Source organism: Babylonia areolata, chromosome 10 (genome assembly GCF_041734735.1).
Source record: "Babylonia areolata isolate BAREFJ2019XMU chromosome 10, ASM4173473v1, whole genome shotgun sequence".
NCBI classification, from domain to species: domain Eukaryota; kingdom Metazoa; phylum Mollusca; class Gastropoda; order Neogastropoda; family Buccinidae; genus Babylonia; species Babylonia areolata.
In genome coordinates, this window is record NC_134885.1 from 7723513 (window position 1) to 7778512 (window position 55000).

The 55000-nt window shown below is 40.3% G+C and overlaps 2 protein-coding genes across 2 annotated transcripts; one reads left to right on the forward strand and one right to left on the reverse strand.

Annotated features, from left to right (window-relative positions):
• Positions 1–27865: 27865 nt before the first annotated feature.
• On the reverse strand, positions 27866–42253 carry LOC143286751 (protein adenylyltransferase Fic-like). Its single transcript, XM_076594485.1, has 4 exons — positions 41982–42253; positions 39623–40167; positions 34992–35087; positions 27866–33928 (listed from the first exon to the last, which is right to left on the reverse strand). The coding sequence occupies exons 1-4, from the start codon at positions 42169–42171 to the stop codon at positions 33455–33457; spliced, it is 1305 nt and encodes a 434-aa protein (XP_076450600.1). The 5' UTR covers positions 42172–42253; the 3' UTR covers positions 27866–33454.
• A 2728-nt stretch (positions 42254–44981) lies between these two features.
• LOC143286426 (von Hippel-Lindau disease tumor suppressor-like) lies at positions 44982–51906 on the forward strand. Its single transcript, XM_076593987.1, has 2 exons — positions 44982–45437; positions 48559–51906. The coding sequence occupies exons 1-2, from the start codon at positions 45080–45082 to the stop codon at positions 48723–48725; spliced, it is 525 nt and encodes a 174-aa protein (XP_076450102.1). The 5' UTR covers positions 44982–45079; the 3' UTR covers positions 48726–51906.
• The last annotated feature ends 3094 nt before the right edge of the window (positions 51907–55000 follow it).

A 55000-nucleotide genomic window follows, 5' to 3' on the forward strand; every position in this document is an offset into this window, starting at 1 on the left:
GTGAAGACCTTTCACGATGCACATTATCCCAAGTTGTTGTTGTTTTTTTGTTGTTGTTTGTTTGTTTGTTTTTTCGGGATGTAGCAGATTGTATACAATGTAATTTGATTTGGACTTAGGTCCTGAAAAAAATACTTACGTCATACTGTGTACGTCAGAGATTAGTGACGTTTAACAAGGCTTCTTGACAGGATGGCCGCTTCTTCTTTCTTCTTTGTGTGTGTGTGTGTGTGTGTTCGATTAAGTACATTTTGATTGATTGATATGGATACTTATATAGCGCCGCCTATTCTCGGTCGGAGACCAAGCTCTAAGCGCTTTACAAACACGGGGTCATTTGCACAACAGGCTGTCTATCTGAGGTAGAGCCGACTGACGGCTGCCACTGGACGCTCATCATTCGTTTCCTGTGTCATTCAAACAGATTTCAGGCACACACACAGAGACAAACTCAGACAGACATGTAACATTTTACGTGTATGACCGTTTTGCTTATGCCATGTTGGCAGCCATACTCCTTTTTCGGGGGTGTGCATGCTGGGTATGTTCTTGTTTCCATAACCCACCGAACGCTGACATGGATTACAGGATCTTTAACGTGCGTATTTGATCTTCTGCGTGTGTACACATACAAAGGGGGTTCAGGCACTAGCAGGTCTGCAATGCAACAATCAGATCAGTTTCGTTGCTGGTATCAGTATCAGTATCAGAATCAGTATTAGTATCAGTATCAGAATCAGTATCAGTATCAGTAGCTCAAGGAGGCGTCACTGCGTTCGGAAAAATCCATAATACGCTACACCACATCTGCCAAGCAGATGCCTGACCAGCAGCGTAACCCAACGCGCTTAGTCAGGCTTTGAGAAAAAAAACACACAAAAAAACACCCCGCCCCCAAAACAACAAACAACAAACAACAACAACAACAGCAATGATAATAATAATAATAATATAAAAAGACAATAATGATGATAATAAAGAAGCAAGAAAATAAATGTAAAACATACAGACACACATTTACACACACACACACACACGCATAAAAGATATGCAACAAACATGCAGTTTCACAGATACGAAAGCACAAACAAATACACATAAACGTACACGAGCCCCGACACACACACACACACACACACACACACACACACACACACACACACACACATTACCCTGCAGCCACCACCCCCAATCCCCCCCTACTCCCACACACTCATTCCTACCTAGGCTACGTATCGCAGCTTCCACGGCACACACACACACACACACACACACACACACTTTTACAAGCACATACACATACGCCCATATCCCCCCCCCCCCCACCCCCAACGCCCCTCCCCCCGCCACCCCCAAAGGGAAAGCATTGATCGCCCATAGGACGTTCACAAATATACCTCCGGAGAGAAGAAGCTTTAACAACCATAGCTCCTCATCGAGAAAGGTTTGAAAAACTTGAACACAAATACAGACACAAAGGGAGGAAAATGGATAAAGCATGTAAGGTGCATTCATCAGTACACACACACACACACACACACACACACACACACACACAGAGAGAGAGAGAGAGAGAGAGAGAGAGAGAGAGAGAGAGAGAATTTGTATTTGTATTTCTTTTTATCACAACAGATTTCTCTGTGTGAAATTCGGGCTGCTCTCCCCAGGGAGAGCGCGTCGCTACACTACAGCGCCACCCATTTTTTTTTGTTGTTGTTGTTGTTGTATTTTTTCCTGCATGCAGTTTTATTTGTTTTTTCCTATCGATGTGGATTTTTCTACAGAATTTTGCCAGGAACAACCCTTTTGTTGCCGTGGGTTCTTTCACGTGCGCTAAGTGCATGCTGCACACGGGACCACTTCGGTTTATCGTCTCATCCGAATGACTAGCGTCCAGACCACCACTCAAGGTCTAGTGGAGGGGGAGAAAATATCGGCGGCTGAACCGTGATTCGAACCAGCGCGCTCAGATTCTCTCGCTTCCTAGGCGGACGCGTTACCTCTAGGCCATCACTCCACAATTGTGCCTCGTGTTTCGAGAGACAAAAAAATAAATAAATAAAAATTAAAATAAAATTTAAAAAAAAACCCGGGACGAGAGAGAGAGAGAGAGAGAGAGATGAAACAAAACAAGTTTGCCCTCCTGTGTGAAAGCACGATCTCTTCTCTCTTCTCTCCCTTGTTTTGAAATCACTCTCGTGTGAGATGCTAGGATCAATCGAAATGGGATCGAAGTGGGTTTTTGTTTGTCTTCGCTAATCTAGTCTCCGTGTAACTGTTGTCTCAGAAAACAGTGCATCTGTTTGTTTGTTTGCAGGGCTTGGTAACCGAAAGGTTTTTTTGGTCCATTGCTTCTGTGTCTTTGTCGTTCCGTTGTGTATATTTATGTCGTTGTGTATTTGACTGTGCTTTCATATCTGTGAAACTGCATGTTTTGGCGCATATCTGTTATGCATGTGTGGGGTGTATGTGTGAATGTGTGTCTTCATGTTTCACATTTATTTGCTTATAATTTTATCATCATTGTTGTCTTATTTATTTATTTATTTATTATTATTTATGTAATTATTATTATTACTACTACTACTACTACTACTACTACTACTACTACCTTTTTTCATATTATAATTATTATTTATTCATGTATCTATTTATGTATTTATTTACTTATTTATGTACGCTTATCTATTATTTATCAACCTTTTTTTTTCTCTCAAGGCCTGACTAAGCGCGTTGGGCTACGCCGCTGGTCAGGCATCTGCTTGGCAGATGTGGTGTAGCGTATATGGAGTTGTCCGAACGCAGTGACGCCTCCTTGAGCTACTGAAACTGAAACTGAAACTGTCGTTCCGGTCTAGCCGAACCATGCATGTTTGACCTTTATTTCCTAGATAGTGAAATCCATACATATGGTAATACTTGTTTTTTCCTGTGTTCAGGAACCGTTGTGTATTTACGTCCGGAACCCCTACATTTTCTGTCATTATTTCTTAAAATGGCCAGGAACACATACATAATTATTTTCTATCCTTATTTCCCATACATTATTGTAAAGAATCCACACATATTCTATCATTGTTTCCCATTAGAGCCAGGAGGCTCTACATATTTATCATTATTTCCCATAATCATTATCAGGAACCCACACAAATGTTATCTTTATTTCTAATACGGATCGGAATTTGTAATTTTGTAATTCTCTGCAGCAGTGCCAGTATATTAAAGCGTCTAAAGCTTCAATAAAATGCGCTGTAGCAAGGTGCCTTTCTTTACCAAAGAAAAAACAAAAAACCACAAAAAACCTCTTGACATAATTTTATTCTGCCCGTATTTCCCCTACGGCCAAGAACTCGTACATATTTTGTTCTTGCTTCTTCTTCTTCTTCTTTCTTTCCGTTACACGACCAACATCGACTTGCCCATGACTGTCGTGGTTCATGCATGCTGGGTATTTTCGTGTCTCCGTTACCCACCGAACATTGGCATGGGTTACAGGATCTTTAATGTGCGTATTTGACCTTCTGCGTGCGTATACACACGAAGGGGTTTCAGGCACTAGCAGGTCTGCACATAATTATGTTGACCTGGGAGATCGGAAAAATCTCCACTCTTTAGCCACCAGGCGACGTTACCGTGATTCGAACCCGGGACCCTCAGATTGAAAGTCCAACGCTGAAACCACTCGGTTATTGCGCCCGTCTTGTTTCCAGTATTGACAGGAAACCCTCCATATTCTGTCTTTATTTCCCTTATTGTTATGAACCCATACACATGTCTATCCTAGTTTTGACACTCTCAGAATAATTTTGTTTATGCTCATTTCCAGTGTTTTCAGAGATCATGAATATTTTATCCTTATTTCCATATTATCAGATACCATACATTTATTATCATTGTTATTATTGATATAATTATCATTAGCAGTAGTCCCAAACAGCCAAGAAAACCCTGCATATCTGCTTATTCCTTCAGGTGAACACCTTCATCTTGCTCAAGGTTAATTCTCCTCATTTCTAATATGGTAAGGAACACCTACATATCTGATCCTCATCTACAATATGGCCAGACACCAGTGCATACCTGATCCTTATTCACAATAGATCTAATTGTATTTGTATTTCCTTTTATCACAACAGATTTCTCTGTGTGAATTTCGGGCTGCTCTCCCCAGGGAGACCGCATCGATACACTACAGCGCCACCCATTTTTTTGTATTTTTTCCTGCATGCAGTTTTATTTGTTTTTCCTATTCTACAGAATTTTGCCAGGAACAACCCTTTGGTTGCCGTGGGTTCTTTTACGTGCGCTAAGTGCATGCTAGCACACGGGACCTCGGTTTATCGTCTCATCCGAATGACTAGCGTCCAGACCACCACTCAAGGTCTAGTGGAGGGGGAGAAAATATCGGCGGCTGAGCCGTGATTCGAACCAGCGCGTATCAGATTCTCTCGCTTGCTAAGCGGACGCGTTACCTCTGGTCCATCACTCCACTTGGAACCAATACATACTTTATTCTTATCCCACATATTCTCAGGACTCCCTACATATTCTGTCCATGTTTCTAAGGTGACCAGGAATCTGTACATATGCTAGCCTTATTTCCAACATTGTGAGTAATCCACGCGCAATCTGTCCTCATTTCAAACATGGTCTTCAACCCATGTACATGTTCATTCCGATTTCCGGTTCAAACACCAAGATAACCATTTTGTCATCAACTCAAGAGTCTGTGTGTGTGTGTGTGTGTGTGTGTGTGTGTGTGTGTGTGCGTGTGTGTGTGTGTGCGTTAGAGAGAGAGAGAGTGTGTGTGTGCGCGCGCGCGTGTGTGCAAATACACTGCACAAACAAACAAAGTCATTTTTTCTGCTTGCAAACAATGTGTTTATTAGCAAATAAGTGTACACATCGGTTTGAAAAAGCAAACAAAAAAAATCGACAGTGAAGCAGTGATTGCAACCGTACATCACGTTTTATACAGAGAAACTACCGCAAATGAAGTAGTCTAATATTTCTACTTTACCCATGCTTTTATCTCACGTTATTCAGATAATGATAATCTGCTATAAAGAGATAATAATAATAATAATAATAATAATAATAATAATAATAATAATAATGGTATTTATATAGCGCTGAATCTTGTGCAGAGACAAATTAATCTAAGCGCTTTCGCACCAGTCATTCACACGCATGCATAACTCTAAAACTGAAGAAACTGAAGACAAGGAAGAGGTAGAGGAGGGAGACTATCTTGTGAAGAGGTGGGTTTTAAGGCCAGACTTGAAAGAGCTGAGTGCGGAGACCTGACGAAGCGAAATAGTCCGAGAGCCGAGTCTATGTACAAGTACTAGAACGTTGTTTTCCATCATAAAGTTTTTTTCTTTGGTGATTCTGCTTCCTCAGGGTCTCTAGACTTCATATCAGTCGGGGGCCAACTTGTATCTTATGGGCATAATTTTTTCTGCTGGTTGAAATACACCAACCCCTCTCATGCAAGAATGATGACCGAGCGACTCATGGATGAGTCGACCTAGATTCGTGCAGGGGTGCTAATGCTATCAGCTTCTCTCGCAGTGATGTCACAGGCACAGAAATCTGCACAGCGCGGCCTGCTTCCCCCGTTCGTGATATATGGGCTCCGCTGGTTAAGGAACGCGCGTGCTAGCAGACGATGCTTCGCCACAACACACCTCCATGTACTAAAAACAAAAGAGTTGAGCGTCAAAATACATCATCACGGAAGGTCGCACGATGTCAGAGCAGGTGTGTGAAATACAGGATATTCCCACCATCAGGCGTCTCAGCAAAACAGAAACCAAGTCCGATCATCTGACACTTGGTGATGTTGCAGTTCAACGGTACACGGGAAACAAGAAACCACTTATGCCAGAAGAACACTGCCTGCGACATGTCCCATCTCTGGTCTTTCTTGCCACACGACAGGTTTCTCTCAACAGAATTGCAACTGAAGATCTGTCATTTTTCAAACAGGTACTCGGAGAAGATGCGGGACCCGAGTATGGAGGTTATAACACACAACGTGCCCGCAGTGCAGGACAACAACCCCAACCTAAGACAGATGTGGTGTACAGCCCATTCCTGGACATGATCCCATCTGAGCCAGACACCATGAAGACAGCCATGGCTGAAGCCCAGTGTCTGACACAGCTCACTGGCCAGGAATGGACAATATTCACCAGTGACCAGCAGTTGTACAAAGAACTTGTCCACATCACATGGGTTGGCAAAGAACAGTTTCAGAAGTTCATCCCAAGACTTGGTGGTATGCACATGCTGATGAGTTTTGTTGGTGCTGTGGGGTACCTGATGGGAGGAAGCGGCATTGAAGACATACTTGGCTCAGCATTTGTGGGGGTGCCAAAAATGTTGACAGGGAAAAAATACCCACAAAATGTGAGAGCACTGAGACTTCTTGTTGAGGAGTTACTATGACCCATTCTCTCCAACACTGACGTGCACACCATGGCTGAACTTACGCAACGTCTCATGACCAAAAGCACCCAGAGTAAAAACGCAAGACTTTGGGTTGAGTGCCTCATTGACCCAGTGTTCATTATGATGGCCTTTGTTCGGGCTGAGAGAGAAGCTGACTGGACTCTTCACTTGTTTGCTGTGGAAAAGATGCTCCCCTACTTCTTTGCCTCTGGACACGTCAACTATGCTCGCTACGGTCTGTACTACCTCCGATCCATGCAGCGCCTACATCCAGCCGTCCTGAAGAGATTCATTGCTGGGGAACATGTCATGCACCATCAAGACGGCCTGTGGAATAGAGTTTGGTCAGATCTCTTCATTGAGACGACCTACATGCGCTATGGCCATGGGCCTTCAGGAATCATAGGCTCCACTCTCAATGAATCCACCCTTGCCATCTGGGCCTTTTCACAAAGTACGCTGACCCAGCTATTGAACGACCTCCAGGAAATCAAAGAAGGGGATGTTCAGACAGTTGTCAACACACACAAAGAAGAGCGTCACACACGCATCAAGGAGGATGCTGCTGACCGAGCAAAGATTCGAGAGACATTGTCTACCTGCATTGACATCCTGGACACCAGCAAACATCCTGACACAGGCCTCATCAACGTGTTTTCTGGCTGTGTCATTGATGACCCAACTGTCAATGTCCATGAGGCAGTAGAGATTGGTGCTGCAGAACAACAGGCGTTTGAGGGCGGATGGCCTGCCAGTTTCCATCTCAAGCTCACAAAGAAAGTGAAGAACATGGCTGCAGTCATGAAAGTGACTGCAAAACATGCTAAAGTGGACACTGCTATTGACACTGAGTTCATATATGCACGCGTTCTTGCCATTATGGCGACTTCCAGGGAATCCATTTCCATTGAGACTTTGTTTTCCCATGAACTAGCTCTTCAATCTACAGCCCTTTTTGATGAGAATGGTGACATGAGGACAACTAGCAAGGCTGCTCTGAAGAACAAAATACAGATTCTGTCTGGTGTTCACAACCAAGAACCTCCCACTGTTGTCATCCTGGATGGCTGTGCAATTTTGTGGACAGTACCTTGGCCTGCAGCTCCAGTTAAAGTCTCGGCTTTCATCACAGCCGCAGTTGCCACCATTTTGCGACGAGTTCAGGCAGCACCAGTGTCACATGTGGTCTTCGACAGATACTACAAACTGAGCACAAAATCATGCTGTCGAACCGCCCGTCAGAAGGGGACTAGTCGTGTGTACAACCTGACTGAAGAGTCGCCTCTGCCACAGCAAAGTGTCATGCTGAAAGTCACAGCCAACAAGGAACAACTGATACAAATGATCGTACATCAGCTTTGCAGCATGCAGCCTCCACCAGGAACAGATGTTGTCATCACTGGGCCAGACCCACACCCCATACACATGGGGTCTGGACTTCAGCAAGACCCTCTGTATCATGAAGAAGCTGATGTGCTGATGGCGTTTCATGTCATCAACGAATCGTCATTAGGACAGAGGAACATCAGGGTTGTTTCTGATGACACCGATGTACTCATCATCTTGGCACATCATCTCCACATGAAGACCAAAGGACTGTCCCAAAATATGACTCTGTCCATCGAGTCGTGCACATCCACACATAATGTCATAAGCGTCAACGATGTTATCAGACAGCATGCAACCATAATGCCTAATCTGCTGGCAGCTCATGCACTGACTGGTTGTGACAGTTTCTTCCTTTGCTGGAATTGGAAAGATGACAGTCCTCAAGAAGCTTGAAGTATTCTCTGGTGAACTGAAGCTTGGGAAGATGTCTGTACCTTTCCAGGAAATCTCTGAGACATGCCTTCAGTTCACTAATCTGCTCTATGGGGACGAGTCAGGGGCCAATCTGAACACCGTTCGAGCCAACATTTTCAGGAAGAGGATTGCTGGAAAGAGACACATTCCCCCAAAACTGAGTAGCCTTCCTCCGCCAATGGCAAGTTTTCAGGCCCACATCAAACGAGCACATTTTCAGGCTGTGCTGTGGCAAGCGGCAGGGGAGCCATCTCCTCCTGATCTGGATCCTGTTGAGTACGGATGGCAGCTACACCAGTTAACACTCCACCCAGCCCTTGGACTTGATGCTCAGCTGCCAGCTCCTGATGAAATTCTCAATTTGATCAGATGCAGCTGTAAAACTGGGTGCAGCACAGTACAGTGCACCTGCACCAAAATGTCTGTTACATGTACAGCATTTTGCAAATGCAGAGGAACAATTGCCTGCAATAATCCAATGACTGTCATTGCCCCGCCCTACTATGAGGATACATGACCTGTCTTCAGACGCCCTTCAGCCACTATTGATGTGAGAACTAGCAGCAGACACTGGTGAGTGTTCCAGTGTTTTCTCCCTGTTAAACAATTTAAGTGATTTTAATACAACGGTTTCAAGTGTTTTGCGGATCAGCACATTATATGAAAACTAGATGGCGGCCATCTTTATTTCTATAAAGTAGCCATTTTATCGAATATTTGATGTGTATTTCATCAAGTGTGATTACTTTTCTTTCATTGCATGCTATTTAACTAAGTTTGTACATTTTTTATGTCTTTAAATGCATGATACCCATCACAACATCTTTCACTCTAATTCAATTGCGGCCATCTTGGATTTTCACTTTTAGACAATAATGCCCAAAGTTTAGCGTCTGGCCTCCATTAGATTTGAAATCAGCAATGAAAACTCAGTTAGAATCCCAAAGAAAAAACTTTATGACGCAAAACAAGCTTTTTCAGCGGGCGCTTGGACTAAAAGAGGAAGTTCATTCCAAATACAAGGTCCAGAGACAGAGAAAGAACGGCGTCCAACAATGGAGAGTTTGAATCTTGAGAGAATATCTGCTGCGAGAGTAGTACCGGGTAGTGAGTATTGTAGCAACAGGGATACAGCTCAAGCAATGAAGAGTATTTCTCTGTGTGAAATTCGGGCTGCTCTCCCCAGGGAGAGCGCGTCGCTACACTACAGCGCCACCCATTTTTTTGTATTTTTTCCTGCGTGTAGTTTTATTTGTTTTTCCTATCAAAGTGGATTTTTCTACAGAATTTTGCCAGGAACAATCCTTTTGTTGCCGTGGGTTCTTATACGTGCGCTAAATGCATGCTGCACATGGGACCTCGGTTTATCGTCTCATCCGAATGACTAGCGTCCAGACCACCACTCAAGGTCTAGTGGAGGGGGAGAAAAATATCGGCGGCTGAACCGTGATTCGAACCAGGGCACTCAGATTCTCTCGCTTCCTAGGCGGACGCGTTACCTCCAGGCCATCACTCCAATATCGCGAAGTATTGACATAGATAATTGATTTTGGGTCATTAGCGTTGTGCAGTCATGACGAGTCAAGTATGTATGTTCTGACCAGGGAGGAAACAGACTCCTTATATTGGGAGAGAAAAAAAAAGTCGCAGGCAACTGGAATTCAAACACAGGCTTCTATTCAGATTACCATGATTATAAACATATCAATAAGTTATCGCCCCAAAATCCAATAATCTAGTTTCTTTTTTTTTATGAGCAGCACAAATGGTCCAAATGAAAATGAACTTTTATATATATATATATATATATATATATATATATATATATATATATATATATATATATATCATATACTGAACTTGAAGGAGTGAAAGAGGTTGTATATGGTACATTATAGCCCAGGCGACTGAAATTCAACCTCCGAGGGAGGCTCAGAAAATGTATATGAGCTTAAACTGAAAAAAAAGGAAAAAAACAAAACAAAAAAAACCTTCAGGCGAACATTAGTGCATCCATAAAATTCCTTGTAATCAGCACACAGAAGTCATCAAAACTACAGCAGACAAGAATGGCCTCGATATCGTTCAAAACAACAACAAAGTGAAAGCATCATCTTTAGGTAACTTGACCGTGAGTGTATTGTATTGTATTGTATTGTATTGTATTGTATTGTATTATAGTGTAGTGTATCGTGTAACGCTGCTGGTCAGGCATCTGCCTAGTAAGAGTGGCGTGGCGTATATGGATCTGGCCAAACGCAGTGATGCCTCCAACAGAAACTGAAAAAAAAAAAAATCCTAAAGACAAGTGTGACAGGTGTACATTATTTGTATTTGTATATCTTTTTATCACAACAGATTTCTATGTGTGATATTCGGACTGCTCTCCCCAAGGAAAGCGCGTCGCTACACTACAGCGCCACCACCACCCCGGCGTAACCCAACGCGATTAGTCAGGCCTTGATGAGAAAAATAAACCCACACATAAACAGATGAAGAAAAAAAAAAGAATGAATAAATGAATAAATAAATAGAAAAATAAACAAAAAAAAAAAAAAAAAAAGTAAGTGCATTAAAAAAAAATACAGTGCAGGGAAAGATCAGCAGAAGGCAACAAAACAAAAACAAAATAAAAACAAACAATGAAGTGTCGAACGCCAGACCTGTAAGTGTGACGTGTCACTAGAAACGTCTTGTGATCGGGACCACTTTGTGTGTGTGTGTGTGTGTGTGTGTGTGGATCAGTCGGATAGACAGAAACAAAGGAAGGAAAGAAGGAAAGGAGGGAAGGAAGGAAGGAAGGAAGGAAGGAAGTGAACAGAACATGAATGTGCAGTGGTGGCCCGGTGGTAATACTTTACAGAAAAGAACACGTGTCTCAGGTTTTATTTTGTTTTATTTTTGTTGTTGTTGATTAGTCAGATAGACAGAATCAAAGGAAGGAAGGAAGGAAGGTAAGGAGGGAAGGAAGGAAGGAAGGAAGGAAGGAAGGGAGGGAGGGAGGGAAGGAAGGAGGAAGGAGGAAGGAAGGAAGGGAGTGAACAGAATATGAAAGGTTTATTTTTAGGGGTTTTTTTTGTTGTTGTTCTTTGTCGATCAGTCAGATAGACAGAAACAAAGGAAGGAAGCAAAGATGGAAGGAAGGAAGGAAGGAGGAAGGAAGGAAGGAAGGGAGGAAGGAAGGGGGAAGGAAGGAGGGAGGGAGGGAGGGAGGAAGGATGGAAGGAAGGGAGGGAGGAAGGAAGGAAGGAGGGAGGAAGGAAGGAAGGGGGAAAGAAGGAGGGAGGGAGGGAGGATAGAAGGAAGGAGGGAGGAAGGAGGGAGGGAGGAAGGAAGGATGGAAGGAGGAAGGGAAGGAAGGAGGAAGGAAGGAAGGATAAAGGAAGGAAGGTAAGGAGGGAAGGAAGGAATGGAGAAAGGAATGAGGAAGGGAGGAAGGATGGATGGAAGGAAGGAGGGAGGGAGGAAGGAAGGAAAGAGGGGGGAAGGAAGGAAGGAAGGAAGGAAGGAAGGGAGGAAGGAAGGAAGTGAACAGAACATGAAAGTGGAGTGGTGGCCCAGTGGTACACTTGGCAGAAAAGAACACGAGTCTCTTTTTTTTTCTTTCTTTCTTTTTTTTTCTCTTTCTTTTCAATCAGTCAGATGGAAATAAAGGAAGGGAAGGAAGGAAGGGAGAGAACATGAGCATGAAAGTGGAGTGGAGTAGTGGCCCATTGGTACTCTTTACAGAAAAGAACACGACCCTTCTTTTTTTTCTTTTTTCTTTTTTGTTGTTGTTGTTACTTTTTTTTCAATCAGATTCTTCTTTCGTTATAGAGAGAACAAACCTCAAGATAATTATATAGTCACCCTCCGAGGTGACGCATGCACGCACGCACGCACGCATGCACGCACGCACGCACGCATTAGTGCAGCCGATAATGGAGAAGGAAGCCGTGCTCCCCGCTTAATGATGCCCCATCAGAACGGAAAGACAGGTACCAAGTTGCTCCGCTGAGGCTGAGGACCTTGGTCACCCTTCCACTCCCGCAGTGTAGTTCCCCATCGTTGTTGAGAATGATGTATCTATTTCCACAGCTGATTTCGCTGCTGCTGCTGCTGCTGCCACCGCCACCTCCAGCTTTGTCTCCCAAGTCGTACTCCATAGTGACGCGGACATGTTGGGGACCTGGTCCATCTAATGTCACTGTGTACTCACAGGCCAGTGTTCCGAACAAATACGGGTACCCTGGGCTTGTCAAGGTTCCAGAGTTTCCGGTGAAGTGTACCCCTTGTGCGTTAGCGCACGCTGCGAAAAGAGAGAGATATGTCTTTAACAACACAACAACAGCAGCCATAATAACAACAACAGCAATAACCGCAACAAAAAGATCAGGTCTGGAAAGAGATAGATAGAATTTTTGAAAAAAGCTTTACCTGATGTGAAAAATAGAGCTTGGTTATTCGTTCATTTGTTTGTTTGTTTGTTTATTTATTTATGTATTCATCTACTTGCTTATTTATTCATTTGTTTATTCATCTATCTAATTATGAGTTCATTCATTTATTCATTTATCTATTTATCTGTCTAGCTATTTATCTAATTATCCATTTATTTATTTATTTATTATTGTTCTTTTTTTGTTTATTCATTCACGGATCTATTTCTTCAATAATTCATTCATTCATTCGTTTATCTAAACAAATTTGAGGAGGAGGAATTTTATTTAATGTCCCGTCACAAATATAAGCTTTGATTGAAGACATTTTGTTCAAGTATTTATGAATACATTTGAGTATTATCGGTGAGAAGGGGTGGGAGATGTGAATGAATGGAGGGTTGGGGAAAACTGGGTAAATGAGGGTGAAATGAGGGTGAAATCTGAAAAAAAAAATCTAAATACAATTACAGGAAATTACTTACAGGACTTCGTGAAAGAGAAGTCGTTAAACTGACAAGCGAAACAACTGGTAATGAATGCAAAAAGTCAAAAACATTAACGTTCTCAGTCACTTGTGAAGACACACTTTCGTATACATAAGGCTTCATCAAGCTAGAGTAAAAAAAATATATATGCTTAATTGTCAGGTTATTAAAGCATATGCACTTGACTGTAGAGAGCTCTTTCAAATCTGGCCTTAAAACTCACATCTTCACAAGATAGCCACCCTATACATACATATATATATATATATATATATATATATATATATATATATATATATATATATATATATATATATATATATATATATATATATATCTGTATGTGTATAGGTAGATAGATATAGATGTATATGAATGTGTGTGTGCGTGTGTGTAAGGAAAATCATTATGATACATACATACATACATACATAGGTACTCACTCAGAAAGAGTGAGACAGAGACGGAGTAAGTCTCTCTCTCTCTCTCTCTCTCTCTCTCTCTCTCTCTCTCTCACTTGTGTGTGTGTGTGTGTGTGTGTGTGTGTGTGCGTGCGTGCGCGCGCGCGTGCACATGAAACGTACAAGCACAATCATAACTTCTCAGGATCTGATAACCACTGGTCACACACAAGCCGTAGACAAGCACTTGGCCACTGCTGCAGTGGTACTTGAGAGTAGTCCCCCATATCGGTGAAAACGATGTCTGTATTGGTGGGCCGGGCACTGCGTTAGCGGAAGAAGGACTGCACTCTGGGAACAGAACTGATACCAGATGGAGACAATGGAGTCTGGGTGTCCGTGTTTCATGCAAGACGAACGAGCACCATCACAGCCGGACACTCAGACACAGGCACACACGCACACACATACACAATTAGAGCATTCTCTCTCTCTCTCTCTCTCTCTCTCTCTCTCTCTCTCTCTCTCTGTCTGTGTGTGTGTGTGTGTGTGTGTGATATCTATCTTTCCGTTACATACATAGACACATACATATCTATCTATTTATCTATCTATCTACACACACACACACACACACACACACACACACACACACACACACACACATATATATATATATATATATATATATATATATATATATATATATAACAAGATTAATCTTGGACTCGCTGGCACCACTCCATGAAAATAATCCCAAATGGGTATATTCTCGAAAGAAAACAACAAATATGCTGATAAAAAAGAACAAAAAACAAAGGAAAGAATTAATTGCCCTCCTTTCCTTTCTACTATGAAAACTTTCGCCCATAATGCTTCGCCAAGAGAACGTCTTATCCGTGGCAAAGTGATGTGCATTTGTATTTGTATTTCTCTTTTCATCACAACACATTTCTCTGTGTGAAATTCGGGCTGCTCTCCCCATGGAGAGCGCGTCGCTACACTACAGCGCCACCCTTTTTTTCTTTCTTTTTTTTGTATATTTTCCTGCGTGCAGTTTTATTTGTTTTTCCTATCGAAGTGGATTTTTCTACAGAATTTTGCCAGGAACAACCCTTTTGTTGCCGTGGGTTCTTTTACATGCGCTGAGCGCATGCTGCACACGGGACCTCGGTTTATTGTCTCATCCGAATGACTAGCGTCCAGACCACCACTCAAGGTCTAGTGGAGGGAGAGAAAATATCGGCAGCTGAGCCGTGATTCGAACCAGCGCGCTCAGATTCTCTCGCTTCCTAGGCGGACGCGTTACCTCTAGGCCATCACTCCACATTTTTTTTTTTTTAAACAAATATATTTCATTCTTGTATTTGTATTTGTATTCGTAATACAGTACAATGCCTATTTCAATGTGAATACTTCCTTTCATCTGAGGAAAATGCAGTAAAAACCACTTTCACCATTTACACATGAAGATGTGTACACAGATGAACAGGTAGGCAGACAGACATGTATACAGACAAAGAGAGAGAGAGAGAGAGAGAGAAAAGGTACCAACAAATCATCCAAAAGCATAATGCAAATAATGACTTCCTACTGCAATGGAGGAACCATTGATCATACTGTATGCTCATGTCAAAGTGTGAGATGAACACGGTACATTTAGCTATCACGTTTGTAATACGAACGGTAGAAACCTCGAAAGTTTAACATGCATCTATATAGAAAGAAAGAAACAACTGATCCTGATTTCTAATTATCCGAAATGGGGGAATAGTTTATGGTGGATAAGAATGGAACACAGACACAGACATGGACACAGAGACACATGCTCACAGAGAGACACAGAGAACACACACACACACACACATTAATCAAATGCGATCACTGGAAAAATACTGTCCTAAATCCAAGTGATTTATTCACCTGCGATGACTGTCAAAAAACACTCGCCAACTATGTATTTCATTGCAAGCATATTAGATGACCGTTTATTTCTTTGTTCCTTTTGTTCTTTGTTGTGTCTATTAATTCTTCGGGATTTTATCACAGTAAATGAAGTCAAGTCAATTCACACACACACACACACACACACACACACACACACACACACAGGGCAGCAACACAGTTGACATGGTTACCTTCGACAACCTGCTTGTTAACGTAAGTCTTGCTGTTAACAGCTGGAATCCTTTCGCTGCTTGGGGTCATCACTGCGGAATGACCTTTGCACGTGACCTGGTCTGATTTCGTGAAGGTGAAGGTCTTACAGCCTGTATGACTGGTGCAAACTCGACTGCAGTCTAATTTAGAGCGGGCAGAAATCTCAAAGAGAATGTTCTGGGTGAATGCCACGTTGTCGTGATCTTCCTGGTTTTTGAAATCAGTCTGTGCTATGTCGGACCCTGACACAGCTGAGATCAGGAGAGTGGAACACAAGACTGACAGCAGAGTGCACCAACACGCCATTTCAATGAGCACACACGGGTTGTTGTCTTCACAAAGCTTTGAAGAGGAACGTCCTTAACACAGTTGCTGTTACTGATAATTCCCCCGTTGATATGTATCACATTGTTTGTTTAACTCACTCAGTACGGCCAGTCCTCTCTTCTCCTCTTCTATACACAGACCCCTCGGATGTCCAGTGGGTGTCTGAATGACCCAACCTTTAGCTTCCGTCGTCAGAATTGTGGTATTCTTTGTCAAAATTCACCTCTTCAGTATAAGAGCCTTCCGCTTGCAATATTTTGATGATGGTAATTGGGGTGAAACGCTGTTAACGTCGTCTCTTTTGCCGTTCGTATGGAGAGAGTTAACACAGTTGCTGTTGCTGATAATTCTCCCGTTGTTATGTATCACATTGTTTGCTTAATTCTTACACGTTGCGTTTCCTGTGGCACTTTGTGTTGTACGTTGTTGTTGTTGTTGTGGTGGTGGTGGTGGTGGTGGTATGGCTTGGAAAGAGAAAATATTCACTTTTTTTTTTAATGGCACTTCAGTTTCGTGTGTCTGGAATAACACCCGTCTGAAATCAAATCTCTGTTCACGAATAAGGGGCTTATCCTATTCACGTATTTATTTATCTCTGCTTATTTGTCAATTTGCTGTGGTGGTAGGGGCAGGGTGGGGGTGGGGTGGGAGGCAAATATTTGTTTCTTGTGAGGTGTATGAAAGCACAACAACTACAAATCTTATCAGATGAGTGCGCTGGAGAAATGACAATGATGAAAATGATGATGATTTTTTTTTTTTTTTTTTTTTTTTTTTTTTTTTTTAGAATAGTATAACTGTTGCTGTTGTTGTTGTTATTTTAGTTATCAGTATTAGGTATTATTTTCGAAACAGATCTCTTATTTCATTTTATTTTATCTTATTTTATTTCACTTCATATTATTTCATTCTATTCTATATATTTATTTTTCATTATGATTATCTTTTTGTGCCAAAATATTTGTTTCAAAGCCCAGAAAACACTATGTTCAGTCACGAGAAACCCATAAATGTCTGATTTTATATTGATTAGATTTCACTTTGTCAAAATTTGTTTTCTGCCTCGTAACAAGCAGAGAAGCGAAAAAAAAAGTGAGTTTTTGTTTATGATACGTCGGATGAAATTTGTTGGCTAAAGCAGTGAATTGAACAGTGTGTCGAACGCCTCTGAAATAAAAAGCTCACGTCTCAGATCTGCTGCGTTGAAAGATGACGATTAATAAACACTGATTTGACGCAACAACAGTCAGCGTAATGTCGTCAATTTTCTCCGCTTGTGTCAGATATATATCGTGAAACTAAAACCCTGGTAATTGTTTCACAAAAGGAAAATGGCACTTTGCTGCAAGCACTCTCACAAGCTTGTGTCGAAAATCTGTTTAGGAATCAGAGCTTTGATGAGTCTGTTCTGACACAGTGACGTAGATACCGCACCGGTAAGGCTTTGGGAAGGAAAGTCTGGCGGAGAGATGATGAGCATTAATTTTCAGCTTTGCGTCAGTGGAGCGATGGGCGGAGTCAAAAGAGAGCACTCGCATGCCTATCAACCCGCTTACTTGCTCCTGCCTCCACCCTACACACACACACACACACACACACGCACACACACGCGAGCGCGCGCGCGCATACGCACGCACGCACACACGCACGTACACACACAAACACACATAGACAAAGAGAAAGAGAGGAGGCGTTAGTCATCTTTACCATGCCACTTAGACATATATGTATATACTTATCTATACTTAAATATATATATATATATATATATATATATATGTATATATGTATGTATGTATACATTTGTGTGTGTGTGTGTGTGTGTGTGTGTGTGCGGTTCAAGTTGTCACGCGACAACTGACACGATGTGTTTGGTTTGTTTCCATTTCTATCCGTTTTTACCTTCCTTGCGATTATGATCGTTTGACACTCAGAAAGGGGGATGTGGAATAGAACTCTCTTGGGAATTCTCGTTTCCTATTGTGCTTGACATGATGTCACCATGGAGACCGAGATAAAAAATTTAAAAAAAGTAAATAAATAAAAAATGCACGCTCCTGACAAAGCCGACCCCACTCTTCATTTCCACAAGGAGTGACGGGCGCAATAGCCGAGTGGTTAAATCGTTGGACTTTCGAGCTGAGGGTTCTGGGTTCGAATCTCGGTAACGGCGTCTGGTAGGTAAAGGGTGGAGATTTTTCCGATCTCCCAGGTCATCATATGTGCAGAACTGCTTGCGCCTGAACCCCCCTCGTATGTACACGCAAGTAGAAGATCAAAATACGCACGTAAAAGATCCTGTTACCCATGCCAGCGTTGGTTATGGAAACAAGAACATGCCCGGCATGCACATCCCCGAAAACGGAGTATGTCTGCCTACATGGTGGGGTGAAAAACTATCATACAGTTAAAAACCCACTCGTGCACATACGAGTGAACGTGGGAGTTGCAGCCCACGAACGAAGAAGAAGAAGAAGAAGAAGAAGAAGAAGAAGAATTTACATCAGTAGTAAACATTACAGACGTTACTCGAGACAGAAAGAGGATAGAATAGAAAGAGAGACAGACACAGAGAGGGATTACTTGTCCTCGAAAATTAAATAATTAACAAACAAACAAACAACCGAAATTGAACGGGTGGTTGGGTGGGTGGGTGAGTTCGTGGGTCAGTGGCGGAATGATTAACTCTCTCCATACGAACGGCGAAAGAGACGACGTTAACAGCGTTTCACCCTAATTACCACCATCAAAATATTGCAAGCGGAAGGCTCTTATACTGAAGAAGTGAATGTTGACAAACAATACCACAATTCTGACGACGGAAGCTAACGGTTGGGTCATTCAGACACCCACTGGACATCCGAGGGGTCTGTGTAGAGGAGAAGAGAGGACTGGTCGTACTGAGTGAGTTAAACATTATTCGGCATTGTAAAGATGCTTGGAAAGCCGTTACTGAATGCCCGAGGTTTGTTCCGCGCAAGTCGATAAAGGGAAGGCACTCCTAGTGTCCCAACATATTACTGTCACTAGCTCCCTTGAACAGATTGTCTGTCTTCATCAGAACCGGTTTTGTAAGAGACAGGAAAGGGGAAAATGTTCTTTGAAGGTTGCTGAGCAACGGTATTGTTCAGTTGTCTCTGGGAGTGAGTTCAACCTAGTGGTTCTTGAGCAAATGAAACTTGTTTGACAGGACCAATCATTTGGGATTGTGAGCTGAACATTAACTGTTTGTGCCAGTTGGTTTCTTGGTGAATTAATGGAAAATTGGTCGTGAGAAAGAAAGAGAGACAGAGACAGAGAGACAAGGACAGACAGAGACCGACAGACAGACAGACAAACAGCTAGACAGACAGAGACAAACATGTAGTTTTTACATCAGCACTCAACTGATTAACAAATGAACATAAACAAGTTGAGTACGAGTGAGTGAGTGAGCAAATGATTAAGTATGATTCGATGTTATGAAAATGCTGGAAAGCCGTTTCTGATCACCAGAGGTCTGTTTGCAAGCAGGTGAAGGGAGGGCACTCCTTCTACAAGCGCACACTGTCCCGTCATAATTATTACATGTTACTAGCTCCCTTGAACAGATTGTCTGAATTCATCAGAACCGGTTTTGTAGGAGTATGAGACGAGAACAATTCCGTCATGTTTAAGAATCTTTGTGATGGACTCTCTGCATGTGTCGCTTGTCTCTGGAGAGGTTTCCATAGCGCTCCCCCCCCACCCCACCCCCTCGCCCAGCAATACAGAGCAGAATCATTACAAGTGAACACTTTGAAAGAAACGTGATGCCTGCGCACATTCAGAGAACAGAGATGAGTTTGTCTGCCCTTTGGGATGGAAGGAGGTGGAAAATCAGAAACCACCTTTCTTGCACAGCTCCAAATGTGGTGAACGTAATAACAAAAAAAAAAGAAGGAAAAAAAAGAAGAAAAAAAGAAGTGTGTGTATTCTGCTCTTCAGTTCTTGAGCACAAGAAATATTGGCTACAATTTTAGGATGTCTGGATCGATGATCATTATCATAAAAGATAAAGATGAAATGTGCAGTGCTATACAGGCTAGAAACAAGAGGGAAAAAAACAAAAACAAAAAACAAACCCACCTCACTTTCTGTATAAATGTCTATCGGAAAAAGCAAACAAACCCAAATACCAATGATGATAATAATATTTATAATAGTAATAGCAATTCAACTACTACTACTACTACTACTACTGATGGCGATGATGATGACGACGACGATAACAAGAAGAAAATAATAATAATAATAATGACGACGACGACAATGACAACAGCAACGACAACAACAATAATAATAATAATAATGATGATGACGACGACGACGACGACGACAATAATAGTAATAATAAAAATGATGATGATGATGATGATAACGAGAAGAAGAAGGAGGAGGAGGAAGATTCGCCAGAAGAAGAAATAGAAGAAGAAACAACGAAACGTGTACTCCTTTTACAACACGAAGAGCGGAGTCGCGCGACAAACGGAGCGCTATTATTCTCTTCATTCGATCAAGCCAAACTTGGCTTCACAGCAAAATGAAGGGAAGGTCGCGTTTTGCAGCTGACATACTGAGGTCCATCTCTCTCCACTCTTTCCCCGCCTCTTGAGTTTCAGTTTCAGTTTCAGTAGCTCAAGGAGGCGTCACCGGGTTCGGACAAATCCATATACGCTACACCACATCTGCCAAGCAGATGCCTGACAAACGGCGTAGCCCAACGCGCTTAGTCAGGCCTTGGGAAAAAAACAAAAAACAAAAAAACAAACAAACACCTGCTACAAGTGGCAGAGCTGGCAGAGTTGTAGGTATGACTAAGACCTTCGAAGTCATCTCCTTCTTATGACATAATTATGACAAGCAAGGTGACAGGTCAAAGGTCAGGGTCATTATTTGGTAAAAATATAGGAAAGAAAAAGAAGCTTCATATAGACCATATCTAACATCCAATGAAGGTTAAATCTAGTATTATGAATGATCTTGGGTAGAGCATTAACCCTGAAGAAATTCAAAATCAGAGGTTAAAGGACACGGTCACAAAATAGCCAATGATATTCGTGAAAAAAAAGTTTCTATTTGAAAGGGGCAATAGGCCTTGTATAAAATTTTCAGCAAATTTGTTATAATGATTGATCATGATGAAAACAGACACTGTGTAAATAGACAAGGTCACAGGTCAAGGTCAATGTCACAATATGACGTACTGGAACAATGTAGAAGCATTTCAGAATTTCATCCAACTTAATTAAATTAAACATGCTAGGGTGTTTTGATTTGGCTAGAACATGAATGCATTGTAAATTTAGAGGTTAATGGTCAAGGTCACAATAAAGTGTGTGTCTTTTTCCCACATGATTTGTTTTGTAGTTTTCTTTGGATCACGTGGTTATCACACGTGAATCTTGAAGGCCTTGCATCTCGATCGTGTTTTTTTTGTGTGTTTTTTGTTGTTGTTTTTTTGTGTGTTTTTTAAGAAGATCTTAGTGCCCCATTCGCACCGTCGTTTTTGGCAAACACAATGAATTTTGTTATAGTATTTTTTTTATGGCATAAAGGAAAATTTGGTGTTGTATCGTCAGCTGATTTTCGGATTAAGTAGATTTGGCAATAAATCTATGTTATACGGAATATATCAGTATATTTTATTCATGCATTATTTCGTTTTGCTTATGTTAGTTTTACTACATAAAAAAAATGCGTATCCTATAACAAGCAGGAATTTGTTTCAGGAGTAAATGACACATCTTATTCTTTCTCAAAAGTAAGTGTTAATATCACACAATTGATTGACCTGTTCAAAAACCCAGGTGTGTTTCTCTGTTAGTGTTGCAGTTTAGAGACTGGAAGTTCATCGCGAGTTAGAACGAAACATAATAATCTTCTCTGCTGCGGAATAATTTTTTTTTTTCACGAGTATATATCCTTAATTCTGGATTTCCTACCATTTGCTTGAGTATCAGTTTTGACCTTGGCGGTATTACAGTGTATATGTTTAAGATAATCCAAAGTCCATAACTTGATACCATGCAGTTGCTTTGGTCCTAATATTTCAATATCTAGCCACTGTTGTTTTTTCTTTGAGTTCACCTAACAGTCTTGGTGATTTTCATTTGTACTGTACGAAATATATACCTACTAACAGTTCAAAAAAGTTAATCACACAATTATTGTGATTGTGCTGGGTTTTTTTTTTTTTTTTTTTTTTTTTTTTTTTGAATTGTATGAATATTATTATTTATTTATTTATTTATTTATTTATTTATTTTTATATATTTATTTATTTATTTATTCTATTTTATTTTATTTTGTACGCTTGTAGTTGACTTGATCACGTTTTTGCGCCTTATACATATTATTATTAGTAGTAGTAGTTCTTTTTTTTCTTTTTTCTTTTTTCTCAAGGCCTGACTAAGCGCGTTGGGTTGTGCTGCTGGTCAGGCATCTGCTTCAGTGGAAGATGTGGTGTAGCGTATTATGGATTTGTCCGAACGCAGTGACGCCTCCCGCTCCTTGAGCTAATAAAACTGAAACTGAGTAGGCCTAACTGTTGTCACAATTGTCACTTTCAGATTGCTCACCAGTAAATCATTTGAGCAGTTGATTATCCGAGTCACATAGGCTGCAATCATTGCAGTATATGGTTTAAATCAAACGTCACTTTAACCACTTCGTGGATTGCCAGTGTTCAATGTCGTATTTTCTCCTTTCCAGTTTTGATGTATTTGTGAATAAAACACAGTTTGCGAGCACAAAAGTGACTTTTGTAGACTAATTTTCTTCTGCGCCTTGTGTGTGTGTGTGTGTGTGTGTGTGTGTGTGTGTGTGTGTGTGTGTGTGTGTGTGTGTGAGTGAGTGAGTGTGTGTATGTGTGTGAATCTCTCTGTCTGTGTTTGTGTTACTCTGTGTGTGTGTGTGTGTGTGTGTGTGTGTGTGTGTGTGAGTGAGTGTGTGTGTGCGTGCGTGTGTGTTTGTGTGTGTGTGTGTATGTGTGTGTGCGTGCGTGTTTGTGTGTGCGTGTGTGTGTGTGTGTGCGTGCGTGTGTGTGTGTGTGTGTGTGTGTGTGTGTGTGTGTGTGTGTGAATTCATTATGTTTATAATCACTTCTTCTTCTTGTGCACCTCTTCTTGTAAATTGTACAAGAGGGGTGTCACTGTAGAAATGTTTCTCTCCTTCTTCTTAGTAGTAATAGTAGTCGTAGTTGCAGTAGTAGCTTCTTAATAGTAGCAGCAGCAGCAGCAGCAGTAGTAGTAGTATTAGTATTATCATTATCATCATGGGTATCATCCATATCAGTGGTAGTAGCAGTCGTAGTCATAGTAGTTGTAGAACTCGTAGTTTTATTAGCATTTTTATCAACATTATTTTTCTGCTAATGACACTCAATGTGCTTTTTTCTTCTTTTTTTTTCTCTCGTCAAATCTGGCCCATTCTCATATAATCTTCTATGTGAACACAACATTAGCACTGGTTCGTTACGATGCCAACAAACATCAAACTCGTTTGTTTGTGTGTGTGTGTGTGTGTGTTGTTGTTGTTGTTGTTGTTGTTTTGTTTTTGTTTTGTTTTTTATCCAAAGAAAACTGTTTCAATTAAAACCAATCCTTCTCTCCAGAGTCTTTTGACGAACACCGTCCAACACTCTGTAGCTGTTTGATCACAATACACAGCTCTACAGAAAGACTTGAGAGCTGCTTCAGCTGCTGTTGTAGGATGCACGGGAACACCTCACACACACACACACACACACACGCACGCACACACACACACACACACACACGCGCAAACAACACAAATCAATCAATAGTCCACAATACCTGAAGGCGAGAGAAGCGGAGAATGAATCAAAGTGAAAGAACAACACTAAAACATTTCTTTGAATCAATCAATCACTTTTCATTTCATTTTTACTGGGTCTCAGCTGAATGCATGTCATTAAGCACCAGCGTTTTTTGTTGTTGTTGCTCTTCATTGGAAAAAATTATAATAGGTGATTACTTGCTGTACTTTCGAGAAAATTCATAGTGAACACAAAATAGTAGCTCAGGGAGAAAGAGGAATTAGAGAGAGACAGAGACAGAGAGACAGCAGCAGCAGCAGCACAGAGAGAGAGATAGAGAAACAGACAGACAGAGAAAGAGACAGAGAGACAGAATGCAGCAGCAGCAGCAGTAACAGTCGACGACAATGAGACAGAGGGAAAGAGAATGGAATAAAGAAAGAGAATCAGAAGATGAAATGTAATAGAAATCAGAGAAGAAAGTAACAGACAAAATGAGGTTATGGTGTGGAAAGAAAGTCATCTGTGAATAATCAATGATTAATGTGTTGAGGCTACTGAACCATTACACACACACACACACACACACACACACACACACACGCAAGAAAATAAAATGCAGATTATCACAGAGAAATGCTTTGGGATCACATTTTATTATATGAGTAATTTTTATTTTGTTATTTGTTGCTGGTGCTTTTTCCTTCTTCTTTTTTTTTTTTTTTTTTAATATGTACAACTTACACGTAATTTCAGTCACTTTTTTTTAAATATTGCACCAGAGCATTACATTCAATATAACAATCGTTTTGTTTCAACATGTAGGTTACAAGTATCGAGCAACGAATCATACACAACAGTCTTCACACTCAGCAACAAAACATGATCAACCGGCAACGAATCATACACAACAGTCTTCACACTCAGCAACAAAACATAATCAACCGGCAACGAATCATACACAACAGTCTTCACACTCAGCAACAAAACATAATCAACCGGCAACGAATCATACACAACAGTCTTCACACTCAGCAACAAAACATAATCAACCGGCAACGAATCATACACAACAGTCTTCACACTCAGCAACAAAACATAATCAACCGGCAACGAATCATACACAACAGTCTTCACACTCAGCAACAAAACATGATCAACCAAACCCTTTGCACTGTCTAAACAGTTTCAGAAAGATCTGAAACTGGCAACTCGACATTTCTGTCAACCCTCAACCTCTTTAAATACTGAAAAAGGAAGTGCTGTTTTGTCAGTTTCAAACGTAAAGCACCCGAATGTGACAAGCATGCAATCCTTACGAAAGAGAAGAGAACAATGACTTCTCTGAAAAAAAAAAAAAAAAAAAAAAATCTGTCGTGTGACAGTGTGTCTTATTAAGGTGATATCTGACAATGTGTTGTATTGTCTTGTTTTGCTTGGTTTGGTTTTTTCTTTTTCCATCTTCCTTGTAAAAACTGAAAATTTGCCAAGTTTGAAAACTGATAACTGGTTTCTTTATACAAAAAAATCTTAACTGTTACATGCCTACTGAAGTCATTCATGTATGGTTTCTCATGGTGCATATGTCTTTAAGCTGATATGGTGGATAAATAAAAACATTTCAAAATCCTTCCAATGACAATTTCACACACACACACACACACACACAAACACACACACACACACACATGCACAAACATACACACATAGTAGACAAATTATCATCTCAAATCACAATTGTGGATAGGCGTTAGCCAAAAGAACAAACAAACATAAACACACATCTGAATGTTAACCCCCTTTAGTCTGCAAGACAGAGAATATCAGCATTATCACAACAGCTAATACCTCTCGACATGGAAGTAAAGGGAGTGTTAAAAAACACTGCACATCAGACTACTTACACACATAGCAATCATACTGTGGTGTTACTCGCTGACATCACAAACAAGCAAATTTCTGTGGGAAAATCACTCTTCTTCACAGGCATAAATCACAAGTTTTTCAGGAGACAGCCAACCACTGTACCAGACCTCTCTTTTTTCCACAGCACATATATCAATCTCTGTTTGTTTTTGTCACTTTCTTTTTCACTTTTTTTTTTTTTTGTTATTGTTGTTGTCAATCAAGACTGAATGCCTAAAAAATGTTTTTTTGTAAATTAAGACTGAATGCTAAAAAAATGAAGAACAAAAATCCATATTATATATTACACACACACACACACACACACAAAAGATATATAAATTTCCACACTAGAAAGCACCAGAAACAAAGCTCTACTGTACACATTACTGGTAACAATTACTGTACACAGATTCATAAACTCAATCTGTTCCCTCCCAGCTAAGTAACATTTTTCTGCTTTCACAGTGGGTTTTTTTCTTTCACTTTTTTGTCAATGAAGACTGAACGTACGCCAAAAAAATGAAGAACAAAAGTCCGTATCATACATTACAAAAAAAAGAAGAAAAAAAAAGAAGAAAAAAAGAGAGAGATATAAATTTCCACATAGGAAAGCACCAGAAACAAAAGGTCTACACATTACTGGTAACAATTACTGTAAACAGATTCATAAACTCAATCTGTTCCCTCCCAGCTAAGTAACATTTTTCTGCTTTCACAGTGGGGTTTTTTTTTTTCTTTCTTTCTCTTTTTTGTCAATGAAGACAAAAAAAAGAACAAAAATCCATATTATACATTATTATAAAAAAATAAAAAAATAAATTAAAATTAAAAAAAGACAGAGAGAAATATAATTTCCACATGACAAAACACCAGAAACACAAAGTTCTACACATTACTGGTAACATTTACCGTACACAAAATTCACAGACTCAATCGAAGCTAAGTAACACAGACTGATAAAACCAGTGATCAACCGCCTTGGCACAATACACGAGGTGGCTGAATGGTAAGAACACTGGATCCTCATCAGAGTTTCCTGAGTTTGTTCCCCGGTTTTGGCATACCTGGTGCGTTAAGGATGGAGATTTTACCAATCTCCCAGGTCAAAATATGTGCAGACCTGCTAGCGCCTGAAACCCCTTTGCGTGTATACACATGCAAATGATCAAATACGCACGTCAAAGATCCTGTAATCCATGTCAGCATTCGTTGTGTACTTATGGTTTCAGTTTAAGTTTCAGTAGCTCAAGGAGGCGTCACTGCGTTCGGACAAATCCATTGATATACACTACACCACATCTGCCAAGCAGATGCCTGACCAGCAGCATAACCCAACGTGCTTAGTCAGGCCTTGAGAAAAAAAAAGAAGAAAAAAAAAGGTGAATAAATAATAGATAATAGATAAATAAAGTAAATAAATAAATAATAATTATAATATAAAAAAGGTAGTAGTAGTAGTAGTAGTAGTAGTAGTAATAATAATAATAAAAAATAAATAAATAAATAAGACAACAATGACATGGACTCAAGAACATACCTAGCATGGACACCCTTGAAAACGGAGTATGGCTGCCTAAATGGCAGGGTAAAAAACGGTTATGCATGTAAAAGCTCAGTCAAACATGAGTGAACATGGGAGTTGCAGCCTAAATATGCAGCAGCAGCAGCAGAAGAAGAAGGAGAAGGAGGAGAAGAAGAAGAAGCAGCTGCCCTGGCAAAATGGTTAGCATTGCAGACTGACAGAATGACGGGCGCAACAGCCGAGTGGTTAAAGCGTTGGACTGTCAATCTGAGGGTCCCGGGTTCGAATCACGGTGACGGCGCCTGGTGGATAAAGGGTGGAGATTTTTACGATCTCCCAGGTCAACATATGTGCAGACCTGCTAGTGCCTGAACCCCCTTCATGTGTATATGCAAGCAGAAGATCAAATACGCACATTAAAGATCCTGTAATCCAAGTCAGCGTTCGGTGGGTTATGGAAACAAGAACATACCCAGCATGCACACCCCCGAAAACGGAGTATGGCTGCCTACATGGCGGGGTAAAAACGGTCATACACATAAAAGCCCACTCGTGTGCATACGAGTGAACGCAGAAGAAGAAGGAGAAGCAGACTGACAGCTTAACTGGAAGGGGGTGGTGGGTTCATGTCCCATCAGAAGTGGATTTTTATTTTCATCCTGTGACTGACTCCTTCCCAGAGCTGACTGCGCTGTGGGCTTGAGCCCCGATACTGGGACCACACAGTCAATGATCATTCATCCACTTCACGGATGCATGCGTCTTTGGGAATCTCTCAGCCTGGTTGAAAGCTGAGGTGTGCTATGAGAGTACACACACACAGCCTTGTACCAAACTTCTCGGAAAATTCTTCTGAATGTATTTTTGACAATTTCAAGATGTTATCTGCTGTTGCAGAAGGTTTGCTGCATAGTCCAATTGGACATTATTTTGTTATAGTTGTTACACTTGTTTGATGTTAGCGTTTCCTTCTATATTGTGCCTATGTCTCCCCTTTTAATGTTTTATTTTTTCCAGTGCTCTGTATCTTTCCACACCACACACACACAAGCACACACATGCGCACACACACATACACACACACCATTCTTCACCCTCTGCCCAATACCGTTCCCACCACCACGCCCCGCCCTCCACCCCCCACCCCACCCCTCCCCCCTTTTTTTTTTTTCCCCATCTAATATCACTTAAAGTGGAAGACGTTAAACTGAAGACTACTACACAGCCTTGTCAAACCAGTCCCAAACTTAAATGAATCCTCATAGCAGCATCTGCATCACCAAAACATCATAAAAAAAAATAGAAAACAAAATTCTCGAGCACCAAAAAGCAAACAAACAAACAAAAACATGCACAGAAAAAAAGAAGACAAAAACACTGACAGATACATACATCTCTATCTCTTGATCTCTGACACTAACTGGCATAAGCTCTGGATTTTGGTAAGAATCGAATATTTCTACAAGGTGATGGCTAAAACGGTTTTTACAATCTGCACAGTTCATTAAAACTGAAGGTTTTTTTTTGTTTGCCTGAATAAAAATGCAAGGGGGGGGGGGAAAGGATGGGGTACATGGAAAGGGGGAGAAGGGGGAGAGAGGTAGAATGCAGGTGGAGGACTTAGGGAGAGAGGGGGGCACAGTTGCTGCATTTCTCTGTGTGTGTGTGTGTGTGTGTGTGCGCGCGCGTGTTCTCACGTGAGTGCACACGCGTGTGTGAGTGTGTGTGTGTGTGGATGAATGCAAGCCTGAGAGCGTGACTGCATACACCTGATATAATTACTGTTGTATGAACATGCGAACCATAACCCATAACTGTACATTTTCTTTTCACCCACATGATAGAAATTCTTATCTGGTTACAAAGTGCAACAATATAAAGAGATGACACATTTTCTTTCCAATTAAAACATTTTCTTTTATTAAGCCAGACCCTTTAAAGAAAATCAAAGCTAAACAGAGAATGAAAAAAAAACCCAAAAACATGAAGCCTTGGATCCACAACCAGTGATGGATTATGCATGCTGCACTCATATATCATACTGTATTGTTATAACAATCAATGGATTTCTATGACCTTGGCAAGCTGGATTCTTATAGAATATTGAACCTGAGTAGCAGGTGAATAATAGCATGAAGTCATGGAAATAAAAAAGATCACAAAATCACACTTATATCTGTAAAGAAATATACATATATGCGTATATACAAGGTCAGCAGATCAGAACCTTCCATTGATCTATAAAGTATGGAAAACCATTCTAAAAGTTCATTTACAACTGACTTTTAACTCACTCAGTACGGCCAGTCCTCTCTTCTCCTCTACACAGACCCCTTGGATGTTCAGTGGGTGTCTCAATGACACAACCGTTAGCTTCCGTCGTCAGAATTGTGGTATTCCTTGTCAACATTCACCTCTTCAGTATAAGAGCGTTCCGCTTGCAATATTTTGATGATGGTAATTGGGGTGAAACGCTATTAACGTCGTCTCTTTCGCCGTTCGTGTGGAGAGAGTTAAGTCAGAGCTGCAATAGATGAACTCTTGCCACATGTCGCATTGTGTATGCCCTGGCAAGTTTTGTAGGTCGGAAAATTTAAGGACATATCTTCCACAGTCTCATTGTATGACAGTCAGACATGTCCAACTATGACCAGAACAGCAGAGGAGGCAACTGCTGTCCAAACTATCTGGACAAGAATTTGATTACAGTGGAGAGTGTCTTGCCCAAGTAACATTCCCGCTCTCTCGGCCACTTGGGTTTTAGGACAGTCGGCATAGGGATGGTTCCAAAAGGCTAACTAGCCCCCAATGCTGCAACACTAAGAGACAGTGCAATCTTGCCTCCTAGTTCGAGAGGTCATAGTCCTTCACAAAAGACCAAGCTGTAAACGAATTCCCATTGCAATGGAGGAACCACTGATCATACAGCTCTCACTTTGCTGTTGGCCCAACTGTATGCTTACGTCAATCTAAGATATAAGCTGAGTGTTGGGCACAATCAATATACCAGTCAGGTCTCTTCTCTTGCACAGCAGATTGAAAGGAGACCCAGTATTTTCCTTGGCGGAGCTACCCCTTCCTGTACTTTGCAGACGAGTTCACACACACTGAATAAGCAAAGGAAGTTCACGCAAGATATGTCAATGAATGCACCTACAGATTTTTATATATACATACACATATGCACAAATGTTGTATATTTACATGAAAGACTTGAAAATGTTATTTTCTTTGAATAATATAAAATCTGGAGGAGGACTTCGATCATTAGAAAAGCATGAACCAAATTTCTCTTGCAGAAGTAACATTTTGCTCCTAAGACAATTTCAGTCACATAATCTTTCTGTTTCTTCAGAATTTGTACTGAATCAGCTTCCTCCCTTAATGACAGCCCTGATACCATTTTTGTTTTTCATATTTTGCCTTGCTTGTGTTGCTTGACAGATCTGTGAATATAACATATACAAATATAAATTCCTACTCATCATCATCATCATCTATCCCTTGACCCGTGGGTGGGTCGTTGGGGCACCATGGATGACTGCCTGGTCAGCTCGCGCCACCTGCCTCGGTCCTCAGCGGCCCTTTGAGTTGTGGCAAATGGCAGGCCCGTCCACTCTTTGATGTTGTCCTCCCACCGCTTTCTCTGTCTGCCTCTCTTCCTCCTTCCTTGTACGGTACCCTGCAGGATGGTCTTGGCTAGGCCGTCTGATCGTGTGACGTGTCCATACCAGCGGAGCTTGCGTTCCTTCACTGTGGTTAGCAGGTCTTTGAATGGGCCAATGGCGTTTTGGACTCTTCTTTTCACTTCCTCATTTGTGATGTGGTCTTTGTATGTAATGTTCAGGATCTTGCGGAAGCATCTCATTTCCAGGGCCTGGATTCTTCTCTGGAGTTCTGCAGTGGAATAATCTCTGGACTCACAAGACCCTTGCTTAACTCATTGTCCTATGTCTGAGCATTCCTCTGGCATAAAAATCTGTCTCATTAAAGTGGTTTTCTCGTTTCTACACATATGCACAAACCCCAAGGGAAGGGAATCAACTTTTACAAAATTTCTTACATGTGTCCACATGTAATTTGGAGGAAATGCAGTATATTTTCTGCATTTTTTTCCACAACAATATGGCATGGAAACCTACCAAGGATGTAAAGTACCAAGGGTTGAATGTGTTAAACTATTCAGCCAATTCTGAAGTGCTATGGTTTCAGCAACCCAGTTAATCTGTTTCCTCTTCTATCGCTCTGAGGAGGCTGAACAAGTTACTTCCCTTCCATACAATATACCTGTGAGCTTTTCACCACATCGATTAGAACTTTTTGACAACTGAAGAAGTGTTTTGAACATGAGTCTTATGAGCTACCCTAAATATCAAAGACATGAATTCAAACAAAGAAGGAGCGAAATGAAAATGAAAAAGTGGAATTTGCAAGAATTTCTTTGAGTCATTTGTTTAAGTTTTTGTTGTTGTTTTTTATATTTAATTTGGGATTTGTCAAATGTCTAATTTCAACAAATTACACTCTCTGTACCCAACGATGCAAAACGTCCGGGAAAACTATGGCATATGTCTGAACCAGCTGTCCTATAAATGGATTACAAAACAATAAATAAATAAATAAAAAATCTAAAAATATATTTAATCTTTTTTTTTCAAAATAAAAATGGCCTAAAGTGGATCGACCATGTGTCAGATCTTATTCAGCACACACCACAGACAAAGAAAATTACAGAAACAAAATTCAAATTACCTTCAGCCGATCACTTAAAAAAAGGAAAAAGTATACCAAAAAAAAAAAAAAAAAAAAAAACCCCACCAACAATCAAAAAAACACCAAAAAAAACATTAAACTTTTTGTCCACAGAGAATGTCAACTGAACAGCTTTGGAAAAAAAAAAATAAGCACACATACTAAAACTGACCTGCTGACCTGACACTGATTCAAGGTCAAGGTCACACGGCTGAACTTTTTTATTTTCTTTTCTTTCCAAACTCCACATTAAGTAGTCCAAACTGGTCAACAAAAATGTTTGTTGGTGGTTTGTTTGTGTGTGTGTGTGTGTGTGTGTGTGTGTGTGTGTGTGCCTTTTATAAGTCTATGAGTAGAACGTGTTCTCGCTGACAGACACATGTTCTCCATAGTGGTCCTGAATTTTTTGTCAAATTTGTTCTGGAATGTCGTACATCTGAGGTATGACTTAAATAACTAAGTTACACCTTTCCCAGCCAACAACCCCATGCTTTCTGATGATGTGGGATAACCATGTCTTAAAGTGCTTCCTTGCAATGCCGCCTGGAAACGACAGAAGATCAAATTCATGACTGACCTTTTTCAAAGCATGTGCACAGTGCAAGTTACATTCAAATTTTTGTGGCAAACTGTTAAAAATTCATGTTTGCAAACACACACACACAGACATATTAACACATACATACACACAAGCATATACACATACAAGCACACACACAAACACACACACACACAGAGTCCAAGTTACATTCAAGACATTGCAGCAAATTATTTAAACTTCATGTTTGTTTGTTTTTTGTAGATTCACACACACACACACTCACACATCTCCCCTGCTGGATTATTTTCAAGTTGAAAAAAAAAAAAAAATCGTATGTCACTGCAAAGTGTTCTTCTTCTTGTCCAATTTCATGCTGCAGGGACACATAAACACAAACACACACATACTCATTTACACACACTCACACACACACACACACACAAGCACGCACGCACACATACAAATAAACACACACTCGCTCACACACACAGTGACACACTCACTCACCAACACATACACCTACCCTTCTGGATTATTTTAAAACCCCCACAAAAAGGTAATAATGAAAACAAATTAATAAACAAAAAGAACACAATCAGTCTTCATTATCCTCGTTATCAACATAAATAATCCTCTGCCGCTACTTCCGCTGGGACGACACGTTTCTCCAATCGTCTGTCACTGCAAAGTGTTCTTCTTCTCGTCCGATTTCCTGCTGCTGGGGTCATACAAACACACACACACACACACACACACACTCTGTCACTCACTCACTCCAACACATACACACATACCCACTCACTCACAACACACACCTACCCTTCTGGATTAAAAAAAAAAAAAATCAAACAAAAACCAAAAACAAATTTAAAGAACACAATCACTCTTCGTTGTCCACGTAGATAATCCTCTGCCTCTGCGACGACGCGTTCCTTCGATGGTCTGACTCCTGCTGCAGGGAGTGGTGGTCATGGTGGCCTCCCCCTGGCTCCATGGTGGCCGCTAAGTACTCGTCCAGAGTCCTCTCCGTGCACTCGGCAATGAAGCGGATGAAGGGGCGGATGTCCCCGTTGTTGGCCAGCTCCAGCGTCTCGTAGTAGCGCAGGCGTTCCTCCACCTCAATGGCCACCGGCGGGAACCCGGCCTGCATGAGGATGAGGTTCATCAGCAGGCGCGAGGTCCTCCCGTTGCCGTCGTAGAAGGGGTGGATGACCACCAGCTTGTAGTGGGCCAGGGCTGCGAACTCGATGGGGTGCATGCTGAAGACCTCCTCGGAGTTGAGCCATGCAACGAACTCGTCCATCAAGAGGGGGACATCCACTGGGGGTGGCGGGGTGAACTCCCCTACGTAGACCTGTGTGGTGAACGTAGGACACAACCAAACACAGGGATTTTTTTTTTTTTTTTTAAAAGACCCAAACAGTAAGTATAAAACAGAAAATGAAAACATTTCATGAAGTCAAAACAATCTGAACTTCATAAAGAATGTATCCATACCAAAACCTTGTTGAAATTGACTTGTGATTTTTTTCTTGTTGTACTAAGTTATCCCAAGGAAATGGTGTACCTGTGCATGATTCTACCTTGTATATGCCAACATTGTTATTAATTATAATATATATACTTGTATATGAATATATATATATATATATATATATATATATATATATATATATATATATATATATATATATGAATATATGAATACACACACACACACACACACACACACTTTAATCAGATTTACAGTGATCCTGCTGTACGAGTTATTCTGTGCTGTGAATTTAAAAAACAAAACAAAAAAAAAACCAATAACAATAATGCACATGTCTATGATATTATTCACGTTAATGCTCTCCACACAATACGCACATGTACAAGTACCAGTTACATATCTGGACCAGTTTCTAATGCAACAGTGTTGTCTGCTTTACAGAGCTTTTTTTTTTTTTTTTTTCAACCTATTTATTTCATTTTCCCTTGCTATTGTTACTGTTTGTTTTCTATTGTTCAATGAATGTGGTTCTGTTCATTATACTTGGTTTTCTATTGTTCAATGAATGTAGTTCTGTTCGCTATACTTTGTTTTCTACTGAGCGATCAGTGTGGTTCTGTTCGTTATACATAATAATAACTGAATAATTGAATTTGTTTGTTATACTTTGTTTTCTATCGTTCAATGAATGTGGTTCTGTTCATTATACATCATAATGATTGAACATTTAAAAAAAATCTAAAACAACACGATCGTTATACATTGTGATAACTGAATAAAAAATATTATTCTAAAAAAAAAAAAAAAAAACCCAGAAAAACCGACTATCTAAAACAACACGATCATTAATACATCATAATAACAATAAAAATACTATCATACAAAAAAAAAAAAAAAAAAAAAAAAAGAGAAACCCAAAGACCTGTGTGAAACGGAAGCGACCAGCCTGTGGAGGGTCCACAAATCCCAGCACTCGCAGGTGAATGTCCAGCAGATCCTGAAGAGTCAGACGACCCACCTGCCAGCAAAACATAACATATTAACGATAATAACAATGATAATAACAATAACGATAATAATAAGAAGAACAATAATCCAAGGGGCGCGACTCTGTCGGAGCCTGTTGGCGAGCACAGTGTCTTACTTCTATTTTGTATTTTTCTTGGTAATCTGGTAACGTACGTTCTAGAGTTTATTTGTATATAGCTATTTCCATATGGTGCCATTTAATTTATCTTTTTATTTTCTATTCATTTTATTTGTTTGTTGTTTTCTTCTTATGTTGGAGATGTGCTGCTGTCAAAAAGAAAATCTCTGTACCAAAGTATAGACAATAAAGTTTGTGTATTGTGTGTGTATTGTATTGTAACTCATTCAGTCCGGGGACTGAGCATCATTGCACTGGGATAAAAATTTTGTTTCATCAAAACAGTGTACCTGTTCCTTGCATAAATAAATTATGCAAAAACCGCAAGCAAAGGGAACTGACTTCCACAGTCTCTCCAGCAGTGTCCCCACGTGTCAATTTGGAGGAAAAAAAACCCGGTCAACTTCTGTACATTTTCTTCATTTTTCTGCATCGACATGGGGAACCTGCTGAGGGTTGAGCAGCTAAAATAGTGCCATTCAAATGCAAAACAATTGTGATGTACAGTACCAAACTTGATGAGTAAAAAAAACATGCATTTAAACACTCAAAGGACAAATCATGACCCATCACATGCACGCAACTAAACACTGAAGTATGTTCAGTCACACCCAAAAATCTCTGCACACAACATTACACTCCATCAAACATACCATGCACCACAATACCTAATCAATGCACATGTCAGGAAATATTTAACACTAACAACACCAGAATACTTTTTAAAAAATTTTAAAAAAACAAAAAAAACCAACCTACCACACTACATAAATAAAAACCATCCTCACTACGTAAAACCAGTACTATAGATCACAATGGTTACATAACAGACATCTAAAACCACCATACTTAAAATCAATGTTATTACCCCTCCCCAAACTATGCCTCAGCAGAATATATATAAGACATATTTAAAACCAATAACAAATATTTCAAAAGAATCCCAATACTAAAAAAAAAATGTGTACAGAAAAAATATGTTCACAACATCAAAGTGATTCCTGTTTCTGTAATGACTTTTTTGTTTCTGTACATAGCAGTCTTTATTCCTCTTCTCCCATCCATCCATTCCACAATAGCTGCATTCATACAGTAAAATCTTGCTTTTCTTGTCATTATACAGAATTACCTGTGATACAGATGCACACACATACATACACACGCACACACACACACACACGCACACATACATGTATATTATACACACACACACATATTATATATATATATATATATATATATATATATATATATACACACATACAAATGATACACACATTATATACATACACACATATATATACACACACATACATTATACATAAATTTCTGTAATGACTAAGTACTGATCCTTTCAATTATAAATACAAAACCCTTTTTTTTTCTGATCAATATCTGTCTTCCCACCACAAGGCAATCTGGGGCATCTGCTTCATGCTAGCAGTCACCTCTCTCAGATTCTAAGAATATACTCAAATCTCAGCTTCAGAAATTAGAGAAAATCGACGGGCGCAATAGCCGAGTGGATAGAGCATTGGACTTTCAATCTGAGGGTCCCGGGTTCGAATCACGGTGACGGTGCCTGGTGGGTAAAGGGTGGAGATTTTTCCGATCTCCCAGGTCAACTTATGTGCAGACCTGCTAGTGCCTGAACCCCCTTCGTGTGTATATGCAAGCAGAAGATCAAATACGCACATTAAAGATCCTGCAATCCATGTCAGTGTTCGGTGGGTTATGGAAACAAGAACATGCACACCCCCGAAAGCGGAGTATGGCTGCCTACATGGCGGGGTAAAAACGGTCATACACGTAAAAGCCCACTCGTATGCATACGAGTGAACGTGGGAGTTGCAGCCCACGAACGTAGAAGAAGAAGAAGAACAGAAAATACCTGAGAGGAAAAAAAAAAGTGTGTATTTTGTGTGAATGACAGCACAGAAACATGACAGTTTAAACACTCATCCACCATCCCACTTGCACTTGCAGCTAGACTGAGTTTCAGTTTCAGTAGCTCAAGGAGGCGTCACTGCGTTCGGACAAATCCATATATGCTACACCACATCTGCCAAGCAGATGCCTGACCAGCAGCGTAACCCAACGTGCTTAGTCAGGCCTTGAGGAAAAAAAAAAGAAGGTGAATAAATAATAGATAAGCTTACATAAATAAATAAATAAATAAATAATAATTATAATATAAAAAAGGTAGTAGTAATAATATTTATTAATAATAATAATAATAAATAAATAAATAAATAAATAAGACAACAATGATGATAAATAAGCAAATAAATGTAAAACATGAAGACACACATTCACACATACACCCACACATGCATAACAGATATGCACCAAACATGCAGTTTCACAGATATGAAAGCACAGTCAAATACATATAAACGTACATGAGCTCCAACACACACACACACACCACACACATTACCTTGCACCTCCTCTACCCCCCTCCTCCAAACACTCATTTCTAGCTAGACTGGACTGTCCAGTAGTTGTATTCTGGAAGAGAGCTTGAAGTTCACTGATGTCTTTCTTGGGTTTTTTTTTTTCTTTTTTAAAAATTTAAATTAAGATAATCAATTCATAATAATTTCTAAATCATACTTTAATATTTTTAATAGAACTTTTTTTTTTTTTTTTTTTTAAAGATAGTTGATTTATAATAGTGGGGAAAAAAAAAGGCTTAGCACTAAAGTCATAAAGAACTACCTTTTAGTATTACCATTGAAAAAAAAAAAAAAAGCTGAAAAATATGTGACAGACTGACTTTAAAAAGGTAGGAAAATTTACACAGTTGTTCAACTTCAAGATGTAAGAATAATATAAATGCAGCCATGTAATGATGGACATCAGTACACATGCACATACATTGCCTTTCCGTCTCTGTCTCTCATACACACACAAAGACACACACACAGACAGACAGACAGACACACACACATTATTATTTTATTTTATATTATTTGTCTAACAATAATAACAGAACCGACAGAATTCTCACCCCGCAAATCATTATCAAATAATAACAGAACTGACTGAACGTTCTCACGCTGCAAATCATTATTAAATAACAACAGAACTGAGAGAACATTCTCTTCCTGCAGATCATCGTTTAACAATAACAGAACTGACAGAACATTCTCACCCTGCAGATCATCATTAACTCACTCCATGCGAAGAGTTTTTGCCCTTGCCAATCCCTGAAAACCCAGGGTTTGTATAGGATGGGGAAAAAATTGTAAAAAAAACAAATAAACACCCAGACAATTGATATTTAGTATATGTATGCAAGGAATGTTGTTCCATATGTGTGCAAAAAATCAAAGTATTTACTCGCCATCTTGATGTTGATCGCGGTATCCATATTTTGTGTATTTTTTTAGCATTTTTGCACCCATCAGAAAGGTACACCAACATGTTCCACATCACATTCTAACACTATTTGAGGAACTGAAGACCTAGTGCATGCAATGAAGTATGAACAGGTGGTGAAGAAAGTTGAAATTCACACATACAAAAAAAAATATTGTCTCTACATAATGAAAATCAAAGAACAAAGAAAAAAAATCAACCGGCTGGGTGTTGACTGGCCAGTCAGCTGACAAACCTGGTATGCCAGTGAAGGGATGTGCAAGAGGGAAAAAGGAAAAATTGTCAGTCCAATCACTGGTGAAAACACTTGCAAAATCGTCCGTTTCCTCAGTGGTTTCGTCGTCTGTGTCTGTCTCATCTGCTGGCACATGTTCCTCACTTTCCTCTCCATTGTAAATACTCTCTTCAGCGGCCGAATCTATTTCTAGTTCATCGGGATCTGGTTCAAATTCACTGTCCGAAGAATCAACATTATCTCCTTCGACATCAGAGCCTTCAGTTTGGATCATTTCCAAAGCATCTTCGACGCTGAGTAACATTTCACCTCTCCGACCGTGTCGAACACTTCGCCGTGACGCCATCTTGTCAAACAACTTACAAAGCTGACAGGGGGCACGCTTTGTTATCAACTGCGGTTGAGCTTATCGCGACACACACGCAGCGTGTGTGAATGAAAAGCTGACCAGAGGTGACGTAAGATATCACATCTGCTTTTGATTTTCGCATCCGACGCGTCACTCCGACAGCACGACTTTTTAAAATCCAAGTCCGCATATGCAGACATTGGCATCCAACGCTTTCTCCGACGATGTCCGCATATGCGGACAATGGCAGCGAGTGAGTTAAACAATAACAGAACCGACAGAACATTCTCACCCTGCAGATCATCATTAAACAATAACAACAGAATCAACAGAACATTCCCACCATGCAAATCAACATTAAATAACAAAACTAACAGAACATTATCACTCTGCAAAACCATTATCAAATAACAACAGAACCGACAAGAGCGTTCTCACCCGGCCGACCAGCGTGCTGTTCATGTAGCTGAGCGCCGCGTCCAGCCCCAGCACCTCGTTCTGCTCCAGCAGGCTCTTGCCCCCCACCGCCACCCGCGTTTCGATGATGGAGCGCGTCTGCATCAGCGTCAGCGTGTTGCCCTCGATGGCGTTGCTGTGGTAGATGTGGGCAAAGTAGGCCTCCTTCTTGGCACGCCTCAGGGCCGGGTGGTTGGCCGGAACGGTGTAGAACAGGGTTCGCTTCTGGTCAATGCGGTTGAAGCGCTTCTGGTCAATCTCCTCCACTAGGGGGCCGGTGCGCTGGATGTTGGCCAGGGCCTTGCGGTGGCGGGGGCTGATCCCCAGGGCGATCTTATAGTAGTGGTCGGCCCGCATCACATCCTGCATGTGCAGTTCCAGGAACTCCCCGTAGGCTGCCAGGATGTCAGCGTGCGAGGGGTCGAGGGCCAGGGCATGCTGGAAGATCTTGAGAGCCCGCTCCGTCTTGCCCTGCTCCTGCAGGTCCAGGGCGATGTTCAGGGCAGCCACCGCTTCCTTCTTCACGTCTGGAAGATATGTGGTATGTAAATACACATAACAATAAGAACAAGAACAAGAAGCAGAATAATAAGAAGAAGAAGCAGCAGAGGCAGAAGAAGAAGAAAAGGGAGGAGGAGGAAATGGAGAAGAAGAAGAAGGGAAGGGGAAGAAGAAGACGAAGAAGAAGAAGGGGGAAATAAAGGGAAGAAAAAAAAGAAGAAGAATGATAATAACGATTAACTAAGCCAATATTGTTGTTAGTAGGGGGCTTAGTAGGTGGTGTCCTAAGTACGTTAAATCAGAACAGGCACCACTGAACACCACCGAAGTGACTCAGCAGCAGTGTAGGGTCTCCTCTGGTGTGTGGCCTCCTGGCGACCTAACATCGATGGTTCCCTGCGGACTGCCGACGCTCTAACTGTGACGGATGAACCTGGGTGTGGCCATGTATGGGGGAATCTAAATGAGCGGCATGGGAGTAATGCCACTGAAACGGTGCAGATGATGGGGCAGCAAAAAAAACAAAAAACAAAAAAAAAAACAACAAAAAAACAAGCACAGAAAATTAGAATACAATGCACAAAACAGGGATAACAAATGTCAGTATGTTCAGAGTGACAACAACTTCCTTCACCATGCCTGGAAAATACATGGTTTATACATAATAATGATGATGATGATGATGATGATGATGAAGATGATAAAAAGAAGAAGGCATTGAATACAATGCACTAGAGATAACAAATGTCACTATGTTCAGAGTGACAACAGCTTCCTTCTTCACGTCTAGAATTAGAAAATGCATGGTATATAAATGACAATGATAGTAATATTAATGATGGGTTATAGAAATACAAACATACCTAATATGCAAATAAGTCTTCCCTCCACTCATCACCCCTTCCTCCAGTGCAATTACAGTGCAAGTTAATGGTTTACTAGTCTCTATGTTTAGGTAGAATAACTATACAATGGACAAAGTTATTCACTAAGCATGTTACTCATAACTAATTTTAACCGTTTGAAGTTGGTACTGATACAATAGTGGTAGCTCAAAGTTAGTTGCTTTGGAAGACATTCCCTATTGACACTCTCTTCTTCTTCTTCTTCCTGTTAGGAGTCCACAGTCATCACGTTGACCATTCTGACACCATAATGGGGAGGAGCGCAGCAGCATGACCCACCTTCCTAGGTGATGGAATGGAGGGGGTAGAATGGTGGGCCTAGTGGTGGGTGGGTGGGTGGGTTGGCGGGGGGGTTGGGGGGGGGAAGCCATCAACTGTTTCAGTCATCAGGACAAGGCCTTTCCAGCTACCGAAGTGGCCCCCGGGATCAAGCCCCAACCGGCAGAGCCCTAGCTCTCTGAGCTGTACACACAGGAAGAGTTGACCATCTGCTCGAACTGGTACAGAAGTCGGGGGTTTGATGTGGTCTGACAGACAATAAAGAGAACTAAGAATTGTCGACCTGACAGTCATATATCAGAGCAGAACTTAAAGAGACCAGTTGATTTCTATACCTTTTCCAGGAGAGTTATGGAGTGGATAGCAAACTCTTTTGTGGCTGAATCGGATTATTTTTAAATACACAGTGACACACACACATATGAATACTGGAGCACACTCACAAAATATTTCAGAATTTGACACACACACACACACACTGACAGTGACACACACACACACACACACACACACACAGTGACACACACGCACACACACACACATGAATACTGGAGCAAACACAAAATATTTCAGAATTTGACATTAATGCAAATATATCTATATGTACTAAAGTGCTATCACTTCACGAGTTTAGTACAAAGAGCAACACAGCTTACCGGGATTAATGGGTATTTTTTGTCTGACGCGCAACATAACTGACGTTTCGTGATGTATCTCTGCATCACTGGAAACAAGCCACCGATTGGAGACTGGGAACATGAGAGCAATCAGCTTCGGCATGTATGTCATAAGGCATGCTAAACAAATACCCATGGACAGGAACAATAACAACAGCGTCTTATTCATACTGGGACAGTTGGAAGTAACATACAACCACAAAATCCTGTTTCTCAGCTGTTGGGTCGAACTAGGCGTCAGACAATCCGCCATATTGGACATTCGACGGAAGTTATTGTTTGGGTGATGTAACACGCAGGCATCAAATAAAAAGTGAAACTATGTATTTATGCTCGTGGTTGAATACTTCAGTAAGAAATACTGCTTAACTCCTATAAGAATAAAACACGGATATTTTCTTTTGCATTTCCGAATGTGTAGTGAATTTGGAGTTTAGATACGCTAAAAATGTTAGCTACCAATTTCAGAAGTTGTACTGGGCGATAGTTCATTGGCTGATAAAATAAGAAAATGGAAATCCCCGTTCTTGGAGCTGCCTTTGACACACCACGGATGATTTGCCTACGTATCTGTGAACATACGGACTTTCATATAAGTCCTTGCTTTCAACATTACTGTATTCATACCATTTTTGTATGTCTAAACTCAACAAGTCTCTCCCTGAAACCAGCCTTTCTCGTTCCAATGTACCCCATCTCCCCATTCCGTAGTAGTAGTCTTCAGTTTAACGTCTCCCACTTTAAGTGATATTAGACGAAAAAAAAAGAAAAAAAAGGGGGGTGGATGGGGGGTGGGGGTGGGGAGTGCGGGGGGGCAGGGGGGGGGGGGTGGAGGGCGGGGCGTAGTGGAGGGAACGGTATTGGGCAAGGTGAAAAATGGTGTGTGTGTTGTATGTGTGTGCGCGCGTGTGTCCGCATGTGTGTGTGCGCATGTGTGTGTGTGTGTGTGTGTGTGTGTGTGTGTGTGTGTGTGTGTGTGTGTGTGTGTGTGTGTGTGTGTGTGTGTGTGGAGAAAGATACAGAGCATTGGAAAAAATATAGCATTAAAACGGGAGACATAGGCACAATATAGAAGGAAACACTAACATCAAACAACTGTAACAACTCAGTATAACAATGTACCCCATCTCCCCATTCCGTAGTAGTAGTCTTCAGTTTAACGTCTCCCCATTCCGTTCGATCGTGTGTGTGTTTGTTTTTCTGTAAGAACTTGATCCCAATGAACACTCAGAATGGTCGGATTACACATCTGCCTGGCATTGAACAGGACGATATCAGTGACTACCTGGTTCACCGAACCAGCTACTACACACGAAAAAAGTTTAATGCAGTTGTTGTTTAGCCTAGATGCTAATTGTTTCTGTCTAGTTTGTGCACACTAGCTCTGTGTGTGTGTGTGTGTGTGTGTGTGTGTGTGTGTGCGCGCGCACGTGTGTGTGTGTGTGCGTGCGTGCGTGCGCGCGCGCGCGCGCGCGCGTGTGTTGTTTCTGTTTGCTTTGTGTACACTGTGTGTGTGTGTGTGTGTGTGTGTGTGTGTGTGTGTGTGTGTGTGTGTGTGTGTGTGTGTGTGTGCGTTTCCAAGTTTTTCCCTCCACCCCCTCGTCTAGGAAACAGTGAAACCAATTAAAGAAGTGCATGAAGAACTTGCAGTTAAATAGTTGTGACTGGGTGTGCTGCAACCAGCTGAAGTTAATGATGTGCTTGATACAGTTTTGTTTAAGATGTCCTCAGTTGAGTTCTTTCTTGTCATGAAACCTAAGTTTGTGTTCATTAATTGATACACCATTATATTGAAAGTAAAGTGAGCATATTCATCTTCAGACAGCTATGAAAGACAAGTGAACTGTAGCTGAAGTACACATTACATGAATAAATATCAACCATGTCAAGTTTTTTTTTTATATGGCAATTTTTTTTTCTACTCAACTGACCACAATGAAAGAGTTTATTGTTTATGTTGAACTTCTTAGTCTGAAGCAAAATAAGTGTAAAATGTTTTCCAGTTATTTTGTTACAGTGTTATTAATTTTTTTCACAAAAAATATCTGGCCTGATTCTGTAAACTGCACTTTTTCAGGAAAACATGATGACATTATGTTCACTACAATGCAAGAAAAGTAGTTCAAAGATGTATTTGAATGGTTTTGACCCAGACTATATATACATTGACTTCTCTGCTATGTATATTTTCATTGAATGTTAGCAGAGCTAACCATGCTTCTTTGAAAAAAAAAAAAAAAAAAAAAAAAAAAAAAAAAAGTAGAAATGCGAACACTACGCGCTTCGTTTACAAAACGACAAGCTCGGCGCTTTTATCCTCCAAGGACGTGTACGCACAAAGTGATGACGTCAATCGGGAGAGGTCGATTCACATGTGTTGTACACTTCTTTTTTTCTTTTTTTTTTAATTTATATTTCCATCCCTCAGAATCAACTTCAGCATGCGTCAGACGACTGATTTGCAAAATACTTAGTGCAAGCAGCAGTGCAATGCATTTTATAATTGTTTCTGTCATCAATTTCACACACACACACACACACACACACTGAAGCGCTGATTTTCTCTCATATATAGTTTTTTGTGTTTTAGTATTTTATGGGGTCTTGTTTGCACTGTTCTAATTAATCAACGTGTCACGTCGCCATGTGTCAGCAAACGTGTCAACAATGAATATATATATATAATATCTTTTAGGGGTAATAAAGTTGATTTTATTCCACATTTCAAACGCCCAAAGCCTCAAAGCGTGCGAACTGATCCATATTCGTAACGCCTGTCAAATGAAGGATTTGCAACTTAATATTGTGGGAAGTCTTTGCGTTTAGTCATCAGTACTCCATATTCAGCTGGGGATTATGCTTGTTGATGGGTAGTTGCAGCCGTCTGACATCCTCAAAATTTTTGCCTATTTGGCAACTGTGGACTGTGAAACCAAAGGGACGCCACTTAGAACATAAAATCGATTACTTGTCAAAATTTCAACGACACAACACAAGCTGTCTTGGTGGCGTTGGCTGAATCGTGTTAGAACTGGTCTACAAACTCTAAAAAAAATAGATAGATAAATAAAATAGAAATGTCAAACCAATCATCTGGGAGTGGGACATGTGATCTCCGATCATTCAAGAGCAAGCGCCGTGTTTTGATCACATTTGTAAACAAATCAGAACGGATTGCTGAGCTGTACTGGGTGGACTTCAATGGAAAGCTGGTTATGTATTGTAAAGAGTTGCAACCTGGAAAGGAACATAAGCTGATCACCTATGTGACCCATCCTTGGATAGCGCGAGACAGTGTGACCGGTCAGTGGCTATCGGTAGGCGGAAAGCAGTGGTATGTGACCCCCATGCCTCAAGACAGCCATGACATTGACGACGAACCAGGTGCAGAACTCATAGATGTTGGTTCGGTAGAGGTTACCATCCAGATTCCAGGTGAGTACCGTTGTCCATACTCACAGCAATGGCAATATCCAATTTTAGCAAACTGAAAACTTGGAACTAAATGCACGGTTGGTTTTAATTAATTAAACTGATTTAGTGATTGTTTTTTGTTGTTGTTTTTTTTCCAAATCTTGTTTGTTTGTTTGTTTTTTCCAAATCTTTTTCGGTGTTTTATTTTTGGTTCTGTAATGTTGCAGATGTATATTATATACTCATTTATAAAATACATGTACATTTGGTTGTCCACAAAAAGTGACACTAAAGCAGTGATTGAAAGATCATATGACTATCACACGCACACATCATATGATTATCACGTGCTCGTGCACACACACACACACACACACACACACACACACACAGGGAGAGAGAGACAGACAGAGAGAGATTTAATGCAAAATTCTAGTATAACAAAATTACAGAACTCATTTGCGGAAGTCCATATGATATACATGTGTACTCTTTTAAAAAAGAACATGATTTTGGTAGTTAAAACTCTAAAAACTGCATTCATTGGATGCAAAGCCACATTCTGGTGTGCTCATTTGAAATTTACATTCATGGTGATGACACTATTGACAGTCAAGATTTGATACTGAGACTATGGGAGTGAGAGGTTTTATGTATGATTTAGTATCCAGATCTATCCAAATCCACATGCAGATATTAGCACGTCTTCCCTTCAGTCAGCTAGATATGTTTTGGTTGGGATGGATAACCCATGTAACATCAACATGGATTGCAGAATTTATATTGTGTATTGTGATGATATTTGACCTCCTGTGTGCATAAACATACTTTTATATGTGATAGTCAGTCGTGTCTGACTATGACCATCAGAACAGCAGAGGAGGCAACTGCTGTTCGGACTATCTGGGCTAGAATTTGATTATAGTGGAGAGTATCTTGCCTGAGTACATCCCCACTCTCTCGGCCAAGAGGGTTTTAGGACAGTCGGCGTTGGGATGGTTCCTAAAGGCCAACTAGCCCACAAGGCTGCAGCGCTAAGAGCCAGTGCAATTGTGCCTCCTAGTTTGAGAGTGATAGTCCTTCACAAAAGACTAAGCTGTAAATGGTTTCCCATTGACTGGAGAAAGCATTGATAATACAGCTCTCACTTTGCTGTTGGCCCAACTGTAAACTTTTGTCAGTCTGTGATATAAGCCAAGTGTTAGGCCTAAAAGGGAGACTGACAATCTGTTGATATTCTCTAGCCCATCAAATAGTGTTGTACTGGAGCAAAAACAGATTTAAATGGTCTTCAGTTAGACAGTTTGAGTCCTTCTTCTTCTTCAAAATAAGTACACATGGTATGCCCATCACACATATAGGAAAAGAATGCCACATGCCACAAAGAAGCTGCTTGACCAAATCCCAGAGAAAAGAGAAAGAGGGGGGTGCATTGGCATGGCCACGTCTCCAGCTACAGTACTTAGAGTCCAGTTTTTTCTTCTTGGAATTGATGTTAAAACGCCTGTGGTTGATGCTCCCATGCCATGTTTGTTTAAAATTTGGTTGAATGTTTTACAGATCAGTATCAATTTATATTGACTTTACCACTATATTAATTTAGTCATGTGTATATATATATACAATAACTTGAATAAGTGTGCATGGGTGCTTGATACTGGCGGGTGTTTGCGTGCGCGCATGTATGTGTGTGTTTTAAATGATGGAAAGTTATCAGACTTGCTTTGCTATTTACTGAGTTGAGTGTTATTTTGTTATGTATATATGTATATATAATACGTCAAATTTCACCGTTTTGCTTATGTATATATGTATAATTTGTATGTATCACAGACTTCACCACACTTAATTTCTCTACGAGATAATAAAGGTACTCTGATTCTGATTCTGATTCTGATTCTATGGCAGTCTGTGAGTGTGAGAACACACCCAACCAACAACATTACAAAGCACTGGGTGTGCACAATCAGTGATCTTCTTCTTCTTCTTCTGTGTTCGTGGGCTGCAACTCCCACGTTCACTCGCATGTACACGAGTGGGCTTTTACGTGCATGACCGTTTTTACTCCGCCATGTAGGCAGCCATACTCCGCTTTCGGGGGTGTGCATGCTGGGTATGTTCTTGTTTCCATAACCCACCGAACGCTGACATGGATTACAGGATCTTTAACGTGCGTATTTGATCTTCTGCATGCATTTACACACGAAGGGGGTTCAGGCACTAGCAGGTCTGCACATATGTTGACCTGGGAGATAGTAAAAATCCCCACCCTTTACCCACCAGGCAACGTCACCGTGATTCGAACCCGGGACCCTCAGATTGAAAGTCCAATGCTTTAACTGCTCGGCTATTGCGCCCGTCCACAATCAGTGATACTTGCACCTGTGTGACATAGCCAGCTGTTAACTTGTTTTGTGTTACCATTCACACAGAACATACTCACACAGTCTTGTTTCTTTACCTTTAACGTCTTCTATCTTTTCTTTTTTCTTTTTTTAAGTTGTTTTAAATTTCTGAAGCTGAGATTTGAGAATACAAGGAGGAAGGAAGCTGTCTTTGATAGAATCTGGAAGAGGTGTTGCTGGTATGAAGGGAATGCCCAGTTGGCCTTGTCGTGGGTGGGAATATAGAGATTAATAAAAGAAAGGTTTGTTGTTGAACGGTATTGTTGTCACTGTCATGTAAAAATGACATGTGTTTTCTGTTTCACTTTCAGTGCATATATATATATTTCTTCATTGTCTAATTATAATTATTCAGGTTATATGATTAATTAATATAACACCATAGTTCTCACTGTTCTGTTAGTATCTTGTAAAAGTAACACGTGTGCTGTCTTTGGCTTCATTTCCACTGCATTTTTCAGTATCAAATTCTTAAGGCTATGCTATATTATAACATTGCAGCGATGTTTGCCGGATGTATATAATATGTATTACAAAAAAAACAAACATTTGTGCTGTCTACTGTTTCACTTCATGTTTCGATGCCTGAGTCTTAAGGCTATGTCATAAAACATCATTCATTATGTTAATGTTATGTTGTAATACTTGTATACTAATACTATCATAGATATATATATATAATTATATATTTCATTATAATCTTATAACATTTCTACTGTCTGGTGTTTTGCTGTCAGTGTACAGGCTGCAAGATATCTGCATCGGCTTCTTCAGAAAATGCCAGAAAGCCCATGAACTGACTGAGGAGCAGGTGAACCAGTATCTGTTGCACAAGGTGAACAACATTCCCAAGGTGTCTTTCAGAGTCTATCGGGAATCTGATGGAACTATAACTAATGAGTAAGGAAGAGAGAACAGGGATGATTTACATTACTGTGACATTGTGGAAACTTTTCGGACTATTGATCAGTGAGGAAGATTAGTTAAATTAATTTGCTGAATAATTTTCACATCTTCTGGGGGGTTGGGGAGTGGTGATGGGGGCATACCACCCTGACCGAAACGGAAGAAAAAAAAGGGAAAAAAATGTTTGATGCCACTGAAATTGTTTGATGTTTCTTTTTGGACCTAATGTCATGTTCAGATGTGTATACCAGGACTTCCGGTGTGGATATTAACATACGTGTACTTTGATTGACATATCATGATTGTTTAATGGAAAAAGATAGATTTGAAGAATATGTTGTTGAAAGAAAAGGTCAACAGGGAGAGAGAGGGAGAGAGAGAGTGTGAGTATGTGTGTGTGTGTGTGTGTGTGTTTTCACTAGTTGTAATAATATGTAGTAGCAATTTTGCTCGTAGCCTTTAGTGAAGGGCAGTAACTCAAGCTAGAACACAAGATTGCACTGGCTCTAAGTGCTGCAGCCTTGGGGACTAGGCGGCATTTGGGAACCCGTCCTGACACAGACTGTCTTAACTCACTCAGTACGGCCAGTCCACTCTTCTCCTCTACACATACCCCTCGGATGTCCAGTGGGTGTCTGAATGACCCAACCGTTAGCTTCCGTCGTCAGAATTGTGGTATTCTTTGTCAACATTCACCTCTTCAGTATAAGAGCCTTCCGCTTGCAATATTTTGATGATGGTAATTGGGGTGAAACGCTGTTAACGTCGTCTCTTTCGCCGTTCGTATGGAGAGAGTTAAAGCCCTCTTCGTCTTAGCCGAGAGAGTGGGGATGTAGCTTGGGTAAGGCACTTCCCACAATACTGAAATTCTAACGCAGATAGTTGGGACAGCAGTGGCCTTATCAGGTGTTCTGATGGTCAAACACAGTCACACATTTTGTTTCACACACACACACACACACACACACACACACACACACACAGACATGCATACTTGCTGACATGGTGGATTGTTCAGTATTATGTATGGTAAGTTAGAACATAAGACTTGTGTTTCTCTACTGTCTTTCGTTGAAGAATCTGGTCCAGTGATGTGTGAATTCTCTGTGTAAATGTAATATGTATGGATCAAGTAATGCTTTCATTTTAAGAACTGAGTTTGTACAGTGCTACAAATAAAAGTTATAGCTTGCTTGTGTATATTACAATGCTGTATGAAAATGAATCATTAGTGATAATAATAATAATGATAATAATAATAATATTATTATTATTATTATTATTATTTAGGTTACTGTTAAAGTTCGGTTTTATTGTCTTTACAGGGTTATGGACATGTATGGAAAAAGTCATTTTGGTGTTTAGAATAAAATACATGCTTTATTTTTACACACTAATTTTCATTTAACGCTTTGCAGTGCAACTTGGCAATGGCATATTTTATTGTTCCATACACAAATACGGTATTTTAATGTGTTGAAATTTGTTACTTTAGAAAGTTTAGTCACTGAATCAGTTTCATGAGAATCATTGATGAATTGACATTTAGATTTTTTTTTTTTGGGGGGGGTTAAAATTGAAATTGAAAATGTATACTTGTTTATGGTTGTTTTGTCTACAGTATTCAATGGTTTCATGTAATTTCAGTGTTCTTGTAATAAGTGTTTTTTTAGTTGTCTTGTTTTTTTTGCTGATGATGTCATATAGTATACATCTTTTTATTGCATTTCTGTCTGTCAGCTTTTTCTTTTTTTTTTTTTTGCTTTTAAAAAAACAAACCAAAAAAATCAGTTGCATTTTTAACTGTTTCTATTTTTTCTCTGATCATAAGTGTGAAGCAATGTATGTGCAGATGAATAAATGAACACAGAAAAAAAAAAAAAAAAAGGGGGGAAGAAAAAAGAGATTGATTCTAAGTTTGGTACACATGATTGTATGGTTTATGATATGATATGATATTATATGTCATATGATATTGTACGGATTCCTTCCATATTATTGTCTTTTTTTTTCTCTTTTTTTTTTTTTCTTTTTTTTTAACAAGCCCAAAATCCATAAATGAAAAGTTGTATTTATTCCATAAATGCTACTGATTACTATGACATATAGTTATTATGGAGTGCCAAGTATTGGTTTGATTATTTCCATGTTGTTTAGTTGATTGTGTAATTTATATACAAAATAAAACGGTGGTCGACCCAAGAAAGTCCGGGTAAAAAAAAAAAAAAAAAGAAAAAAAAAAGAGCACAGAAACAGGGAAATGGGTTAGATAAAACTGAAATCATGATTATCACCCCGCAAAGACTTTGCCACTCAGTCTCTCTTCCTTCCTCAGTCTCCCTCAGTGGCACCGACATTCCTCTTTCCTCTTCCATCCGCAATCTTGGTGTCATACTCGACCAGTCTCTTTCCTATCAGCAGCATGTTGCAAATATATACAAACTGTGTTACTTTGAAATTTGCAGAATTAATTGAATTGCATCCATTCGCCATCTCCTGACTGAAGATGCAACCAAAACTCTCCTCTGTGTCTTTGTGCTGCCCCGCTTGGATTATTGTAATTCCCTACTTGTTGGTTCACCCAGCTACCTCATTGCTAGGCTTCAGAAAGTTCAGAACCATGCTGCTCGTCTTGTCTTTTGTTCCTCTAAATTTGATCACGTCTGTCCTCTCCTTCATGCTTTACACTGGCTCCCAGTACAAGAAAGAATTACTTACAAAGTCTTCTTTCTTTTTTTCAAGTCCGTTGAGGCTTCTAGCCCATGGTGTCTTTCTGATCTCATTCATCCTTACAACATACCCTCAGTCCAACTCCGCTCTTCTTTTGACACCTGTATGCTTAGGACCGCCCCTACTTGAACCAAAACGTATGGCCAACGCAGTTTTTCATACCAAGCCCCCTCTCTATGGAATCAACTTTCTTAGCCTCTCCGTCATTCATCCTTGCTGCTTTCTTTGAAATCCAGTCTGAAGACCCACCTTTTCTCTCCTGAATAATTCTCAACAGCTCATCCCTTTTCCTGTATGAACTAAAATGACTGTTAGTGAGTGAGTGAGTTTTAATAGTTTCAGAAATTTTTGGTTGTATTTTTGATTTGTACTATAATTTACAATTGTGTGCTATGACTTGCGCGCGTGTGTGTGTGTGTGTGCGTGCGCATGTGCTTGTATGTATTGTGTGTGTGTGTGTGGACCGGGGTGGGGGAATAATTTTGATGTTTGGTATCTTGTGGTCAGTTTCTTCCTTTTGATATTTATTTACATGTGTTCTATTTGTGAACGCATACGGCCTAGGGCTTATTTTCAAGATCAGGTGTAAATGCTCATAATAATAATGATGAAAATGATAATAGATAAAAATGCTGGTAATTTAACTCATGGTGGTATTTTATAAGTACACTTATTTGTTTAGTGTAATGCAGTTTGCGTATTTCATTGTATTTTTTTTTGTCACAACAGATTTCTCTGTGGGAAATTCAGACTGCTCTAATCCACAGGGACAGGCATGTTGCAATAGTGCATTGCCACCCTTTTTTCTTTTCTTTTTTTTTCTGCCTATTTTCCCCAATTAAAATGGGTTTTTCCAAAGAATTTTTCCAGAGAACAACCCTTTTGTTGCCGTGGGTTCTTTTACGTGCGCTAAGTGCCTGCTGCAAAGAGGACCTCGGTTTATCGTCTCGTCCAAATGACTGACATCCAGACCACCACTCAAGGTCCAGTGGAAGGGGAGAATATTCCGGCGGTAAATGTGGGATTCGAACCAGTGCGCTCAGAATCTCTTGTTTTCTTCTTCTTCTTCTGCGTTCACTCGTATGCACACGAGTGGGCTTTTACGTGTATGACCGTTTTTACCCCACCATGTAGGCAGCCATACTCCGTTTTCGGGGGTGTGCATGCTGGGTATGTTCTTGTTTCCATAACCCACCGAACGCTGACATGGATTACAGGATCTTTAACGTGCGTATTTGATCTTCTGCTTGCATATACACACGAAGGGGGTTCAGGCACTAGCAGGTCTGCACATATGTTGACCTGGGAGATCGGAAAAATCTCCACCCTTTACCCACCAGGCGCCGTCACCGTGATTCGAACCCGGGACCCTCAGATGGACAGTCCAACGCTTTAACCACTCGGTTATTGCGCCCGTCATCTGTTGTTTTCGACGCAGGTGCATTTCTTCTAAGACACGATCGGCGCAATAGCTGAATGGTTAAAGCATTGGACTTTCAATCTGAGGGTCCTGGGTTCAAATCACGGCACCTGGTGGGTAAGGGGTGGAGATTTTTACGATCTCCCAGGTCAACATATGTGCAGACCTGTTAGTGCCTGAGCCCCCTTCGTGTGTATACGGCAAGCAGAAGATCAAATACGCACGTTAAAGATACTGTGATCCATGTCAGCGTTCGGTGGGTTATGGAAACTAGAACATACCCAGCATGCACACCCCCGAAAGTGGAGTATGGCTGCCTACATGGTGGGGTAAAAATGGTCATACACGTAAAAGTCCACTCGTGTACATATGGGTGAATGTGGGAGTTGTAGTCCACAAATGCAGAAGAAGAAGAAGAAGAAGACTTCTAGGCCACTATTCCATGTTGAGCTTTTGGTGGTATAAAAAAAAGTTTGTGCATTTCATATTAGTGTTCAGTGCTCAGATGCACTGTTGTATTTTGATTTGTGTCTTTGGTTTGTTTTTTTTGGTTTGTTTTTGATGATTCTGTTTTTGTGTTCATTTTGCAGGGTTGTGTGAGTAGTAGACTGTGTATAGATCTTCACTAGAGAACTGTTATAATGGTGCATGTACTTGTGTGGGGAAAAAAGTAATGAGAAGCATTACGATCGTGTTCAGGGACAAGTGACAGGAATAAAATGTGGGTTCTTGCATCCCTGGATCAATAGTGCTCTGCTCTGTGTGTGTGTGTGTGTGTGTGTGTGTGTGCATGTGTGCGTGTGTGTGTGTGTGCATGCATGTGCATGTTTCTGCCTGCCACAGAGTGCAAATCAGAACATCCTCTCAACTCCCTGTTGATCGCAATAATTTTAAAGCCTTTTCCTTAGGGCTACACATTTTTTTTTTTTTTTTTTTTTTTTAACATTATAGTTATTATTTATTTATTTATTTGTGTAAGCTTATCTATTATTTATTCACCTTTTTTTTTTCTCCTGAAGGCCTGACTAAGCGCGTTGGGTTACGCTGCTGGTCAGGCATCTGCTTGGCAGATGTGGTGTAGTGTATATGGATTTGTCTGAACATCGAACGCAGTGACGCCTCCTTGAGCTACTGAAACTGAAACTATAATTAGTCAGTTTCAAGGAGGTGTGAGAGCATGCACACAGATCCAAACATGCCACACCACGTCTCCAGATGTTTGTGGGGGTGTTTTGTTTGTTTTTTTTGTTGTTGTATTTTTTAAGTAGATGCATGACTTGTGCTGATGATGACTTGTTCTGGCATTGACTAAAATGTTTGGACAAGCAAAATTAATGCAGAATGTAAAAAAAAAAACCTTTTTGAGATGGTTTTTCATATTTGCATTAAGCCACATAATAAGATAAGGATAGTGACAATAATGATGATAATGTTAAAATGATGTTTAAAAAAAAAAGAAAAAAAAGAGAGTAAAATTAAGACAAAGGGAATTAAATGCTTATAAACAATGATGCTTTCACTGTCATGAGTTATTCCTCTTCTCCACTGTCAACCATTATGTCCCTTCGACTAATCCCATTCCAGTTTTTTTGTCTCCATGATAATGTTTGTATTAAGTTGTTGTTTTTTCTTCACTTGATTAATGAATCAGTCAAATTATTATTATTATTATTGTTATTATTACAGTCATTCTCATTACCTTTTCTTTATTATTATCATTATTTGTATTTGTATTTCTTTTTATCACAACAGATTTCTTCGTATGAAATTCGGGCTGCTCTCCCCAGGGAGAGCGCATTGCTACACTACAGCGCCACCTTTTATTATTATTATTATTATTATTATTATTTTTTCTTCCTGCGTGCAGTTTTATTTGTTTTTACTATTGAAGTGGATTTTTTACAGAATTTTGCCAGGAACAACCCTTTTGTTGCCGTGGGTTCTTTTACGTGCGCTAAGTGCATGCTGCTGCACACGGGACCTCGGTTTATCGTCTCATCCGAATGCCTAGCGTCCTGACCACCACTCAAGGTCTAGTGGAGGGGGAGAAACTATCGGCGGCTGAGCTGTGATTCGAACCATCGCGCTCAGATTCTCTCGCTTCCTGGGCGGACACGTTACCT

Coding starts and splice junctions, on each gene's coding strand:
- LOC143286751 (XM_076594485.1), bottom strand. CDS start 42,171: ATGAATAAGACGCTGTTGTTATTGTTCCTGTCCATGGGTATTTGTTTA. Junction 35,088..39,622: donor ACAGCACGCTGGTCGGCCGG/GTGAGAACGCTC, acceptor TTTTGCTGGCAG/GTGGGTCGTCTGACTCTTCA. Junction 33,929..34,991: donor GTCGCTTCCGTTTCACACAG/GTCTTTGGGTTT, acceptor TTCACCACACAG/GTCTACGTAGGGGAGTTCAC.
- LOC143286426 (XM_076593987.1), top strand. CDS start 45,080: ATGTCAAACCAATCATCTGGGAGTGGGACATGTGATCTCCGATCATTC. Junction 45,438..48,558: donor GGTTACCATCCAGATTCCAG/GTGAGTACCGTT, acceptor TTTTGCTGTCAG/TGTACAGGCTGCAAGATATC.